The sequence below is a fragment of the Primulina huaijiensis genome, chromosome 9 (genome assembly GCF_012295235.1).
Source record: "Primulina huaijiensis isolate GDHJ02 chromosome 9, ASM1229523v2, whole genome shotgun sequence".
Taxonomy (NCBI): domain Eukaryota; kingdom Viridiplantae; phylum Streptophyta; class Magnoliopsida; order Lamiales; family Gesneriaceae; genus Primulina; species Primulina huaijiensis.
In genome coordinates, this window is record NC_133314.1 from 6,584,569 (window position 1) to 6,656,657 (window position 72,089).

The following is a 72,089-nucleotide window of genomic DNA, read 5'->3' on the forward strand; positions in this document are numbered from 1 at the left end:
CTGTTTCTTTCTTTGGGGTTTGTTTTTTCTTCTTTTCTTCGACAGTTCATTTCTTATTTACTTCGAACACTTCCCGCTTCATTTTCAGCAGATCATCCTTTGTAATGATGTCTTTGATATGTAAACTTCAATCGACTTCTTGTTCAGCACTTTGCGAGAGTACAAAGTAGAAGATGGTTCCATTTGATCTTGACATTTCTCCAACAGTCGACAGATAGGTACGATGAAGCCTTTGTGGTGCTTGTCTAGGTGAGAGATCATGGCACCAAAGTGTTGTAGAGAACAACATACCAATTGATCTTAATTCTTGCAGTAATGACAATCATCATTTCCAGATGCTATAATGTTGAAAGCATCAAAAGAACATGCTTTGGTTGTCAACGGTTTGGCCAAAATGAAATATGCTCAGATATTAAAGATCAAGTCAATAATTTCATGCTCAGTCTGGAGGCGTATGAGTGTATAATCTCTAATATGCCACATACATGTTTTAGCTCTCACACTCATAATCAAGACATGGACCTACAATGTCCAAAGTCATCAAAGTCCACTGGTCCTACTGGACATTGTAGCTCTCGATACCCAACCCTTAAATTAAGTATAAGAGTGTTAGAGAAACTGATTTGGTATTTTTAACTAGAAATCCAAAAATACCCCTAATTTATTTAATTAAAATCCCGTTGTGTCAATGGTAAATCTAATAATTACAATTTACCATCCCCATTTTTCCCCTCTTTCGGACCTTTCTTAACTGCAAGGACGGTAAAATAAATTTTAATTTCACTTTTTTATTTTGAACATGGATTAACTGAAGGAGGGAGAGAGAACTATCAGACAATTTTTTATTCAAATTCGAGAAAAATGGATCACAATTTTTCGATTTCAATGCTTTGTGGTCAATCTCTTCTCTACATTTAATTCGTCGGCAACTGGTTCTTCTCTAACTACCCATACTTATTTTACCACTTAAAATATGCGAAAAATAAAAATTTTCTATTTATTTAAACCCACAATTCTTAGCTTTTAAACTTAATAAATACTTAATTAATATCTTCGAAAATTTCAAAAAATAAACCTAAGATATTTGAAGCTTAAAATTAAAAATTAAAATGCTGATTATTTTAAGACATAAAAATAATTCATGTCAAACATCCATAAAATATTTCAAAACAAATCTAATAATAATTTGTTTACCAACCATAAATAAAATAAAATAAATCGAGGTATAAATAAGTTTTGATGTGCATAAAACTCATAAGCTATAAGGTCATCGGGCGTGAATTGCCTACGGTCCGAGCTTGCTCACTGGTCATCGCCTACAACCTCCTCAACAACATCATCTGTATCAATCAAGTCTAGTCAGTCTAAAGACTCAGCATGCATAAATCGCGAGTAGCAAATACTACATAATAAAATAAAATCGTGCAAATTAAACATAATTGATACGTAAAATAACTTAGACATAAACAAATATGACGTGACTTCTCCGCATAGATAATTCCATAAAATGTGCTCCGTGCTTGTCATAACATAAACTTAATCATTTTGCGTAAAGTTCTGCTCATTGAAATGTGGCACCAAACGTAATTTGTTTGATCAAACTAACACCACTGCGCTTGGCCGGCAAGGATCACTATATCCCTTGGACTGGATATCCACCACCAATCATAAGACAATCATAAAATAAGTTGGAAAGGTCCCGAACACGTTCTCCGGCTTCTAGACCCGTATATGCATAATTTGGCCACAAGAAAACTTACATACCTCAAAAATAATATTTTTGCACATTATATTTATTTATGAACGTCGTGGACCTCATTGGATCGACCTCTGGACTCGCTTCCACCACTTATAACTTACAACTCAAAACAGCCCAAAATTTTGTATCTTATCCGTACGACTCCCGAATTAAATAAAACGACTTACGATTTACCCCACGACTTGGGACTCGACTCAACTTTGACCAGCAACCTAACTCACTGTCCATACCCTTAGAATCACCTCTGGAACAACCCCAAGCCATCTTGAAACAAGACAAGCAACTCTAGGTCATTCTAGACTCTATTTGACCTCTGTTTTACACGTTCGAGTTACATACGGCTCCAAACATACCACGGCTAGAACCAGCTCTAGACCATAACCTTAGACCCTAACCAAGCCACTGATACAGCCCTTACAAACAAAGGTCGCACGTGGACATCGTAGAGTAAGCCGGTCGTGACAGTGCCTTGCGCGCCTTCATGTGCGCGTGTTGTCCCTTCTTGTCTCCAGCGACTTTCCTACCCGATCAACCCATAAACAACCAAGACAAAACCCACCTTAACACCCTAAGACATGGTCCAAACCCTATCCACGATCCCTAACCCAGCCTGAACCTTCCCCAACAGACCGAACCCATAAAACAGCCCCCACGTGCGACGATGCGGCAGCTTGCGCTCCGCCAATTCTATGCACAAACAGACCACTTCCGACCTTTCAAGGACTGATAAATAACATCTAAACACATCCTAATACATACCCATACACATCAGCAACAACCAGGATGATCCACACGAAGTCTACGCTTCAAAAACACACGAAAACTTGAAGGATAATGCACATAAAAATATCAGCATGCAAATACATGTTTTGATTCAAATATTTCATATATAAAAATGTTTTTCATTCATATTCATCATCAAATAACATTACATAACAAGATTGATACGTCAAGACTTGCGAAAAATCACCAAAATATTGTAGGTAGGAGTGGAGACGGGGTAGTGTCTTCTTGGGAGCCAAGAACCCTAGGTTTTTCTTATGTGTGTGAGTGCGTGCGTTTTCTTCTTCTTCTTTTTTTAAACTTTGAAAAATTAATTAAATACTAACTAAGCAATTTAATTAAGACATAAAATAATTAATAAAATATTAAACATCGTGTTCAAGAATTAAATCTCTTAATTTTGGAAATTTTCTAATAAGATGCTTAAAATCTTTAAATTCACCTAAAAATTTAAATTTGAATTTAAAATACTAAAATGCATAAATAATTTAAATTAACTAATTTTTTGGCTTAGAATAAAAATATAAAATTTAATTTTAGCACTTTATTCGTCTCTGGTCTCCTATCCCCAACCAATCATCGAATATTCACCTGAAAAACTCAACTCGAGAAATACCATTAAATCTCATAACATAAACACATAACTATTTAAAATAAATTAAACATGTTGAATGAATCATTTAATCCATTTAAATAATTTAAATTAATTAAATTATTAAATTATACATGCGGCTTACGTATAATGATTTTTGGGCATTACATCTTCGCCGATCATATGTCAGGAATTGTTGTTACAAATTCATGTAATATATTTCTTCAATCAATTCTTAATTTGTTGCTACCAAATCTTTTCCTTTTTTGGGCATATTCTGACATTTTCTGTTTTTAGTATATTGTATTATGGTTTTTGTTTTTGGGTATCATTTAAATTATTTTCAGATATACAGTTGTTATTTTTCAGAAAGCATGCAATTTTGTGTAGAATCGATTCAATTATATTTTGAGTTTTTGCGTTCTTGGTTAAATTGTATCAAGTTTATTATCAATATTAAATTATTTAGTTACTTGAAAATTTCTAAAATGTGGGTTTTTGGTTTTTAAGATGAAATTTGAACCTAAGTTTTGATGATCACAAACTAATTCGATCTAACTTAAGCTAAATTAATAAATTCAGATAATTGAACTGAACCGACAAGACTATCGTTGAAAAAATATCAAGTCTGCTGATCAACTATGTTGTTATAAGATGAAACAGATAGACAATTCGAGCTGCCTAACTATTTCGATATGAAGAATATCTACATCAGCTTGAAGTGAACCAAGTTGTCCACAATTACTCTGTTGTAGAACATACAAGCTTGCATATTATATAATGATATTCTGTGTAGAAAATAGACAGTTATCTCCAAGAATATTTCAAAGAGTAATCATCAAAGACAAAATAAAAGATCTGTTGGTTACTTCATTTAGCTAGTGTCCAAAAATTTGAATTGGTCATTAATATTTTTGGAAACATGACAAGGACACGTGCCACTCCTTGTTTAATTGTCGACTACCCAGTACATCTACGAGTATCGTTTTTTATTTATCATTGTCGGGGACCAACACCTGTAAAAGGTGTAATGACTTGAATCTTATTTGAATAGAGTATTAATTAAGACATGATTAAAGAGTTGTTAATTAAACATTTTTAAGAAATTTATTAATTCAGGATCAACATGTTGGGATCCACCGTATTTAATTGGACCAGACAACCCATTTCAGAGTACATTACCCCTAGAAATCTAGCTAGATGAATGAGATTATGACATGCGACAGATAATATTGAGTTCAGATCTTCTGAACTAGACCGGATGAACCCTATAAATAGAAGTCGATTTCATTTGTTTCCTACACTGTTTTCCCTCAGCTTCTCTATCTCGAGTTTTCGTCATATATATTAGGTTTTTAGCCAGTTTTTAAGGCAGTTTAGTGTCGAGAAACTTCAGAGCTAGTGTTGACTCGAGAAAAAGTCGGTGAACTGGAATACGCAGATCGATACGTCATCAGCAGACCGAGGACAGATGTATGTATAATAATAAAGACTTAAATAGTGATTTAAAGATCATTAGGAAGAACTTGGAAACATATTTAGTGATTCTGGATCTAACGTGATAGTGATTTTAGCATGTTGGTATTGTCTAGGTTTAGATAAGTAGACTTTCTATCATATTGTTTTAGTAAGGTACGTGATGTACTGACTAAGATATACAAACGTAGTATACACTTACATGTTGCATATTTATATGTTACATGATATTTGTTTTACTTCTTTGACATAATATGCATGACATAAACGTAGGGTCTGATATCTTTTGAGATATACCTCGTTTGTTTGGGTCGCTCAGCCATGTTCTATATTATGGAGGGTTGGGTATCGAAAGCTATAGTGTCCAGTGGGACCAACGGACTTTGATGACCTTGGACATTGTAGATCCATGTCTTGATGATGAGTGTCAAAGCTAAAATATGCATGTGGCAGATCAGAGACTACACAATCAGACACCTCTAAACTGAGCATGAGATTCTTGACTTGATATTTGATATTCGAGCATATTGCATTTCACATGCATCATATCGGTTTTTATATTCATACATTCTCGTATCGAGCGATTATCACTCACATCCTTATTATCATCTTGGACACCCTATTCCATGGGATAGGTCTTAGGTTGGACGGTTCTGATAGGTTTTCGGTGGTGATCCAGTGGATGATTTTATTTGGTTCCTCATATTCTCGTGCATGATTATTCTAGTGCACCGACACACGCGTTGTGTGCTTGTACAATATATTTATAATTAATTTGTTTTATATTTAAATGAAGATCAAAATATAATTATAAAAAATAGTGAGAGACTGAAATTTTGATAGATGAATTAAAAAATAAACAAAAAAAGATAAGGAAAAAAAGACACGAGTAAGAATTGAACTTGCAACTTGATTTTTGAGTAATAAAGACCTATCAACTAAGTTGTAGGTGACTTAGGTTAAATTTTTAGCACTTTATTAATATATATAATTATTATAACATACTATGACACTAAAAATTAGTTACTTTTGTGTCATAAACTTAATAATATAATAATATAGATAGTAATAGTAATAGATATAAAACTAATTCGAATATGATAAATTTGCAAGAAAATAATGTTGTACTGTTTTATTTTATTTTGTTTTAATTGATGTTTTATTTTATTTTAATTGATGTTAAGACTATAATTTAAATTGTTGAATCGATATACCCTGATTATTTTATAAAAAGAATCAGGGTAATTTTTTTCATTGAACTTTGTGAATAATCATCTACTTAATTCTCCCAGTCCCTTAGAAGTGAGCAAATTGCATCCATGACCCCAGAAAGTATATATTAAAAAAAAAGCCAAAAGAATCCATGCCTAAAATTAAGACTTCATTAGACAAATACTTATACAAAATTTTTTTTTATAAAAAATTATAAAATATTTTAAAAGTTGTTTTAACAATAAATATTTGTTTGAACAACTATTTTATAAAAACGTGTTTAGAGTTGAAAAAGTGTTTGAAAAACAATTAAAAAAACGATTTTATAGGTAAAAATAATTTAAAAGTAAAAAAAGATTATATATATAAAAAAATTTGGCTAAAATCATTTTTTCTCGAGTTGATTTTTTTTTTTTAAAAAACCACAAGTATGATTTTCGAGTAACTTTTGTCAATTTCATAAATTTAGTATATATTTCACTATTGGCATAATGATGAGATGGTAATAGACTCTTTTTTTTTCCTTTTTTTTTTCTTTTTTACAAAATTGCACATAATTCATATCTGACTGTAAATTGTTGAAATGAATCCAGCCCAATACTTGTTCTCTCTCTCTCTCTCTCTCTTTTTCTTTTTTAAAAAAACAAATGATAAACATGTCACTCATCCGATTAGATGCAAAATTTCAGGAGTATAGAATCATCGCGGGCTCTCTAACGAGAGACCTTGAAATTTATCACTTACGTTTCAATAGAGCAGCTCACCTCTTTGGCTAATATGATTGTGAAGCCTTAACTTGCTGGAAGTTCAAATTGAAAAGGTATGGGTGTTTATTGTGATCATTACTAATTACAAGAGTATTAATATGGGTGCTCTTACTTGGGTTTAAAACCTTTTTGGAATGTCTTATTATTATGAATTTTAGACACTTTTAGTTACATATTCGGATTCATTTGTTAAAACATAATAAAATAGCACACGAGAGTTTACAAATTTTTGTTTTGTCGTTCAAAATATTCATTGAACGTCATACGATTTAAATTATTCATAGGACGTTCGGATTTGGATTACCTTTGCGTTTAAGAACGCTGGATACAAAACCAGTCTGATATTAGCGGAATCAACAACCTACTTGAATCTCTTGAATCAGGTCCATGATCAAATGTTTTGTTCTCGTGTGGATTGCATTAGAAATCAATACGAAATTTACGTCGAAATCAGATTGCCAGAATTTGAAATTCCGGCAAGCGATGACGACGGCTCATGGTGGAAGAAGGGTGACCGAAAAATTTTCCTTCAAAATTAGGAGTGGCCGAGTTTGGTGATGGTGAGGAAAGAACAAGATTTTTTGTGGACAAATTTGGGTGTAAAATTATGTTTTTCATATAGACCTTGATGAAATATTTATAAATTTTAACTCCTGATCTAATCATGACTCTTTTCGAATCAGGATATTGTATTTCCATTATTAAAAATTCTCATTATGTATTTCCCAATCTTGAAAATATAATGCATTATTCAAATATTATCAACTATTNTAATTACTCAATAAATTATTAATTAATTAATCTATTCTAGACTCTTCTAGAACATTCCAGGAGAATTTTGCATTTAATGGTTACTACTATTAATTTGTTCTAAATTTACTAAATAAATAATTGTGAACTTTTCATAACCCCAATTGATAATCAGACAACGGAGATTTATCAAGAGTACATATCTCGTTTACATAATAAAAAATAAATTTCGTAGGACAAAATTTTCTACTATTCCATTTTTTATAGCTTCTAATTTTGTGAACTCCTTCACTAAAACATAAAGTTCAACTCCCCTCACTTAATTAGTAGTTAAGCTAACTTCCACAACTTCTATTATATGACATCAACTTATACAATCCTTTATAAACATTCTGTTTGATTTCCATCAAACTACAATCACTAAATTCAACTTTTTAAATTTGACTATCTCAATGAGGACACATAATCTTATACTTGTGTGACCTTCAATGGTAAAGAGATACAGCTAGTCGTGGGTTCACAACTTCATGTGATTCAAAATAATATTTATTCTTATACGAGCTTATCTTAATTAGTCTCATTCTTTTCATCAACCCCTTGATCAAGAACATCAGAACTTCAGTCTTATTGTACTCATTGGATCATGGTAAAAGCATGTAGTAACATCGCCCCATGATCCACTAGGTATAACTGATAGTATTTTCAAGAACCTTAAGTTATGGTTAGCGTACAATACGGTTCATTCAACTCATATACCATGATCGAATATGCGACCATTGGTATATCAAGAGTTGCAAACGAATTGATAACGACGTGATGTGTCTTTGAGTAATAACAGTGACATGATATGTGCAACTGATAAACTCCTTTCTAAAATGATGTCTTACTACGGTCAGAGATTCCTGACACTATTAACTCATCAGATCACATAGGAGATCTTCACTCGTGAGTGAGCGATGAATCCTTAACTACAATGCATTGACATACATATTTCGAAACTACACCCAATCTCACCACCTGATGACTCTCAATGGAGTCGGTTAACGGATCAAAGTGCATGCTAGTACGTAGAGCATCCACGTTGTTCAGGATCAAATGACTAATGGTGTATAACCATAATCACGGACTTTTCCACTCGATAAGTGATAACCATTTGGAAAGTCTGATAGATGGTTGTTTAGTGCATCATCAAATGATTACCCATCTATCTATATGAATAAACATCTATTTACCTTTGCCGATGAAACATAGAGTTCACATAACAGATTCTAGTATCAAACTCGAGCGATCTTTATCTTTATTTTAGGCGGCTGAATCAACTAGGAACCGGTTTAGAATACACAACACGCTTATTATGAACCAATTTATAATATACAACACGTTTCCTAATGAGTTTCACGATCTTACGTTGAGAGACATACCTCATGGTACATATTGTATATTCAAAGACTTTATTTATGCAGCTTGCATGTTTATACAGATAAAGTAAATATCATAATTTTATAAAACCGTAAAAAATTATTAAAATAATATTTTTTTTACATAACAATCAATAAAGTTCAAACCACAAGTTAGCTCGTCCTGTACTTACTCTAACAGTCTCCTACTTGCCCTAAAGCCAACTACCCATTGCTTCACGATGCTTCTCAAACAATGGTCCTGATAGGGTTTCGTCAGTGGATTAGCAATGTTATCTGCAGAGATGACTCTCTCTACTGATATGTCTCATCTCCTCACAATCTCTCGAATTATGTGGAACGATCGTTTATGAGACCTCGGTTTCTTTGATTGCACAACGACACTTGTGTTGTCGCAGTAGATCGAGACTGGATCAACTCCTTGACGAATGACGCCCAAATTTTGAACGAAATTTTTCATCCAAACAGCCTCCTTTGCTGCAGCTGATGCAACTATATATTTAGACTCAGTGGTTGAATCCATCGAAGTGACTTGCTTGGAACTCTTCCAAGGGACATCACCACTATTTTTCTTGAATACAAATCTAGAGGTTGATTTCAAATCATATACATCTGATTGGAAGCTAGGATTAGTATAACCTTTTAATTTTAGTTCTCCATTCTCGTAAACCATTAACAAATTCTTACTTCTTCTTAAGTAGTTAAGAATATCATTCACGACCTTCCAATGCAATGGACCAATATTTGACTGATATCTACTCCCAACACTCGGTGCAAATGCAATATTCGGTTGAGTAGATATCATACTATACATAATACTACCAATTACAGATGCATATGAAATGTGATTCATTGTTTCTATTTTCTCATCAGTCTTATGACACATAAACTTAGATAGAATCACACCATGACACATTGAGAGATATCATCTCTTGGACTGCTCCATACAGAATCTTCTCATCATGATATTGATATAATTGGATTGTGTTAGCCTTAGCATCCTCTTTAATCTTTATAGATCTATATTCCTAATACATATGATGAGTATATAGATAAAGTAAATACCATAATTGGATAAAACTGTAAAATATTATTAAAATAAAAATTATTTTTACATAATACTCAATAAAACTTATACCACAAATTAACTTGTCGGACACCTACGCTCTAACACGTCACATGTGCCTAAATTCTCATAAAATTGGGTAAATATCTGAATATGATAAATATATTTCTCGAGACGAAAATCATTTTGATAGCGGTCCTTCCAATAGTTTTTAACAATGAAATAATATCAGAAATTATAAAAAAAAATCCTAAAATTCATAAGACTGTTGAAAATAATATTTGATATATTTGAATGTTGAAAAATAAGAGTTGATATATTTGAATGTTGAAAATAAGAGTTGTAAATACTGAAAATTAGTGTGTGATGATGTAGGTAATGATGTATTTATTTTAAATAGATCTCTCAATTTATGAAAAAAACACAATTGAATAGCGAGAAAATTTTATAAAGTGTGTAGTTTGATAAATTTTGAGAGTTTGAGATTTTTACTTTTTACCGTCTATTTTTACTTTTAACACGTTATCAGCACGATACTCGAAGGTTCGGTTCTCCATATTTTTTCAAGCTCCAAAACACAAGAAAAATGTAACAATATTCAAAAGTAAGAGTATTTAATTTGTTTATTTATTTTTATTGTGTATATATTTAATATATAATATCATGTTATTATATAAAAGGAGTCTATGACAACTCATTATAATATCGTGATGTGATTATATTATTATACTGCTTATATAATTTAATTGCGTTACTCTTTATTTATTGTATATATATATTTGAATAATATCATGTTATTATATAAAAAGAGTCTATGACACCTCATTATAATAATGTGATGTGATTATTTCACTGTTTTTATATTTTTATTGTGTTATATAATAATTATATATATATTTGTATAATGTCACAATATTATATAAAAGGAGTCCCTGACACCTCATTATAATATTGTGATATGATATACATAATTATTTAAAAATGATTAACATTATATACATCATATTATTACCATAAAATTTACATATACATACATTTATTTTTTAAGAATTTGTAACGGTCATAAACGACTAGTTTTTACCCTATAAATATGACTTCACAAAAACATTCAATCACTCCAAACTTATTCTTCCTCCCTTAAAATTTTCTTCATCAAAATTTTCGAAGAAAAATAAAATGTCTCTTTCAAGATTATTTTGTATAATTATTTTGGTTATTATACTCACTAGTCTTGTATTTATCGGAGAATATCCGCCCCACGTTTTTTCTTTATTTTTAAGAATGCTTGTATTTATAATTTATCCGTTACTTGTTATTGCCATGTTACTAAATTTAGATCTTAACTAATAAAATACATTGTCATTTTTATAGTACCACCATGTCAAACTTGACAAAGCTCGAATTTGTTGCGCTCGACATTACAGGAAAAAATTATATGCCATGGACTCTTGATGTAGAAATGCATCTTGAGTCATTGGGTCTAAGCGAGACCATTAAAGAAAATGATCTCTTCATCACAAGAAAAAGTAAAAGCCATAATATTTTTGCGTCGGCATCTTGATGAAGGTTTAAAATGTGAATATCTCATCGAAAAAGATCCCATGGCTATGTGGAAATGATTAAAAGAAAGATTTGAACATATAAAGGAAGTTATACTTCCGACTGCCCGTGATGAATGGAATATGTTAAGTTTCCAAGATTTTAAGAAAGTCAGTGATTACAATTCGGCGATGTATCGAAAAATCTCGCAATTAAAATTTTGTGGACATGAGGTTACGGAATCGGAAATGCTTGAAAAAACATTTTCCACGTTTCATGCATCAAATATAACTCTACAACAACAATATAGAGTGCATGGATTTGCGAGATATTCTGAACTTATCGTATGTCTTCTTGTGGCGGAAAAGAAAAATGAGCTGCTAATGAGAAATCATCAGTCCCGATCCACTGGATCAACAGCATTTCCAGAAGTAAATGTTGTAAGTAAAAATAAATTTAAACCTGGAAACCAAAATCAAATTCAGAGACAAGGTTTTGAAAGTTCTTGTTAGATGCGACACTCCAGGACATTGGTCTCGTATTTGTTGAGCCCACGAGCACCTTTGTAAGCTCTATAAAGAATCTATAAAGGGGAAAGAAAAAGAGACCAACTTCACTGAACACAGTGGCCGTATGAGTTATTCAACTCATTTTGATGCTACAGATTTTTTGAATGATTTCTCTAGAAATGATCAATATGCTGGTGGAATAGAAATGAAAAATATTGATGCTGCAAATTTTCTCAACGATTTCTCTGAAAATGAACAATATATTGGTAGAATGTAAATGTAAAATAATTTATTTTTCATGTACTCATATAATAATGTTTTATTGTACAATTATGATATGTGTTATATTTTTCAACAAATTACATATGTATTGTCAGTAATTTTTTCATTGCATATTTTTTTGAAATTCAAATATGGAAACTGCTATGAACAAAGCTAAACAAGGAACTAATTTCATGGAAGTTTGCATACATGATAGTGGTACAACACACACTATTCTCCGAGATAAAAGATATTTCTTGGAACTAAAACCAACAAAAACAATGATGAATACAATATCAGGCCCTGTAGACTCGATAAAAGATTGTGGTAAAGCACATTTTTGTTACCTAATGGTACAAAATTTTTGATAAATGATACTTTGTATTCACCACGATCGAAAAAATATTTGTTGAGTTTTAATGACATATATTCTCATAGGTATGATACTCGGACAATAAATGAAGGAAATGAGAAATATACATGTCTTACCACATATAAATCAGGAAAGAAATATGTAGTTGAAAAACTACCAATGCTTCCTACTGGATTGCATTATACATATATAAGTCCAATTGAATCAAACATGATAGTTGATAATTCTTCAATACTGATCAATTGGCATGATCGATTAGGACATCTTGGTTCAACAATGATGCTAAAAATTATAGAAAATACACATGGTTATCCGTTGAAAGACCTGAACTTTCAAAATAATAAGTTTCAATGCAAAGCATGTTCTCTTGGAAAACTTATTATAAGATCATCACCAGCTAAAATCCAAAATGAATCACCTATGTTTCTCGAACGTATTCAGGGTGATATTTGAGGGCCAATTCATCCACTAGGCCAATTCATCCACCATGTGGACCATTTAGATATTTTATGGTATTGATCGATGCCTCCAGCAGATAGTCACATGTATGTTTATTATCAACTCGGAATGTGACGTTTGCAAGATTACTTGCTCAAATAATAAAATCGCGGAATCAATTTCTTGATCATACAATCAAGAAAATTAGACTTGGTAATGCTGGTGAATTTACTTCCCAGACTTTCAATGATTATTGTATGTCAATGAGAATCACTGTTGAGCATCATGTTGCTCATGTACATACACAAAATGGATTAGCTGAATCAATGATTAAACGTCTACAACTGATTGCTAGACCAATGATTATGAAAACAAAACTCCATGTTTCTATATGGGGACATGTAATTTTACATCCTGCTATATTAATTCGCATCAGACCAAGTGCATATCATAAATACTCTCCGTTACAGCTAACATTTGGTAAAGAACCAGACATTTCTCATTTGAGAATTTTTGGATGTATGGTATATGTGCCTATTGCACCGCCTCAATGAACAAAAATGAGACCTCAAAGAAAGATCGGAATTTATGTTGGTTATGATAGTCCATCAATAATTCGATATCTTAAACATCAGACAGGCGACGTGTTTACAACACATTTTGCTGATTGTCATTTTAATGAGGAAATCTTCCTAATGTTAGGGGGAGAAAAGAAAAATATCGAAAAGGAAATTACATGGTATACATCATCATTGTTACATCTGGATCCAAGAACTAAATAATGTGAAAAAAGATGTACAACAAATTGTGCACTTGCAAAGAATAACAAATCAAATACCAGATACATTTGCAGATACAAAATGAGTCACTAAATCATATATACATGTTGTAAATGCCGCTGCTCGAATTGAAATTCCAAAGAAAAAAATTGAAGACACTCATGATGTCATTAAACGCTTGAAGCGTGGAAGGCCAATCGGTACCAAAGATAAAAATCCTAGAAAAAGAAAAACTATAGAGAAACACGATTATCACAAAATAGAGAATGATATTCCGGCATAAATACATGATGATGAAAATGTTCCGTCAGAACAACAAACTGATGAGAATCGTTAAATCTCTATCAATTATATTAACACTGGAAAAATATGGAACCGAAAAGATATAAAAGAAATTGATGAGATATTTTCTCATAATGTGGCATTTGACATCATAAATGATAATGAAGATCATGAACCAAAATATTTTGGTGAATGTAAAAATCGATAGGACTCGATAAAATGGAAAGACGCCATCCAATTTGAATTGGATTCGCTAAATAAACGTAACGTTTTTGGAACTATAATCCTTACACCTGAAGGTGTAAAACCTGTTGGGTACAAACGGGTTTTTATTCGAAAGCGAAATGAGAATGTTGTTCTGTGAAATTGCTAAGATCATTATATGAGTTAAAGCAATCGGGTCGAATGTGGTATAATCGAACAAGTGAACACTTAATGAAAAAGAGATATGTAAACAATTCAATATGCCCTTGCGTTTTCATTAAGAAAACATCTGGATGCGTAATTATTGCTGTATATGTTGATGATTTAAACATCATTGGAACGAATAAGGAAGTTCAAGAAGTTGTATCGTACTCGAAGGAAGAATTTGAAACGAAGGACCTTGGAAAAACAAAGTATTGTCTAGGTTTTCAAATTGAACACAGAGAATATGGAATATTTTTTCACCAGTCAAATTATACAAAAAAGGTCTTTAAACTTTTTAATATGGATAAATAAAATCCTTTAAGTATTTCAATGGTTGTTAGATTAAATATAGAAAAAGATCCATTCCGTCTATGTGAAGATGATGAAGTTATTCTTGGTCCAGAAGTATCATATCTAAGTGCTATTGGTGCCCTTATGTATCTTGCAAATTGCACAAGATTTGATATATCTTTTACTGTAAATTTATTAGCAAGATTTAGCTCATATCCAACAAAAAGACACTGGAACGGAATTAAACATATATTCCGTTATCTACAAGAATCGACAGACTTGAGACTTTTGTATTCAAAAGATACCAATCAAAGCATAATTGGTTATGCTGATGCTCGGTATTTATCTGATCCATACAAAGCACGTTCCCAAACCGGATATGTATTTACTCGTGGAGGCACTGCAATTTCTTGGCGTTCACAGAAACAAACATTTGTAACAACTTCATCAAATCACACCGAGATTATTGCACTACATGAAGCAAGTCGTGAATGTGTGTGGCTAAAATCAATGACCGAACATATCCAAATCTCATGCGGTTTATCATTCGACAAGAAACATGTGATACTATATGAAAATAATGATGCATTTGTTTCTTTTAAGAAAGAAGGATACATAAAAAGAGACAGAACTAAACATATTCTCCTTAAGTTCTTCGCATTCATCCAAAAGCCTGAGAAGAATAAAGATATTGATATTTGTTACATTCAATCAAGTAAAAACTCATCAGATTTATTCACAAATGCATTTCCTAAGACAATATTCAGAAAGCATATATATAACATTGAGATGTACAATCTACGAAATTTATGAAGAATCGTTCGTATTAACATGAGGGGGAGTTTACGTGACTGCACTCTTTTTCCCTTACTATGATTTTTATCCCAATGAATTTTTCCTAGTAAGGTTTTTAACGAAGTAATATAAAAACACGTAATGAAGACAATCATTGTATCATGATCATCATTACAAAAGAGAGTGTCGAAAAATAATAGTTGGTATATTTGAATTTTGAAAAATAAAAATTTATATATTTGAATGTTGAAAATAAGAATTGTAAATATTGAAAATTAATGTGTAATGATATAAGTAATTATGTATTTATTTTTGGATTATTTCCAAAAAAGTTCTATAAATATGCCTCTCAATTTGTGAAGAAAAATATAATTGAGTAAAGAGAGAATTTTATAAAGTGTGTATTTTGATAATTTTTGAGAGTTTGAAATTTTTACTTTTCACCGTAAATTTTTAATTTTAACAAAAACAATAAATTTTGTAGGCACGTCTCTTTCTGTTTTATTAAACAAGAGACCGTCATAACAACTTTACTAGTAAGTTGGTATTATAAAAATTAAAAAGTGAAATTAAAATTCTAATTATATTTGTACTAATTTCTACCACACTCAAATAAAAATTTAGTAAAGAAATTACACCAATATTATTATATTTATACATAAATTAATATTAAACCATTGCCAATCTCATATATACACGAAAATATCATTTTTATTATACACATGAAAATATACAGAGTCAGCAGTTAATAGTCATTACAATAGGAATACCCAATAAGATTAACAAATTACCATCGGTTATGAAAAAGACCATAAACACATCCAATATCAACTAATGAAATTTCTGATGCTCAACTTACTTCACGAAATCTCTCCCCGGTTCGTACTTAAGATTAAAACAATGAACATAAAAATAATAAAATTTTCAGTTAAAACATGTAAAGAAACATAACACAGCCCATCTGAGATCAGTCCAAAATCGAATTAATATTTTGAAAGACAAAAACATGCTCACATTACACAAAATGTCACATTGAAAAACAGTTTTAACAAATTCAAGAAAAATAGGTAGTTTGCAAGAAAGCTGATGCTCAGATAATAGAGTAGGTTAAAGGGAAATCATCACTGAAAAACATTAATGTAACCTTTAGATTCAGAACTATGCTCAAATCTAGTCGTGGAACACCGCCTCCCTCGATAAGCAGTTTCCATTCCAGAAACCTGTTAGAATTTCATAGCATCATCACTCGAGTATTATAAGAACTAACAAATAGCTATGATATATTGTGAAAATTTTTGAGCCTGGACATAGTTTTAGTTCCTAAAACTATTTTAGTCACCATAGTGCTACTACATGTGCCAGTTTTCATTGATTCAGAAAGCACAGAATGTAGCAGTACTCAGCTAGGCCGGGTGGGATTCTCTATCGTATGCTAATATTTCATGGCAAGTAGTTGCATAAGCCCAACCCTCAAAAATTTCTCCCACTCATATTTTCCCATTTCTATGATCATATACAGGAGTGGTCCCATACAACGTGATTCTCCAGCCTCTCTCCATGGCCAAGAAAATGGAACAAAAAAGGAAAAGAAAATCTTTTCATCGCAAAATCGTTTGAATACAATAAAGAACAATTTCTTGAATTCATCTATTCTATGCAAGCTTTAAAATGAAAAAATAAAGGGAAGAAAAATTCTGTGGTGAAGCCGATGGTATGAAAAACCTAACTAGTTTTAGATATGCTCTACTAGTTAAAGCCTGCCTAGAAATCCATAAATAGAGAGCTGAGAGAAATGAAACAAACCAAGTTTATGAAGTGGAACACTCTGCTTGCAGTTCGGCACTCAACATATGGTGGAGAAGGTTATCAACTCTCTGATTCCTTGACTTTATGCTGCGCAGCATCAAATTGAGGAAAACATTGATTCAGATCAAGATGCATCACGCAAATTGGTTATAAATTTTAGAACCATGATGTCTATGGACATACCCAATGTTCCGCCTCCGGAGGTTTCCTTTGTCATCCTGGATTGTCAGGTAAACAGTTGTTTAATCACAAGTAGGCAGGGTAGAGAGATTACTTCAAATTTTTTAAGGGTACAGAGAAATAAATCTTTACGTGGAAGTCAAATGAAACAAAAAACTTTGAAAAAAGATATATTGGTTTAATTTATGATGTTTCTGACAAAAATAGCATCCATAGTTGACGGCTTCAGTCGATTGGATACCCCCGGTCATTCTCTACCAACTTCTTCCCGGAAAAACTCCTAAATCAGTAAATCCGGGAGTTCCTTGCTTCCCCAGAGTTCTTCCTTGTATGATATAAGTTTCGTTCCGTTTTCCAAGTGGGACAGTTTTCTAATACATTACAACATCCCTCTAGTTTAGGTCTAGTTTCTGGTTCAGTCCCTGAATTAAGTTGTGTGCTAATTTAGTCCCTCAAGTATGTTAACTTGTCTCGATCACGTCACCGACGTTAACTTCCCCATCAATGCTTAATGGATCAAACACGTGACGATCACATATTTTCAGTTGGCCCAAATTAAAACGACGAGATGATGAATAAAAACATCCCTATAATTTATCCCTCCTCACGGTTCAGTCCCTCAGTTTTCTCGAGTGCTAATTCAGTCCTTCAACTATGTTCAATCCGTTAAATATTAATGAGGGAAGTAACGTAAAGGTATAAAAGTTCTATATGTGTGATGATTTTTAGTCTAGTAAGAATGCTGAAATCCTCTTGGAGGATCTCCATGTACACCAGCAATACTTGTTTGTCATGAAGCTACACAAAATCCGGTATGTTGGCATATTTTTGCACAGCTTTCAAAAAACAAAGTATACCAGCTAAGTAAAATCACGGCGTATTTGTCTCAAACCCATAAACATAACAGAATTGTCAAATGTTCAACGTTTATATTAGCGCTTTTTGGAAGAGACTAATCGATATGTTTACAACATTTTGCAAGAATATCGTCATTCTACTAATTTTTAACTCATCAGCATGATATCATAATTTCAATTTTAACTATTTTTGAGGAGCATGCTTGAAGAAATGGGAAGATATTAGCAGAGACCGTTCTTTTAATTATTAAGGATTTTAATGGAGTGGAGTCGATTTGGGAAGTCTGGGAGTCAACTATAGTTTTGTCTCTGGAAAAAAACAATGGTAGCTCAACCAAAAAAAGAGCAAGATAAGCATTTGGAATACGGGTACTCTGAACCATGAAAAGAAATTTTTTTTTGAGTCAGTTACTAACCTGGGCTTCCCCATTTTCACATTTCTCAGAAGATTCAAGGTCCATTTCAGCAAAGAAAGCCTCCAACACAAAAGCCACCACCTGCAATCATCAAAGATAATTCAATGAGCATCAAGATAAGTGGAGTTATGGTCAAGTGAATGGACCAAGGATATTCATTTAACATCGAGAATTCTCGGGTAAAATAAGAAGGTGAACTACATAAGTTTGTGAAATATTGTTGACAACTCACCAAATTCAAAAGTAGTAAAACAGTAATTAGATAGAAGCTGACGAAGTAGAGTAAAGTCCAAACAGTCCCAGTCAAAGTCTTGTAGCTCTGTAATTTCAACAATTAGTGAACCACATAGCCAACTTTCTATCCATGAGGCCATGAGAAAACATTATGCTAACTGAAGCGGTGCCATAAAAAACAGGAAATAAGTTGTCACAATATGTACTGCACCTTTATGTATAAGCGCATCAACAATAATCGCCTCCTCACAGTATCATCTAATTTAATTCTCAAATATCAGATTTTTTTCTGTACCACCCAACAGGCAAGGTAATAATACAAATCTAAATATATGCACAAGATCCCAATATCTTAATAACATCTTCTTAACAAAAGCCATCTCATTCCATATACAGGTAAATTAGCGAAACAATTAACATTCTCAATACGAAGCACGGTGATAAGAACAGATAATACTGGGAAAGCAAAATCTATCAGTAAAACATCATGTGGAATCAAATGTATTGCGAGTTTGATATTCTCCAAGCACTCAACTTCGACTAAACATGGAATGATAATTCAATTGCAAAAATTAATGTTGCACACAGCATCCTATCATGAGAAAGGAAAATAATACGATGATTATTTTATTCAAAATAAACTGTCCAGAAAATAGTTAACCCACTAAATCAACAATCAAACCTGATTTTACTAAATTGCAAAATATAGGGAAGAAATAAAGTTTCACATTATTAAAATGCATCAATCAAGTATGTAACAGAAATCTTAAAAAAGCAGTTTTTATTAATATTACCTGCATCCACACCTGCCAGTTTCCCATCACGACTAAATTAAAAAGTGTTACCATCCCATTGGGGTAGTCATTGAAATTGAAGAGTAAGTAGCTTAATAAGTCAAGGAAATACAGTCGTCATCTGATTAATCGAAAAACAAACCCTCCAATAAAATGTCTTTAAAGGGGAAAACAACAAAAGAATTATTGACATGTTCCAGCCATGAGTCATAGCATATGTACAGCTAGAACTAGGCAAAGATATGCCATATTTAAATGATCTTCACGAACAACAAAGGATACTCATCATCTTGAAGATCGGTGCCATCTAGATCTGGATTTCCAACATTCACAAGCCCACCAAAAATCTGCTTAGTAAAAACAAAATAATTATGAATTTCAAGAAAAAGAAGAGAGTGAGAATGTGTTTGATTGTCCTACAATATTTTTCACCTTCAAATCTATGAGTGTTATGGGATATGTTTCATTTGAGATAATGTTTAAATAATATTAATATTTGGAAATCGATGCAATAGGTAAAGAATGATTAGTGTGCAACTGTGTTATGATTTGTGAAAACATAAAGAGAAAAATAGATTGACTGAGTAATTATTTTGTTTTGAAAAATGATTTGGTACATGATACGTGGTTTAAAAAATTCAGAATAAGATTTCAAGAGATTTGAAAAAAGTAAAAATAAATTAGTTCAAAAGGAATAGATATAATAATTACAAATGAAGTTGAGTAAAATTTGAATTTAGATGAAACTTATTGACTCAAAAATGGAACAATTAGACCCTAGGTTTCTAAGGGATTCAGATGAGTCTATGCTCTGTTAAGCGTGTAGAAAAACATAGACAATGTTTGGTTGAATTTTAAACTTAATTCAGTTATGAAAATAATTTTGCGATGGCATGTAAATATAAATTTAAAAGTTATTGTATTATATAAAAGAGACGTAGAGTGTGGGATTATAAGAACAAAGGTGAATAAACATAATGATAGGTAAAAAATGTAGAGAATACAAGAATGATTGTGAAATTATTCTGTTTTAATAGTTGATTTAAAATGCAAAACAATATAAAAATTTTAAAAAGAAAATAATTCAAGTTCATGGAATTTATTGGTCCAAACAAAGTACCAAACATCCCCATAGGTTTTGCGATCAACAATGTCCTATGTTGCATAGATACGGGTACGAGTATCGTATCGAATATGATACGAATACGGCGATATAGCAAATTTTGAAAATATAAGACACGATACGGCTATAATACAACAATTATAAAAAAATATATAAATATTATATATATATAAATTTAGTATTAAAAATAAAAAATTGTAGAAATATAAATATTTATGTAAATATATAAAATGTACATCTTCAGAGCAGCGATCTAAAAAAGAAAAAAAATTCAAATTTTTTTGCCGAAACGTGTCCGAATGCGGCGTGTCCTCGCCGTGTCAGACTGGCCAACCTTAAAAAAGTCAACGACCTGGATTTTGCCGTATAAATCTCGTATCCGACACGCATACACGTGTCGTATCCGTCTCCGATACTTCATAATTTTTTTATGGTGTCCGTGCTACATAGACAATGTCTCTATGGTTCCTATTTTCCAATAACGAAACAAATTTTATCATTTACTTTTATTCCTTTTCCGCAAAACAAATTTTTTTCTCTTTTCAAATCTTCCAATATAATCATTACTATTTTCAATATTTTCAAAAATATTCTACTATCATAGTATATATTTTAACCCAAATATCACTACAAAATTTAAAACAAATTTTATACAACGATTTTTTACATGATTTGATAACCACGGTAATATTTTCATTCCCCTAAATAAATAAAACATACATTTTATTTTCCCAAAACTTTACCCTAGAAAACCAAAAATTTTAAACTAAACGTTGCCTATAATTCTTTGGGAGGTAAAGAAATTTTTTGTTTCAGGTGCAGCAATTACAACTTATTTATACTAAGTCATGAAAATTATATCAAGATGCTTCAAGCTAAGAGGGTAGAAAAGAGATGACAAAAACAAAAATATATAAATGCAGAAAGAAATCAAACCTGCACACCAAGGGAGCAATAAATGCATAAGACACAAAATAAGGTTCCAAGATATGGCATGAGACTTGGTATCAATGTCAAAAATGTCGCAACAAAGGCCCGATATTGTGGAACATGCATCAATAGCCTTATCAATCTTAACATTCTTGCAAGAAGAAGATATCTAATCCTGTAGGGAAAAATAATTTCATTTAGAAATCATGGAGAACCCAACTCATGATTATTTAAAGATTAAGTTTTTTCAAGAAACCACCTTGATGAAAAGCCTCTATTTCTCTCCATTTGAAAAAAAAAGTACAGGCGCTTTTTATTAACTGTTTTTGATGTTTAAAAGCCTTACAAATGTTTCTTCTTGGGGCTAAATTACTAATGCAAATCAGAACCATCATTCAAAATTGGTTCCTACCAGCAGTCTCTTGGTTGTGAACAAAAATCAAAATATAATGAATGATCGTGAACTTTAGCATAAGAGTTAAATGGCTGGACGTGCTCAGATTAGTGATATCCATAACTTAGTAAGGCCTCGTAAATTTCGTTCCAAATTTTCAGCATTCTAGAATTCCACATGAGACCGTACCCATTTCCTTCTTACAGGAATAAACATGACTATCTGAAGGATCCTCTCTGATCTATATTTCACTGAGGGCTGACCATGGGACCTTAATTAAAAGTTATGAACTAAGGAAATGTGGATGATGTGATGTAATTTAATTTAGGCATTAGGATTGATTGTTGAAGTACAACAAAAGATCGCAGAAACCAAGAAGAAAACTAAGTCTAGCAAGATTAATGACGAGAGCACACAACTGTACTTATTCCACATATTGTTTAATATTTATAAGATAATGAGTTAATATTTAGAAGTTCATTTATTGTTGTCGTAATATAACCAAAGCAAAGAAAATGGAAACTATCATAAATTATTTCCGCATTTTAGGAAATTCTTCAAGGAATACATGATGTACAAATGCTGATACAATATAAATATTTTTTTATTTGCCTGGTCAATAATAAAATCCAGTCTTGTTCCTTTTTAATTATCTCAACCAAATAAATATATGAAAAAAATTGACAAAAATAAAACAAATCTTCAGGAATTATATATAAAATATTCTCACCATTCACCATTGGAGAGGAATGTAAGGCCACGGGGAGATATAAAAGTTGTCGTTTCTCCAATAACTGCAATGAACAAGACAAGATATTCATTCAATAAATAATGTTGCCAATACAAGAAACATTATAAAATTTTGTTATATTTCTTTCTTTAAAATTTATCCAGTAAGCATTGATAGCCATCCAGTAGCTTGAATTCAATTTGCATTTTAAATGTCTTAAACCTTTTGGTCTCAAAGGAACACAAAAAGTTTCTGTTTATTAACTTTTAATTATAAGTAAAAGTAAATTATATGTTCATAAACTTATTTTCAATCACGCACTAGATAAAACTATATACATGCAACATGTTTGACATTCCATGGTACACTGACCAAAGTGACATCTACATTAAGGTCAAAAATTTACTTGACCACATCCTCCTGTCAATTATAATTTATATTTTAGCATTAAAACTGATACATGAGTGACTCGCTACCTGTTAGACAGATGAATGCTACCTTAAGCTTGGCACTGTAACTGCTTATACAATAACAGGAAGCATAAACATGCACAAATTCACAATTTCATCTGTTTATTTGTTCTTTATTTCCTTCACCTATGAAGTTATTTACCACGCAAACTAGATGCTTTAAATGTTTCAATCACACCAACACCAATGAACTCTTCCTCAAAAAAAATGCCATAGAGAAAAATTTAAAAGTCAAGCTAAATTATATGAATTGGTAGAAGTTTCTATGTTTCATGAGCTGATCCCTTGGTGCTCTACCATAAATAAGCAGCTCTAAGATAATTATTATTCACATTCTAAATGTTACTGAAGCAACAATTAGGTGAATCTGTTACTATTATGTCCAGGTACTTACCAATTACCCAGGTGATCACAAAGTCAAAGCGATTTTGCCCATCCCTCCAATAATTCATAAACCCATACGAATAGACTTTCAGAGCCATCTCAAGAACATAGAGCCATCCTGTGGAGGAAAATACAACTTGTCGATTAAAAAGTACAACAAATATTACATAACTTCATGATTTTGAAGATTCATTAGACATGTACGGAAATAATTCAGATAGCTATCTCATCATTCTTATGTCCAAGTGTCAAACTTGCGCTTCTCCACCATTTCAAAACCAACAATGGTTTGAGACTTTGATATTTTTGCAATAGTTACAAAGATCAGTTTGACACGCTTCAAAACCAAAAATTTCACAACAATTTCATCTCCTTTGTATAAATATCTCATTCGTTATTTTCTCTTAATGTGCAGAATGAGACAATATCTACATCAGCACGGGTCTAGATTAGCAGCATTGTATTTTACTTGGTAATGAACTCTAAAAATTTTAAGACCATATCAGCATCTTTAAGCAAGTAAACTTCATTTCTGTGCACAATACAATGCCATTAAATTGTAATTCTCATTATTTTGGCCCCTCAACTCGAGTTATTGGTTGATGGAAAAGCAATTCTTCAAGATCTCGAATATCGTATTTTAAACAAATATGATGTATGGTCTCACAACTAAATAAACATATATGGATAAAGCGCTTAGAGACTAATTAATCAGTGCAGTAGAGAAAGAAAATGAACCAAAATGTAACTACTACAAGTTCACAAAATCACTTGGCACCACTATATTTACATAGTAAATCCAATGATTACATTATGCAGTATGAGATTCATGGATTTCTTACCAAATACAAACTCCAACTTTTGCCAAAACCCTTGAGCAGAATTATTCTCTATGTCAAGCTGCAGACCAGTCCACAACAAAATTTCCTTGTGTTAAAAAATTGCTTTTGATGATGGAAATAGAGAGTTATTTGACAAGTTTTCTGAAAGAAATTTCTTAGTTTCTATGGCTTATGATCGTTACAGAGAAAAGAGTTTAATAAGCGGCATAGTACAGGCTTCAATTTTTAGATGAGATAATATTTCAATATTCCAATAGACAAAGGTCAATGAGAAGGCCCTGGACTAATATGCTTCTCATGCGCGTTGATAACAAATAGCTCCACATCTAAATCTCAACATCCCAAGAATATTATTCAATCATGCATGTTTCTCATCCACATGTAGGAAGATAATATTTATCCCTTGTTTAAATTATGTTGAAAGTCTGCAACTTCAAATATTTGATCAACACCATTTTTCCAATTCCATGCTACTACACCAGTAACTTAGTGGAATCTAATTCATCCAATAATGCATCACTCGTATAATTCATTGAACTGGAACAGAGTATATAGAATGGTGCTGGAAAAGTTGGACTGCTCAAAGGCAGAGGGCGACGGAGAAGAGAGAATAGATTGAGCCAAACTATCGATGTAATTCTCTTAGTTTTCCAAATGACAGCAATGTGTTCGCACTTATAGGCTGTGCAGGTGGTATCTAATGGTAGCTACCTTTCAGTTAGCTACTCCTCTAAAGACAATGACATGATCGTATCATTCCTCACTCCCTGGAAATCTACCTTATCCTTAAAGGTAGAAAAATGTTGTATCCCTGCTCTCCCAAATATATCAATGTACAAAGTTATTCCCTCTTTCCAGAAGATTTGATAACTTTAGAAAACAAACTTTAAAACAACTCCCTTAGCCGTCTTTGATTAATTTGGGGCTGTACATGGTTCACCAACTTCAAAAAGAACTTATATTATATTGAGTGATCTGAATGATTACAGAGATTTGAAAAAGCAGAAATATCACACAAATATTACATAATGCTATTCAATGTGTATCAGAACATATAAAATGGCATAAGGAGTCTGATATAAAAAAGACAGACTATATCAAGCAAAACAATTAAATCACTACACTAAGGTACAATTTTAAAATTGTTTAAATAAACAATCATACCGTTGTCTCAATAACGACAGCAACAAAATTCATGATGAGAACGAATGCTATTATGTAACCAAACATGGCGCTTCGCACAAAGTTTTTCAGCATTTCAGATGCAGGTGAATGGTAGTACGTCGTGCAACTTTCAAAAATAGGTTCCTGAAAAGACAAATTAGAGGCAAGGCATATTCAGTAAATTCAGATTGACATACTTCATGGTTACACATAAGGCAAGTTGGCTCACTATATCTTCTTTTTGAAAACTGAGTCCTATCGCATGAGACAGATCATGAAATTCTTCTAAAGTAATCTGCATGTGCACAAAAAGAAGTCACACGATAAATGTCATTCCATAAAATTATGCACCTTTTGAAGCAATAGGTTCACATGATAAAAGAAACCTGCATACAGTTGAGCTTGTGACAAAGTATACAAGTCAAATTTGAATATAACAAGGTATTCAGAAAGTGCCAAGACCCATATGATCCCAAACCGGGACAAAAATGAAAAAAAGGAAGGCAGTTGGGACACAGACATCAAATGGATATAATGCCACCCATTTAACCTGATATGTTGAACACAATACTCCAGGAGACTGAATTTCAAGGATATAATTTTTTCAATAACTGGCGAAGGAGAGAGAAATTTTGAAAATGCTCTCCCCCCAAATTCTCCTTCAGTCAACTGCAAGCCCTTGCCGTACCATCATCTTATTAAAGTTCTGATCCCTGCTGGCCATTCCGTTCACAATCTTCCGGCGACGGTCGCCTGACCGTCAGCGACTATCCCTCCACTTTTTCGAACCATTATGAGTCCAGATCTGAACACCGTACACTTTTTTTGTCCACACCCTCTCAACCTTGACTTACGTTAGCCTTCTCCGACTAAGTTCCGGCCATCATTCACGGCTTCCCATAAACCTAAATTTCCTTTCCTTCATTTTATCACCTTTCCGATTTTCAGCAGCCATTTTCCTCCCTTTTACCGAGAGTAGAGATGAATCGAATGTTAACCAGGGATCAACTCAAAACAAGTTGTCAGATTAAAATAGAACAAAAGTTGTTTTTGTTGACCAACGGCAAAAGGGGAAATACAGTGTTAGTAATTGAAAGAACCAGAAATGCAAGCTATGTGCTGGAATTGGACTTTGACAGCTTACATTGGATTTTGGGAACACTATGGAACACATCAATAAACCTCTTTCATGTTCGCAGTTTAAGAGATTCAGAGGTAGAGAAGCTGTCACATCAGTGCACAAAGTTGTGAATGGACGAGGAAGCTATCTAGAATTATCTAAGTTTGTTTCGAGGGGGAAGACGCAACGTATCATCATACCAAGCGGAAGATTTTACTCGGGGTGGAAATGGATGGCACATAATATGTCAAAATTCATGACAGCTCGTAAGAACAGTTCACCAACCATCAAAGTACGAAGACAAAATATAGAAAAAGCTCAAAAGCATCAAAAGTTTAGGTCGACTCAGCATAACAAAGGGATTCCAGAGGTTGTCACTCTTGAACAATTACCGGTATGTTTGGCTAAGGACTGGAGTAAAGCTCTTATCATTACAAGGGACTGTGTTAACATATCATGGGATTTGGTTCGTAATACCCTTGGGAGGGCAGTTCAGAGGAAGATCGAATTGTTTCCCTTCCAAGCCAACAAAGCAGCTTGGTGGCCACATAATGATGAAGATGCAGCCTTCTATTTGAGACTCAAAAAATTTTTTTTGGAAAAAAAAGTTACTTTGTCATTTGAAAAATGGAATCAACATATAAACATTGAAGAAGAAACTTTTGAGTGCTGCAACAGCTGGGTGCGATTAATGGGCTTACCTTGGGATCTATGGTCCACAAATCTCTTCAAGGAAATTGGTGATCAGTGTGGTGGTTTACTGAACATTAGTCAAGACACAATTATGCTCCGAGATTTATCAGCAGCAAAAATTAAAGTAGTAGGTATTGAAGGAGGGTTCATCAACAGAAATTTAAGGATTCAGACTCAAAGAGGACCTATGACCATTCGAATTAAAGTGGATTCGGTTGATTCAGCAGCGTATGAGATTTTTGAAAAAAGAACTTATGCTCAAGTGGTGGCTAATGGAGCGAGAGTATTACCTGGGTGGGGAAGCTTGAAACGTTCCAAAGGAACATAAGCGACTGTTGTTCAAGATCAGATGGTTGGAACACCGAGGAAGGACAGCAACAAAAATGTAAAAGAAATTCAAGATACGGGATTGTTACAAAATTCTGAAGGTCGAAATTGTATCTCTGAACCATGGTATCGGGGGAAGCAAATCAAGATTTTGAAAAAGATTCAGCGAAAAGCTGTGAATGAATTTCAGACAGGGACGATTGAATCGCTGAAGATTACTCCAGAACAAAGGGATTTTGATCATGTCTACAGTAGGAAAAAAATTAAGGCAAAAAAGGAAACATCTTATGGAACAGTGGGTGTAGAATCGAAGGTACCAGTCATCGTAGAAGACCTTGAAATTTCAGATGGGGATGAAGGAAACTGGGAGAAAAATTTAAATACAAATTTTTCAGATGCAGGTGGCGAATCCAGTGCTGAAGAAAGCCTTATTTCTGATCATTCGACATTGCCATCCACGGATTTTGAAGATTTTGGGGTCTTTTTTGAAGAGTCTCCGAGTAAGGTTGGCAAACTGCCCAATAATTCTGATCCAACTCAATCCTCTATCCATTCTTTCATCTTCAGGTACGGTAGAGGGGTTGGTGGGTGGGGTCGAGAGATTAGGCGGGGCGGGAATTACACCTTCTGTAGATAAGTTGGGTAACTCACGAATTAATTCCGAAGGGCAACAAATTGATAAGGCAGAAGATTTCTCAACGGTGAGATTCGAGTTACAGAATCTATTGAGTTCAGCGGAAAATGAATGCTTGAAAGCTATGGGTGTAGAGAAGATAGAACTCCTGAAAATCACCGAAGGAAGGAAGATGGAGAGTGATGTTCCATGTGCAGAGTGAGTTCAAGGGCAGACGCAGTGAACTGATGAGAGTTGTTTCATGGAATATTAGGGGGAGTTGTTCTGCCACTCGACGGGGATTGATACGTGCTGTCCTTGTAAAGGAAAAACCAGATTTAATAGTATTGCAGGAGTTAAAAAGAGAGGTGGTGGATCGCAGATTTATTGCAAGCTTATGGAAATCAAGGTTTGTGGAGTGGCTCATCTTACCTTCTATTGGCCGGTCAGGGGGAATACTTATTATGTGGGATCCAAGGATCATTTCGGTTAAGGATAGTTTGATTGGGGAATTTTCGGTTTCAATCCATATTCAAAAGGATAGTATCATTGATTGGTGGTTTACAGCAGTATACGGTCCATGTCAACCTAGATTGAGATCAAATTTTTGGGATGAGCTGGCGAGATTGCGGGTTTTATGTGGAGATCGATGGTGCCTGGGTGGAGATTTCAATGTGGTTAGATCAATTGCAGAGAAAATTAATAGTGCATCACAGACAACAAGCATGATCTGTTTTGATTCATTGATTCAAGAATTGAAGTTGATCGATCCGCCCTTACTCAATGGAAAGTTCACGTGGTCAAATTTTAGGGAATCGCCCATTTGCTGCAGATTGGACAGATTCTTGTTCACGGTGGGGTGGTCTGAAATTTATCCTTGCTATAGACAATCACTCTTGCCAAGGATTATATCGGATCATCATCCAGTGATCTTTGACTTGGTTAAAACTAAGTGGGTTCCGACTCCTTTCAGATTCGAGAATGTGTGGTTGCGGCATCCAAGTTTCAAACATTTGACGTAAACGGCGTGGAACAAGGTGGGTTTTCAAGTATGGGAGGGATATAGATTTATGATGAAACTAAAAGCTTTCAAGGGTGAAATCAAAAGATGGAATGAGGATGTTTTCGGCAATGTAGATATGAAAATAGCAGAATTTATTAATAAAATCAATAGATTGGATAAGTTAGAGAGTGAGTTACGGGGATCGCAAGAAATTCAGAATGAAAGGAAAGAAACAAAATTATTGCTGGAAAATTTGATGTGCCTAAAGAATCAGATCAATAATCAGAAAAGCAAAATCAAATGGATTACAGAAGGGGATCAAAACTCAAAATTTTTTCATTCACTGTTAACACATCGTAACAACAAAGCTATCATTGACAGATTGGAAAGATTTGATGGTTCAATAACGAGGGATGCGAATGAAATTGTCTCTATTATTCTCCAGTATTACAAGGAATTGTACGGGATGTCAAACGTGAGGAGTTGGGGTATTGAAGGAGTGGATTGGTGTCCAATCGACGATGAGTTGAGCAAAGAATTAGAAAAGCCATTTTCTGAAGATGAGATTAAACAAGCTGTTTTTAAGTGCGATGGATGTAAGAGCCCGGGGGCCGATGGATTTACATTGGCTTTTTTCCAAGATTGCTGGGAGATAGTGAAACAAGATTTGATGAAGGCTTTCGACGAATTCTTTCAACGAGGAATAATAAATGCAGCGACTAATGAGACATATATTTGCTTGATTCGTAAGAAAGTGGAATCGAATAATGTGAAGGATTTCAGACCTATAAGCCTCACAACGAGTGTGTATAAGATTATAGCGAAGGTTTTAACGACGAGGCTGAAGATGGTGATAGCAGACACAATTTCTGAATCTCAAAATGCTTTCATTGAAGGGAGGCAAATAGTAGACTGCGGACTTATTGCAAATGAATTGGTCGGAGAGGGGAGAATAAAGAGGAAAAGGGGATGGGTGTTGAAGGTGGATTTCGAAAAAGCATATGACAATGTGGAGTGGGATTTTATGGATTTTGTTCTCATGAAAAAGGGTTTTGGTAAAAAATGGAGGTCTTAGATGAAAGGATGCGTCTCGAAAGTTTCATTTTCTATAATGATCAATGGGAGACCGAGAGGCAAGTTCAGAGCTTTCAAAGGGCTAAGACAAGGTGATCCATTATCACCGTTTTTGTTCAACTTGGTGGTGGATGTGTTGGGAAGATTAATTGATAAGGCGAAGGAGACAAATCTTATAAGGGGGATTGAAGTTGGTAGAGACAAGATAGAGATATCACACATTCAATTTGCCGATGACACACTCTTCTTTGTGCAAACTGAAGATCATATCAGATTCCTGGTCAAAGTGGTGCAATCGTTCTGTGACATGTCAGGCTTAAAAATCAATTGGGAAAAAAGTGCTTTGTTGGGAATACACCGTGATCAGGAGGAGGTTGCATTATTGGCACAACGAGTGGGATGTTGTACGGAGAATTGGCCTATCAAGTATTTGGGAATGCCCCTGGGTGGTAATCCGTTGCAAACTTCTGTTTGGGCACCTGTTGTGGCGAAGGTAGCGAAGAAATTATCAAATTGGAAGAAATCATTTTTGTCCAGAGGCGGTAGGCTGACTTTGCTTCTATCGGTTTTGAATTCTATTCCGATATATTATCTGTCATTATTTAAGATGCCGAGAGGTATAGCGGAGTCATTGGAGAAGATTTCTAGAAACTTTCTTTGGGACGGACCGGATGGTGATACTCATTGCCACTTGGTTGCGTGGGATAAGGTGTGTACACCGAAAGAGAAAGGAGGAATGGGTGTGGCGAATATAATGTTGCGAAACAAGGCATTGTTGGGTAAGTGGAGGTGGAAATTCTTTGTGGAAAATGATAAATTATGGAAGAGAATAATTGTGAGCAAATATGGGTTACAAGAAAACATGTGGGATGCAGGGTTGGCATTGAATGTCACGTTCAGATGCCCATGGAAGTTCATTTCACGAGTTTACCAAACTTTTAAACAGAAGGTTGTTATTAAGGTGAGAGGTAACAAGGTTAGGTTGTGGGAGGATAGTTGGTGGGGGGAAACCTCATTTAAAGACCTATTTCCATCTTTGTTTCAGCCTTCAACTATCCCTAATCTGCCTATTTCATATTTTGCTCGTTTTGATAGTGTCACGTCTGATCTTTCTTGGGATTTTCATTTTAGAAGGGAAGTCAGGGATGAGGAAATTGATAAGCTGTCCGAGTTATCAGGTGTTCTAGATTCAGTGAGATTGGTAGAAGGGGTAGATGATTATATTCAATGGCAAGGGGATCCTTCGGGTATTTTCTCAGTTAGATATTTCTATGACTCTTTCTTCCAACTTACTTGTTTTTCAGCTTCTAATGTTTCAATGTTATTTGGAAAACTCCAGTCCCAAAGAAGATACAAATATTCTCTTGGATAGCGTCATTGGGTAAGCTACCTACCACGGAGATGATTCAAAAAAGATGGCCAACAATTGCATTGCGCCCAAATTGGTGTGTGCTTTGTCGAAATGATACAGAGACTCAGGATCATATACTCATTCACTGTCCATTCACATTATCACTGTGGTATAGAGCTTTGCAAGCACTTCGATTGGTGTGGGTGCTGCCGAATTCAACAAATGATTTACTATGTATGAATTTGGGACAGCAGACTGGATCAAGGGGCCGAATTTTTTGGTATGTGGTTGTACAATACATATGTTGGACAACATGGCTAGAAAGAAACAGAAGAGTCTTTGAAGATATTGAAGAAACTGCAGCGAACTGCTGGGACAAAACAAAACTCAATATTGCGTTGTGGATTGGCAATCATCATGACTTTAAGAATGTCTCAGTTTTAGATTTGATGAGAAGTTGGGATTATGTGTATCATTGAGATAAATCATTTTGTGCTTTTCATTATGACAGTGGACTACTAGTCCACTTTGTAAACATTCTTATTCTAGTATTAATAATATACGTTTCTTATAAAAAAAAAAAAATTTCAAGGATATATAATGCATGCAAGCTATAGCAGAAATATTATCTGTAATTTCATGCTTTGTTCTTTTAGTATTGTTTAGTAAATAAATTGCTAATCATTCAGTTTAATTAGCAAGTTGGCCCTTGTTGACAACATGAATCGAGATATAATTTTTTTTGGCAGAATTTTTGTATCCAAAGAGTATCTGATTGCATGAGGTGTTATTAGGACACCATAAAAACTTAAATTATTGGTCTATAGTGACAGAAACAAAGAATAATCAAGCAAATCAAATCAACCAGAAAACAAATTAAATCCCGTAAAAAATTCCTTCCAAAGCCTATGTTCCGTCGAACAAGAAATAAAATGATAATTTAGTGCTTAATGGAAAAGTAAGAACGAGAAAAGATGTGGTAATAGCTAAAGTCTGAATTCTGCTCGGTTCCTTTAAAAGTCTACTTGTTCATTCTTATAGCTTCTAGATCCAAACAACCAGAATATTAAAACTTGCAATCAATTTTTTCACCAAAAGCTGAAGTTCCAAAAATCTGGTACGAGTAAAAATGAAAGAAGATGGAATCAAAGGGAAGCAGGTACAGGAAGGGTTCTTTAAAGCAAATAATCTAAGTAGGTAGCATTTGCTAATCTGCATAACAGTGCAGAATAGCTCAAAGTAATTAAACTACAAAGAACAATGCGCACATGCTTCTACAATATGATTCCAATAAATCAGTCCAGGACAAAAGTAAAGAGGAAAATGTTTTTATCGAAATGCTTTTGTAAATCACATGGTTTATTCAACTCAAATTAGCAAATTTTGAGAGTAAACAAGAAACCAAGTGGAAAAAATCACTGTATTTCAAAAGTAGATGATTTTTTTTACATCAGGGACGAAATAACTAGACTTACAGATCAAATTAATTGAGCAGAAAAGTGTAAATAAAGTAAACCAATCACATCTGTCCACAAAAATGAAAGCAAGGGTATAGAATTCACCTTGACGTCACGACTGTCATCCAACTCATAAAATATCAATTCAAAATCATCCCGTGATATTTTCGGCAATGTCCTAAACACAATGGAGACATTAAATGTTTAAACATTGACATGAAAAAATGCTGCAAAAGAAAACTGTATGTAAAGAAGAAATACTCCAATCATGACATTATCATATCTTCACATCAAACAATGGTTTGAAGGTGAAAAATATAAATCAGTACCTTATGAAATATCATAGAAGCTATCTCATTAAAGTGCAAGTCACCTGTTTTTTGTACAGATCCATTACGTTGAATCATATGAAACGAATATATTTTTTTATCATAATATCCATGTTGCAAAACATCACTTTGCAGAATGGTAATTGTCTCTTGTACCTAATGTTTCATTACACTACCAAAAGCTTTATCTTTATAGTTGGTTTCAACAGAATAGCAATCTTCAACTATCCTAACACTAAAATAATTTTGGGCGAGTAGAATTGCGTTCAAAGCTTATCAATATTTGGCAATCTACAATAGTCTCATTTGTTATCACATCGTTAATGTTACGTCCTTGTGGGCTAAGTTCCTATCTCAAGAATCTATTCTAACAGTTTGACAAGTTCAAAGGCAAACCGGAAGTTCTAAATCCCCATTATTGATGCATATTTATCCAATTGTGAGGGTGAAAAACCATGCCCTTCAGAAATTTTGACGTCAGAATTATATAATTCATTTTTTAAAATATTAGTATTGATGATTCCACAATTTATTGGTAAGTTTTTCGAATAGACAGCTCCTGCATTATAATGACCAAAATTCAGATTGAAGAATAGTTTCTTCATCTAGAAACTTCCATTACCTAGGAAAAGAAATTTCAGATTTCACAAAATTTAAAAAGCCAAGGCCTTATTTATTTGTAGTTTGTAAAGAGAGAATGGGGATAACGTACGTATTATGCCACTTGAAGAAAAAAGAAGAGTGCTTTACAAAGTATATATAGAAAATACTGCTCTAAATCTATACTACAAATCAGGAACAAACTTAGAAGATAACCCAACCTAACCCTAAGAATTCAAATACAAATAAAGATCGATGAATACCAAACTTATGAGATAAAATTAGGATCTGATTTTCAATAAACCCCCTCAAACTGGGTCATATAGGTTCATTATGCCTAGCTTGGAATACAAATCTTCAAAATTAGGATGAAAGAGTGCCTTTTCAGAATATATGCCACTTGCAATTGTGTAAGGATGTAATTGATATTGATAATTCCATTTTCAATCTTCTCGCTAAGGAAGCGACGGTCCACCTCAACATGTTTAGTCCGATCACGGTGGACTGGTTGGATATGCTAATGGCTGCTTGATTATCATACAAGATTTCAATTGGATAACTTTCTTCTACCTTTAATTCGCTTAGTAGTCTTCTTATCCACATCTCCTCACAAATTCCATGGAAAATGCAGAAACTGCTGTGAGCAACAACAAGTTGCTTCTTGCTTCGCCATGTTACTAGGTTTTCCCATACAAATGTGCAATACCCTGACGTGGAACGTCAACAGAGGAGATTCAGCCGAATTAGCATCACTGTAAATCTTGATTCCTCGAGTTGATGGTTTTCTGAAGAGTAGTCCTTTAACTTTTTTAGATATATCAACACTCAATATGAAGTATCCATGTATTCTTCATTTGGGCTGTTCATGAACTGACTTATGACACACACCACAAATCCAATATTTGGTCGTGTACGAGCCAGATATAAAAGTTTACCCACTAGTCTTTGATATCATGCCTTGTGAACTAGAGGGCAATCTTTTTTCCAGCCTATCTTGATGTTTGGATCCATTGGTGTATCCACATATTTGCAACCTAGCATACTTGCTTCCTTAAGTACCATGTCATCGACATAAACAATGAGAACAACAATTTTACGTTCTTCGGGGTGCTTCACAAATAAGGTGTCGTCGGATTGACATTGAGTGTAGCCATCTTTGTCTAAAACGTTTGATCCAAAACCAAGTCGAATTTTCATGTATACTTCTTTCTCAAGGTCATCGAGTTGATATAGAAGCCAGTCTGTGTTCGCCACAATTGATAGATGTTTAGTCTGGCAAAGGCAAAAGTTTCTTGGTAGTCAATGCCATACGATTGTGTACTTCTTGGCTACAAGTTTAGCCTTTAGTCATTTTATGCTTCCATCAGACTTATGTTTGACTGTGAAAATCCATTTGCATTCAACAGGTTTCTTTCTAAAAGGGAGATCAGTGATGCTCCATGTGTTATTCTTTTCTAGTGCTCTTATCAAAGACAACAACTTTCTAGTTTGGATCATTGAGGGCGTCGTCAATAGTGGGAAGAATTTGGACCTGATCCAGAATTGGAAAGAAAGGCACAATATGTATGTGAAAAACGGTCAAGTGAGACAAAATTACCTATAGAACGCCATGTACATGTTCAGAACTCTTTTCCTAAATGCAATGGGTCTGTCATCGAGATCAATATTTTCTAATTCTTGTGAGTTTGTACCTGAATTTCTTAGCGGATAGAGGTCATGGCCAGGTTGTGTTTGTGCAAGTACTTGTATATTCTCTTGATGAGGATGGTTCCTTCGAGAATAGGTATGAAGTGGCTCATTGATGTTTAGTCTTCTAGGGATATGCGGTGGATTCGGTGGCGTAGGATCAAGTAAAGGTGGTTCTATATGCGGGACAGACTGTAGTGTTGATTCCCAAATTCGCGGTTCAATGGTAGAAGACTCCTCTTGAACCGAGGAATTGGGGTAGAATGACTCAGATTCAAAGAATGTGCCATCCATTGAGGTGTAGCATTTTTTGGTGGCGGGGAATAACACTTGTATCCTTTCTGGTTAGGAGAATAACCAAGGAAGATACACTTGAGCACGTGGTTCAAGCTTCCCACGATTATGTGAGTGAATGTGTACAAATGACGAACAGCCAAACACCTTAAGAGGGATGTCATGAATGAGATGAGATGAGATGAGATGAGATGAAGGGTAGGAATTTAGGAAGGCTTGGATGGGGGTCTGAAAATCCAGCACCCGGAAGGGAATCCTATTAATAAGATATGTCGTTGCTAGGATGACATCAACCCAGTGGTACTATGCTACATGTGTCAAATAATCCCCCAAAACTGAATTGAAGTAATCACGAGCTCTATCAATTCTTAAAATCCGGATATTGATACAAAATCATGTTTGAACCATGCTATGGAAATGCTTGAAAATATGAACTCTCTGATTTAACTTTAATGAGTAAGACACAAGAAAAACATGTATAATCATCGATAAATAAGATAAATCAGCGTGTGCCCCCAAGATTAGGGACGTTTGAGACAATGTTTTCATAACCGGACCGGTGATTGAATCGGTTTACTTTAGAAAACGGTTCAACCGGTCCTATGATAATCAAAAAATAAGAAAAACCGGCGTCTGCCCACAAAATTGACCAATGTACCGGTTGGACCGTAATATTTGATAAAATAATAATATAATATAATATAATAAATAATATACTTTAAATTTTAAAGATCTTAAATGTGTATATAATAATAAAAAAGATATACTTATCTAAGTTTTAAAATCTAAACAATATACATATAATCAAATATAATTATATCTATATATTTTAAAAAAAATCAAATTAATGTCTAATGTAACTAAAATAATACTTCTAATAAAATTCAAAATCCAAACTGGACCCATGACCGGTTCAGGTCGAACCGATCGAATCGGCCGGTCTGGTTTAAAAACACTGCTTTGAGGTCCCCAAATATCATTGTGAATGAGAGAGAAAGACGTTGAAGGTTCATAACGGTTTGGTGTGAAAGATGCATATGTATGTTTAGAGACCTGACAAACATCATATTTAAGATAAAAAGAATTTTTATTATTAATTAAATAAGAAATGAAACAACTTCCTGAGAATAACGGATTCCGTGACCTAAAAGGTAATGCTACAATGAAAAATCACTAACATTAATTGAATTCAAAGCTGAAACAGAGTGGGACACGGAGGGTTAAGAATGAGACCGAATAAAGGTAAATATCCGGAGTCAAAAGAACAGAACTAGAACCAAAACCAGTCACTGTAGAAAGGGACCAATTTGCGACTCATGATGTATTTGAAGCACGACAAGGCCGAAAAGTAAATTAAATTCACATTCCCAGTCATGTGGTCTGATGCTCCAAAATCGACTATCCGAGAGGATGAAAATCATGTTGGGGAGTCGAAAACGATAATATACCTCGATGGGCTATATTAACAATGGCAATAAGTGATGGAGTAGGTGCAAGATTCTGTTGGCCAAACAAATTCTGTAGTGGCTCGAGCAGTGCTTTCGTGAATGGTTGCTGCTCGGAAGATGGAAATCCGGGAACTGCTGTATTGGAATGCTTGTCACGTGCAGGATTCCAATCAGCAGGCTTCCCATAAATTTTCGAACACACGTCCAACGTGTGTGTTGGTTTGCGGCATTTAGGACACCACAGGCGACCCTGTTTGAACTGCCCAGGGATGAGTGATGCCTGTGAATGATGCACACCACCAGAATCATTGCTGTGAGGGGACGAATGGTGTTGGCTAACACATCAACAGAGGAAGGAGGGGGCGACTGACCCATTATTATTTTCCAGTGACTCTTCTCATGACGCACATCGAAGAAGACACCTCAAAGATCTAGTTGCTGCCATAGACGGGTAAGCGAATTGAAATACTCTGTAACAGAGGATTACCCTTGATGCAGTTCCTGCAGGCTGCATTCGATGGCAAATAACTCAGAGAGTTGTCTTTGGATGAATAGGTGTCACGTGTCGCATCCCATATGTCGTTAGTAGTACGATATAGAAGGAAGTTTTTACCGATCTCCGTCGTCATGGAGTTGATCCATTGGGACATTACCATGTATTTTTCTGAATTCCAGGCCCGAAACTTTGGGTTGTCTGCTGGCGGACAAGACGATTTCCCGGAGATAAATTCATCCTTCTTTTTGCCAAAGATAAAAATCATAATAGATTATGACCATTGGAGGAAGTTTGGCCATTCAATCTGTGACAAGTGATCGGGAGAGATGGAATATCGGCAGCCACAGGGGTGGTTGTTTCTGGAGTCTGGAGTTTGGGTATTTAGTCGTGGAAACCTATTAAGATTCTGGGAGGATAGGTGGGTAGGCGACCGGCCTTTCAGAGAGTGTTTTCCACGTCTTTACCGTCTCTCTTCGTGTACCAATAAGCCAATTACCCAGTTTTACTCTTTACAAGATACTCAGGGTCAGTCTAGCTTTCAGTGGGATGTTAGGTTTAGAAGAGGGTTAAATTCCATCGAGTTGGAAGAGTGCAGTAAACTTTTAGGCGTCTTAGAATCGGTTACGTTGTGTGTGGGTACCATGGATATTCGAGTTTGGTTGGGGGATCATTCTGGAGTCTTTTCCGTCTCATCTCTTTACTCATCATTCTTTCCAGTTCACAATTTTCCTCTTTTTCCTTACTATTCTAACATTTGGCAAGTACCAGTACCACTCAAGGTAAAAGTGTTTTCTTGGATTGTGGCTTTGGGGAAATTGCAGACTTGCGATGATATGCAGAGAAGAAGGCCGGGTATAGTCTTAAATCCTCAGTGGTGTTACTTATGCAAGAAAAGTGGGGAAAATCAGGACCACATCTGCTACACTGTTCTTTCACGACTACCATATGGATCAGAGTTATGCAGCATTTGGGCTTCCAATGGACTTTTCCATACAGATCGAAAGACATGTTGCTCTTGGAACTGGGATTCCTAAAGGGAAAGGGCCTCACGGATTTTTGGTACTTAGTGGTTCAATGCATTTTTTGGTCAATCTGGATGGAACGCAACAGTAGAATTTTCCGAGACAAAGAGGATTCGTGGGAGGAACTATGGGAAAATATCAAATTCAGAGTGGTGAGTTGGACGCTCAACATACTGCAGTTTCAGCATATGCACATATCGGACCTAGTTAGGAATTGGAGATTTATTTGTTGCTAGTGATATGGCTGTTTTTTATCACGGTTATGTTTTGTGGATCGCTCATCCACTAATTTTGTAAACTATAACTCTATTATAATAAATCATAGTTTTTTATCAAAAAAAAAAAAATTCCAGTTGAACAAAAAAGGAGAGTTCTTTACAAAGTATATATGAGAATGGGGAAAACATACGTATTATTCCACTTGAAGAAAAAATGAGAGTGCTTTACAAAGTATATATAGAAAATACTGCTCTAAATCTATGTTACAAATCAGGAACAAACTTAGAAGATAACCCAAACTAATCCTAAGAAGTCCAAGTACAAATAAAGATGGATGAGTTTCTATCCAACAAAACTTGCGATATGATTAGGATCTTATTTTCAACATTATTATCTCAAAATTTTAAAAATATTCTGTGCGATATTTCTTTTAAAATTTTTATGATGTGCTTCGATTAAAACTGAAGTGATGCGTAACGATGATGCAGTAGAGACTGTGTTCTGATCCGTAAAAGAAGGAAGAAAAAAGCGTGATTGAGTTATTAAAAAAAGGATATTTAGCATGCGACATGTTCACTGTTTGAGAAAATAGATAATATTTTTGAAAAAGGAATGAGAAATCGTTTTGAAATGACAAATCTTGTGATGAAAAATTCACCTCAAGAAGTGAAGGTTGTCTCCAACAAATTATTCATGATGTGTTCACATGGATTATTTCCAGATACATATAGTGCTGACAGGGTAATCTTTAAGCAGTCAAATATGATTAAGCGCCTCATCATCTTGCAGAGTCTCAAAATGTTTCTTATATCGCAACAGTATTAATGTATATCTAATCACTAGAATGGAAACTGAAGATGAATGCTTCAAGGAAGCAGGAAACAACATTTCGCAAGTGCAATTTATCACGAAAAAAAAAAAAGTAATTCCACCTGTAATTGTTCAATTCTTCAAATAGATGAATGCATTGATCTTTGTCAAGGTAACCATGATTCTGCCAATTACCAAAATCATGAAAAAAATATCAAGACATAATAATTGAAAGCAAAAAGAGAAAAGAAAAGATTTAGTTGCGATTTTTCCAACATTGATAAGCTATGATTTTCTGATTTCTAAGGAAAGAGAGAGGAACTTGCACTTGTTTGTTTACAAAAGAAAGAAACAGAAGTATAAGATTTGGTTCACGTAAGTAATCACAATGTCATTTCAATGCTTCACAGTATCAACATCAGACAATGCATGGAAAAACATCTTTATTGATGATAAAGAATGAACCCCGTTCTTTTGTGGATTACGAACCAACCCCCAAAGAAACCTCCTTCAAAATCACAAGTTTTTTGGACATCTACTTACCATATTGAAACCAATAATTTTCTTGTTTTACAGCTATCTTTAGCCTAGATCGTGACACATATTTTACACACACAATATTGTATCCATGGCTTCTATGAGGCACTCATCAACATTACACCTCTAACACCCCAAATGCTAATCCAGTAAGCTTTTAAATAAATAATTAAGTAAATAAACATATTTGTGTTAAGTTTATTTATTCTTTAAAATATGCAGCAATATTTTGGTAGGAATGTGTTACCAATAAATAATAAAATTATGGAATAAATTTACTACCTCTAAATGAGCTTGCATTTAATTAGGCTTAATAGGAGCCCATAAATCGTGTATCATACATATTCCCTCCCTAAAAAACTCAATGTGAAAACAAATAAAACTCTTACTCATAACCTCTGCACTGTAAAAAAGAAAAATAAGGGTAGAATGAAAAGGAAAAAAAAACAGAACAGGCAAACAAATTCTCTTCACTGCTCGATCGAATAACTCATTAAGGTTTGTTTAATTCCTGGGTTTGTACTGTCAAATTTGAGTTTTAATCATAGAACATCATGATTTAGGAATATAGTAGAAATAAGACATTTTTGGATGCATGTGGTCGGGATCATATGATGGCTTATTATTGCATAATCAATTGTTAGTTTTTTAATGATTCCCAAAAACTGACTTTGTTATTTCTCAGCTTTAGAAAATATTTATTTATTTCAGATTTCGCTTTGTATTACGACTAAACAGGGAAATTAAATATGATTTTATTTTAAAATGAAAATATCTAAGTTAATTATAAGCTTTGGCAAAATGTTAAGGCTGTTGATATCTTTTAAAATAAAAGGAATGCTTTTAAGCTTTTCACTTCTTCAAAAGATATAGGGATGGGATATTAATATTTAGTAGTTAACTAAGTTTCAAATCTGACCTTGTTTAGCATTCGAAAAATTACTAGGTTTGATTTCGTTCAAAACTTAGATGGTTTGAATGTTTGAGACAGTTTTAAATTCACTTCAAATTTTGTTACAAGTCGAAAGATCACCTTGTGTACGTGAAATTCTCCTGTAACTATTTGGATAGATGTAGTTTCCTTAGATTAATTTTAAAATAACACGCACCTAAGATTTTATGAGGTTGGGATGTAATCTAGATGGATATTTTTATTAACAATTGATTATTATTGAGATTTTATCTTCCAAAGCTTTTTGGTTTTTCTACGTCTTGTGTGTTTCTCAAATCAAACTAATCAAAGTTAAATAGTTTGTGACGTTTGTCAACCGTTTCTTCATGCGCGTTGTCAAAGACGAATTCTTTGAAGCATCACTTGAGATCAATTGTTATTCTCGTGTTACTTATTAGGGTGAAACCACAATATAATTGTTTCAAAAATCGGGACAAAACTAAAGATTCGTTGTGTACTTGGATTGAGGGCTCATTTTCTTCCAAATATTCGAGTTTGCTTTTAATGCTCAACAGGAATCATATCACCTTGGCACATAATTTGTGGGAGTTGATTTTGTAGCTTGAGTGCGATTATCCTTTCTCAGGAGTAAAGTTATGACACATGTAAAATTAACGGTAATATGTTTTTTAATGGGTTTATTGATATGATCCATTTGTCTGCTAAGGAGCGTGTTCATTTTATTATTTATGTGACTATATGCATACTTTCATCCCCGTTTTTACACATAACAATAACACTTTTCAAGTGTTGGTTGGGGATGAGAGTTTTGCTTGGAAGCCAAAGGCGAGCGTTCGAGTTTTGTATTTTCTTGTGATGATTTGTATTTTTTAATGATTGTATATTGAGATTGTATGGTCATTTTTATAAGTGATTCATATTCAATAGCCCCAAGGAGATGTCCCAGGTTTGTTATCTAAATTTCACTTAAAAATAAACTTGATTCTAATATTTAGCTATTAAACTCTTTATATGCATGTTGTTACAATAGACTTCATTTAATAATGGATTGAAATAGTTATAAACTAATTTAGGATTTTTATTTTAGAATGCAGACTTTTTATGTGCTCTAATAAATATTGTACAACAGAGTGAAAACCTGAGGTCCCACACATACAACACTATGACGTAACGAAATGATTACCTATAATAGAGGCAGACACAAAAGGGAGGGGAGATAGTTTTTGTTAAGAAAGGAACTATGCTGCACGGATAGGGTTCAACCAATATATTTAAAATAAAATGATTTTGTGCAACAAAATCAACATGGATGAGAATCAACATTCAAGTAGAAAATGGAACCAAAAATATACTCACGTCAGAATCAAGTATGTTAAAGGCTCTCTGCAGTATCCTCGTTCTTTTCCGATCCTTCTCAGCCACTTGTTTTACAAGCTAAAAAATGGAAAATCAGGACATGTCTAGCTTTAAATCTAAGAATGCACCAGATATCCGCATTCACAAGGTGGCAGGCACGAGGTAGAATTTAGGGAGTGTACCAAACGTTATATAAAAACAGACATCACATTTACCTAAAACATGCATTTTTCTATATCTGGTCAAAGTATTACACTCATAGTTTCAGTTTAAATTTATAGTTAAATAAGTAATACCTCCACTCACATTTCTGTCCTGTTTAACTAAGCACGTAAAAGCCAATAAGGTAATGACAAAGGGCAAAGAGTATGACAATGTAACATATTGGGCTCTCAAATTGATCCAACTAAATCTGCATTTAGCCTGCTAAAACTTTTCCAATTTAAGGACATTCCGCACGCATGTAGGCTTGTATGATTAGAATCTCTCTCGCTTCCTTTTCCTGTTAATTCTAACTTGCACTCTCTAGATAACTCAATCAGGTTTAGTACCCAAATCCACAGTCACCCTAAAACAACCTAACCAGTTCAAGAACCTGATCGATAGTTACTAACACTCAAACGCTCTAAAGCTGACAAATTTTTGCATTTGATAAATTTAAGCAGAGTAGTTGAAAACACCGATGTGATATGCGTTTGAGGACGGAGGAAGCAATACCATACCCATATGTATAAAGATGCCATGTTTATCAACTGAAACTTATAAAGGGTGCCATAGGCAATGACTCAGAAGGATAGATACCTCACTCTTAAAGCTATCATACACAACGGCAAGGATCAAATTGGTGACAAAGTAAACACCCAACAGCACATAGAGGACAAAAAATAGGCAAGACCAACGTGATTCCCTGCAAGATTAAATGTGTGAGTGGAATAGAAAAAGTTAAAAACTAATGCAGGAAAATACAAGGAGTACGAAAATTAAATTATAACTATATAAGAAGCACCAATATTTCCAAGCAGTTTTAGCAACTCTTCTCCCTTTCTATGGGGTTTGACCAATGCTAAAGGAAGCTTTAACAATGTTGCCACTCGAAAAATTTTCACAGTTGAAAATATTCATTATATAGTCTTAAAAAATGAACTTTCTCTACATGGGTTAAAATATTCATAACCACTAGATTATCTCTTTTTTTTAACTAAAATATCCCAAATTCAGATATCAAGCACTAATTTCAATATCCGGATCTCGAATATGTTCCCAAGTGGCCTAGTTTGAATAGGAACATATCTATTTTTTCTATGCAAATTTTCAGTAGTGCATAAATCGAAGCCAAGAAATCTTCTAGATAGTAAAACATAGTATCCAAATTTAGCCTCTTACTTGTATGCAGGAATCCAAACATCTGGGTTGTTGGAAGTCGTGAATAAAACAAACATCTGGTACAATGTTGTGCCATATGATGTGAATATGGTCTTCCCTTGTTTAGTATCTTCAAAGATAACGAACGCCAACCAGCTCGAGAACAGAAGAAATAAAAGAAATAATGCCTGCATTTGATCCCCCGCCACGCATCCCGCAATGGCCAGAAAAGAAACGAACATTAAATATCATCATTCAAAATAATAGACAAATTCATCATAGAGGTATGTATTTTGGTAATCCACGAGTCTTTATTATATCTTTAATTTAGGAGGAGAAAAGTGTGTTTTATGGCAGCAGACACACCAGAACATTAAGGTATGTGCCGAGCATTCCAGCCAGAAGGATGATGCTATCTTTTATGTCCCTATTGTCAATTAAAAGGAAAAATATATCAATCAATCAATAAGTTAGTAAATGTAGCTCAACTGGTGACATGAGATTGCATGATGCCACATCTGCTTATGAGGAGAAAATATAATACTGCATTCTTTTTGGGTAATCCAAAAGGTTATATGATACATTTAAAAATTAATAGGATAAAATCTATTGCAGTACAAATAAGATTAGAAATGAATAACGACTTACTTCAATAAAATAAATTTAAATCACCTAGCTAACTAAAATAATTAAAAAATGTAATATTTATAAATTATAATGAAGAATATGGATATGGAAAGATAAAGTCAATTTAAATGAGTTGATTATTTTAGTAAAATAGAAAAGGTAATTAGAAAAAATACTAAATAGAGATAGGAGGTGCCACATTTTCATTTTGGGTTGCTTTTATTTAATTTTTTTGTTTCAACTCCCAAACCGAATCCTTTACCCAAAGAAATCAGATTGTCTTTTGGTTTTTTCCCAAGCAGGACCATGATAAAAACAAGTGTCAACACATAATCTTCACAAGTAACAAAGGGCGAGATTTTGAACTAAGCTATTGACCTTCACCTGCATTCTAATGGCACGATTCACTAATGCAGTATATATAGGGTGAAGCCGTTTTAACAACCTCACACCTTATCAATAGAATGCCCTCTTCAAGGTCTTAAAATTTCAAAAATCTTTTCAACATTAAAAAAAAAATTTGCTCGCTGTTCCAAGCCCTTTCTTACCTTGAATGTTATCAGGCTGTATGACCGTTGAAACTTTATCCTAGAGCCACTGAATGTGTTTTCAGTATCTACCTGGCTCAACAGAGGAGTCCATTCTTCAAGTTTTTTTTTTCACTCGAGGATTGTTTATAGCATTTGTTCAATTTTTAAGTGTTCACACGCTTCTGATCCCAAGCTCTTTGTAATACTATCAACATCAAATTCTTCGTCAGTGGCTACTTGACTTCTAGTGTTGCTGTAACTTCAGTTCCAACCTCAACTCTGACCAGTCCTGAGAGCCTATCTATATTGATCACCCATCCTAGACCGAATGGATCCAATTCTGGGCACAACTATTTTTCGGGTACTTAAGGAAAAGGTGGACTTTGCTTTGTCAATGGCATACATCCTCCTTCACAAGAGAAAATTTCTCTGTTTTTTATGCTTAAAATTCAATAGTTTTTGGCTCGACCAGTTAATTCAATGAAAAATAGTGTTGGCAAAACAGTATTTACTTTGCAAAATTGTAAAGGAGATATTTTTTTTTGATAAGAAACATAATATATTTATTGAATGAAAAATAGTGAGTACAATTAGCGGATAAGAAATCCGCTACGGACAAAGGCATTCAAAACAACTACAAGACCACTATCATGAGAGAACTAATTTCCAATCCCTGGATAATTCTGAGACACTGAGATGTCGATACTCCGGCTGTAACATCGACCAACACGCAGCCCTGAATTTTATTTTATCCCACACTTCGTCGACCGACTCCGACTTTTCTTCAAATATTCTTGTATTCCTTTCCAACCAAATCGACCAGAATATGCAATGAACGATGATAAACCAGAAACGCATGTGTTTCCTCCCTTTCTGCAAGCTCGGTTCCACAATATACATTTCCTTTGCCTTACCCGGTAAAGACCATACCAAATCCAACTCTTTGAGTGTCTGTATCCAGATTTGTGATGAGAAAGGGCAATGGAGTAGTAAATGATCCTGACTTTCCTCATCCCTGCGACACAAACAACACCACTGTGGACTTAATACACAAGCCGGCCATTTTCTTTGCACCGCATCACAAGTCTGTAATTTCTCCAACGCCACAATCCACGAAAACACTTGAACCCTCGGCGGGACAGGTATATTCCAGATATTGTAACAGTAGTTGAATGGATTAGGATTAGGGGAAGGAAAAAAAGATTTATAAAAAGATTTAACAGAAAATAACCCTGAAGAATCCCCCAACCAAATTCTATAATCCTCTACACCCCACTCCAATCGAACATTCTGTAGGACCCCTAAAAGACTAGTGAACTCACTCTCTTCTCTCTCTGAAAAATTCCTTCTAAACCGGACATCCCAATGAATAGGAAAGTTTCCACTGCTATTGACGACATCAACAAAGCTCAAGATTGGTTTGTTTTTTAAAGTGCATATCTCATATAAGGAAGGAAAACGAAGTTTGAACGGAGCCCCCCCACCCACTCATCCTCCCAAAACCGAATAAAATTACCCTCTTTAAGCACCCCCCTAACCAATTGATGAAAAGCCGGGAACGAACGAGAAATACATTTCCACGGACTTCTGAAGGTCGTATTCCCCGCCAACCCCAAATCCCACCCATTATCTTGAGTACCATATATGCTGGCAATAACTTTCTTCCACATATTTTTCCTATCCACTGAACCTCTCCACCACCATTTACCAAGCAGCGCCATATTTCTTAAACGAATGCTTCCCAATCCCAGGCCCCCTCTGTCCTTAGGTTTGCACACAAAATTGTAAAGGAGATATAGTTCAATTGTTTTCAAATCCAGTTTGCAATCGGAAATTGAAGGAACCTCATAACAAGAATAATTGTCCGTTGATTTTGAAGTACCAATTCCTCCTAGAAAATGTTCAGGGTGGTTATTAAACATTCAATCTACTATTTTCTATCTTACTCAAATCATCTTAGTCAAGAATCTACAATATCAAGGCAAATTGAGTGGCTCACTGTCTCCTCGCCCTTCATAAAAGAAAATTCCAATGAGTAGCTACTTCAATAATGGCCATGATAGGGCAGAGTCATTCTATCATACTCGATTGCAGGATGTCCATTACAGCTGAGATTACTCTAACTATGATGGCCCAACCCACTGAAATCCTGACCAGAGAAGTCGAGTCACCATGACGAACCTATTGATGATCCTCATAACTTACTTGGCACAAAGAAACATAAATGGGATTTCTCATTTCCTAATTTGTTTTAAAATTGATCAAGTGTTTGTCTTTCTCAAGTTCTGAATATTGAGTTCGGACTTTACCCGGTTCCTACCAAACTGAGTTCTTCCCTAGAGTCCTCCCCTACTAATAACTAATTTACAAAATATAGACTTTATCAATCTATTCCGACTATTCAATATTATGTTCATACTGAAAGAATCATATTCTTAATTTGGAATTAATGGATTAACATTGGCTAAATCTGCACAAATCTTGCAAAATCTGATATCTTAACACTAATGTGGTCTTGACTTATCACTGTTGTTGACTGTCCAACTCGTCTCTATGTCAGACTGATGAGAGTTTTTTGGAATCCATGGTGGATAGGGCTAAGGCAGTCAGGGGATTGGAAGTTGGTTGAGATAAAATAGAGATCTCTGACATCCAATCTGCGGATGATACTTTGTTTTTTGTTAAATTTGAGAGGCATTTGTGTTGTTTAGTGGAGATAACTATTTTAGCCAGAAGTCGGGGCTGAAGATTAACTTAGAAAAAAGTGTTTTGTTGGGTTTAAATTGTTCGGAGATGGAAGTGGAAGGGTTGGCTTTAGAGATTGGGTGTAAAAATGAGGAATGATGACCGATTAAATATCTAGGGGTACTGTTGGGAGGCCATCCAAGGAATTATGACTTTTGGGAACCCGTGGCATCTAGGATGTCAAAGAAACTGGCAAGTTAGAAAAAAGCTATTCTATCAAGGGGGGCAATTAACCTTGATTGTGGCAGAAGCGTTGAGTGCGATACCAACGTATTTCATGTCTCTATTTAAAGTACCATTACATGTGGCAAATGGTATGGAAAAGATTATGAGAGAGATTCTATGGGAAGGAGCCGATGGGGACGTAAATTGCCATTTGGTTGCTTGGGATCAAGTTTACACGATTTTTCATCTTTTAGTTAGGACGGTCTTCAAATGGGGGAACATTGTTTGTTTTTTGGGAAGATACTTGGTGGGGGGTTTCTTTGTTCAAAGATTTTTTTTCCATCTCTTTTCCAAATCTCCTTGAGTCATAACAAACCTATTAACAATTTTACCAGTGAGGTGAACCTTTTCCGGTTGATTCCGTCTATGCGTGGGATCTGCGCTTCAAAAGGGCTTTGGATGAGGTTGAAATTGATGAATTGAGTACTTTGTTAGGGGTTTTAGATACTGTTCATTTGGAGTTAGGTAGGGTGGATTTTAGGGTTTGGTTGGAGGACTTTTAATGGTCTTTTTCTGTCAGATATTTTTATAATTCTTTTTTTCCGATCAGTAATTTCTAATTTCCCTTATTTTTCTAATATCTGGAGGCAACCTATCCTACACAAGGTTCAAGTTTTCTCGTGGACTGTGGCTTTGGTAAAATTTCCAACTTCCGATTCTTTGCAAAGAAGATGGCCTAATTGTGCATTATGTCCGAACTGGTGTACACTTTGCCGGAAAAAAGAGGAGAATCAAGATCACCTACTTTTGCATTGTTCGTTCACGAGTAAATTTGGAACAGAGTATCGCAGGAATTGGGTAGGATATTTCCAAGAGCGGTGCATGATATGTCTCTTTTTGACCCCGGATTACCTAACGGATGGAAATGTCGGACTTTTTGGAATACCGTTCATTACCTTTTTTGGTCACTTTGGTTGGAGCATAACAGAATAATCTTCAACGACATAGCAGAGACTATAGACGAGGTTCGGGATAAGCTAAGATTTAGGGTTGCTAGTTGGATGAGAAAGCTTGCAGAATTTTTATGCTATTGACGACAGGAAAGACTATTGTGCTTTTGCAGATATTTTATCTTCCTCCCTGTAATATGTTTTCCTATTTTAATATAATTTCGTTTCATATTTAAAAAAAAAAAAAGATTGTCTAGGCCCTCAACACTAATTGACCCTAATTGCCAAATTAAAGAAACTTGAAGACCAACAAACACAAAAAATATACAACTCTCCCTGGATCATTTACTTCCGTTCGGTCAATCAAACAATGATGTATCAAAACAAAATTATTAATAATTTTAATTTATGAATAGCCAGAGGGATATCAAGGGATAAAGGAAATAATGAATAACTATAGTCAATGATATATCCAAAAGTTTAGTTCAAATGCAATTATAGCAACAAAAAAAGGTGAATTTTCCCAAAGAAAAGGTATGAAATCAATAGATAAACAACTAAATCTTAATGCATAATCTTCCAATAACGAATATAAGAAATCCATAAAGCACAAATATACCAAGAAACAGCAGTGCGACTGACCTGATGTTTAGAGCAAAAAATGCAACACGAATGTAGGGTGCAATTCGAAATGGAAGAGTGTAAAATGCCACCGGAGATAGATATATGACAAAGACCACTATATCAGCGATCAATAAAATCAACAAAAGCACCTGCAAATGGAAATTAATGATATATTTTAATCATTGGTTCGGACAACCACACAACCCTACTGACTCTTTGGCCAAACAAAACTGAAAGTTTCGACACTTAAATCCTCATGAACAACATTCGCATTTGAGGATGAAATAATTAGATCTTCTCAAGTATGGAAGAATTTATGGAAGAAATTAAATCACGACATAAAATAAAGCAGATAATGTACAAAACATAATAAAGGTCCGATACTTCACGAATGTAATTGAAAACTTATCCTCTTGAAAAAAAAATTTGTAACGAACTGAATTTAATGAATTGTGTACCTTAAGCTTATTGGCATTATTCTTCCAAAAGATGGCAAACCCTTCGTATGTGATTGGGTAAAATATATGAACAGTGAGAATCAAAAGAGTTATTCCCTACAAACAAGGAAAGAGATGCAATCTGTAAAACATATAAAAGGCCGAAAAAACACCCAAAGAGAGTCCAAATCAGTAAGTTAAGGCAATGGTGATCCGGCACATGGAATGTTTTGCAGAAAATAATTTTTTCTTCTTTAGTCATACAGCCACACAACACGGAATAGTAAAACCGTAAGACCGAGTATGTGCCACTCCACCAAAAGCCATAGCCATTGCTATCCATATATGTGGTTCTTGAAAAGGCTAGGCATTAAAAATCAGCACGTAAATATTTCATCCTTTCAAGCAAAGGTTCAAATCAAAAGGCTGCAAAAGTTCACGAGGTAACTATACTGTGAGAAGAAAAACAAAAATGTCTTTTCAGTATTAGAAAACTAGCAGTTTGATGCTACGATATCAATACATAATAAATCATATAAAATTGAAAAACAACAATTCACTCTCTTTTCTATAGACACATTTCCAGCATAACAAACTAGCCTCAACTTAAGAGCATAAATACAAAGAGGGGCATTAATGGGGATGGTAACAGGGCGGTTCTGGGCCGCCTCGCCTCACTTTAGACCCGCCCCGGAAACCCAGCAGGTCCAATCCGGGTTGGACCCGCTAAAAATTCTATACTTCATCTATTTGATGTGATGAAATAAGTCCTGTCCCGAACCCGCTTGGGACCCACTTGACCGGTTCTAAACCCACCCCGCGGGGGTCGGGTCCATCCCTGGGCATTAACGCATAACTGAAGATACATGTTCATGACCACATGACACCCATCAACAAGGTGAGTCAATGCTTTCGAAGAGGGATTTAAAAAATTGCCATGAGATTTTATAGAGATAGATGAAAAGATAAGTTAACAGACATTTCACCCCCTGCTTGAAAATAGCTCACAAATCTATGAGAGAGAAAATAGTTGTAAAAACTGCTATGATTTTAAGCATGTAGCTAAAACCCCGGGCCTCCAATGCGGGGCTGCATGTGTGGTGTGCCTTTTGTGTATCTTTATGATCCTTTTTACACTTTATCCAATTTGTATCCAAGGTTTCTTTTTTATATTCATTAATCAGCATGTAAATTCTCAAGGAAGGAACCGGTTTAGAATGTAACCATTTTTCTTTAATTAAGTGTTTAATCTATGAAAAAAAATTCAAATCCAATAAACTAAAGATGAGATTTTGAGTTATTAGGATCGAGTAACAGCGCCAATAAAAAAAATAAAATAAAAATAATTGAAAAGAAAAAAACAGCGCAATAATTGGAGAGCATGGAGTTTTTAGCGATATACTTAAATTTGGGGATTTTACACCTATTTTTTTCTAGGGTGGTTTTATGCTACTTTCAAACATCGCTTGGGGTGGAACGTGATAAAAATTCATCAAAATTACCACAACAGAACATATGTGATGAAATATTGACTTGTGGTTTACCTCGTAGACAAGACTCTCAACACCATTCAAGTAAGGTAGCTGCCCCAGGAAGTAGTAGTCCCTGTCATTGCATTGCCCAGAACACCATAAAGGTTTCTGACAGTCCAAACAATCCTTTATAACTAAGGGAAATTTTCTTGAAGCCAAACCAGAGGTTAATAGATAAAGAAGCCACACAAACCTCGAAGAAACACAGAACAATTAAGGCAAAGTAGTTGAGAGACCAGAGGAAATCAAACTGTATAAATATTAAGTAGGACTTTAAGGAATCTCCAAATCTTGGCTGGTCAAAAATTTCCTCGGGTATGCCAACACCGTCTTCAGCCTGAAAACGTAATACATTTTTTAAATGGTCGTATAATATCGATAGAGAAGAGGAAACAAGTATGTCACAACCAGTTGAAACCAATGAATACTACTGAAGTTGAATTGTTTTACTACTCAATCGCAAGTTTAAACAGTAGGGTATGAGGTATTGAAAACTAACCACAGTATGCAACTACTTCACCCCTGTTTAATCCATCCCCTAATCCACAAAACTAAGAGGGTTACAATTAGATTACATCAAAAGGAAGTCATTGATTCCCAAGCAAACAAGGAGGGCACAGAACGATAAAATTAGATAATACTGCAACATCGCTACTTAAACACCAGTGTTGAAACTTTCCTTATGAACCTTTTTGTCCACCATAAAACAGACAAAGTCTCACTTTACCAGGTGAATTGCAATTCTAGCATCGAGTAGTCTTAGCAGGCTTATAGATCTTATGAACTCGTGTCATTGAAATAGGAGAGACCGACCAGATTCACACTCTGAGTCCATTATTTAGGTTGGGATATTAGGAAAATAAATGAGATAACATCGCAGCGAAATATATAAGTAATAATATCAACAATAAATACAATGGACACCAACATTTATCGTCGTTCACCACTAAATTAGACTACGTCCACTCTAAACTCTCAAGAAGATCACTTCTTTATTAATAACAAAGAAGACAAGAGAATTGAGAATACAAAGTATTTCACTCAGAGCTCTCTGATTTTAACATTCACTTTCTCTCCACTAATCATATTCCTTCCAAGGATAAACACTCCTACAGAAATCTCACACTAAATCTTTTATCTCCCTTCTCACTTATGATTGTAGATGAGAGGATTTTGTGTTTTGGAAATGAAGAATGAAAGGGCATTTATATTATAGAAACAAAAAATTTACTTCATTGCATACATAATCAAAACTAATAATCTTTGACAAATCTAACACGTGTTCATAATTCAAAAATGGTGTTATTTGAATTCAAATTTAGCTTGCTTTGAATTCAAAGTTTGCTTGATTACTTGGCAATTCTCCCCCTCAAACACATTTTATGAATTCGATTAAACCTGCAACAGCTCTATGTTATTCCAACTTCCATTTCGGAAATGTTTTGGCCATCATATCAGATCTATTTTCATCCTTGTGCATCTTTTCAAACTTTAGCAACTTCTTCTCCAATACATCACGTATCCAATGATAGCGAACATCAATATACTTAGATCTTGAATGCATTGAAGGATTCTTTCCATTATGAATTTCACTCTGACTGTCACAGAACAACTTATAATCATCTTGCACAAAACTTAATTCCTCCAAAAACCCTTTCATCTATAACAAGTTCTTGCCTGCCTCAGTTATTGCAATGAACTCCACTTCAATGGTTGACAATGCTACACGTTTTTGCAACTTTGATTGCCATGACACATCTCTCCTTCCAAATGTTATCAGATATCCCGATGTGGATTTTCGGGAGTCAACATCTCCTGCCATGTCTGCATCTGCGTAGCCTACAAGTTCAAGTCTGGATCCTCCAAAACTCAACCTATGTTTAGAGGTGCACCGTAAATATCTGAATATCTATTTTCCTACAGCCCAATGTTCATTTCCCTGTTTTTAAAAGAATCTACTCACTACACCTACAGAATGAGCTAAATTCGGCCGAGTACATACAATGACATACATCAGACTTCCTACAGTTGAAACATATAGAACATTTTTCATTTTTTCTTCTTCATCCTCTGTAATAGGACTCTGTTTTGAGTTCAACTTGAAGTGGTTGTCAAGAGGACATCCAACCGCTTTGGTCTGGTCCATGCTGAACCTTTGAATTATCTTTCCAATATACTTCTCCTGCGACAACCAGGTTTTTTTGGCATACCTGTTTCAATGGATTTCCACGCCAATAATTCTTTTTGCTAGCCCCAAGTCTTTCATAGAAAAAGTCTTGCTCAGTTGCTTCTTTAGGCCTTTGATTTCAGTAGCATCTTTGCCAACAATCGATATGTCATCTACCCAAAGCAGAAGCACCATCAAATCATCATCAGAGGTATTTTTGACAAACACACAATGGTCTGGAGTGGTGTTCTTGAATCTGTGTTGAGTTATCACTGATTCAAACTTCTTGTACCACTATATTGGTGCTTGCTTGAGGCCGTACAAACTATTCTTTAATCTACACACGAAGTCCTCTTTCCCCTTCTCTACAAACCCCTCTAGTTGCTCCATATATATTTCTTCCTCCAAATCCCCTTGAAAGAATGCGGTCTTGACACCCATTTGTTCCACCTCCAGATCAAGGTCAGCTGCTAACCCTAGCACAATCCGGATGGATGTCATCTTCACCACATGTGAAAATATTTCGTCAAAGTCGACCCTATGTTTCTGCCCGAAACTTTTGACATCAATCCTAGCTTTGAATCTTGGTTGACTACATTGTTTTTCGTGCTTCAACTTGATTACCGACTTATTCTTCAAAGTTTTCTCGCCTTTCGTCAACTTTACCAGCTCAAATGTCTCTTCTCATGCAATGATTGCATTTCATCTTGCATGGCCTTCATCCACTTATCCTTGTGTTCACTGGTATAGCTTCCTCGAAGATCTCTAGTTATCCCCCGTCAGCTAGAAGGATATATTCATTTGACGAATATCTGGTTGAGTATCGCACTTCTCTTTCAGAACGTGTGGTCATTGTACCACGAGAAATTTCTGCTGGTAGTTCACTGTGAACACGGATCTCATCATCATCCTCATGATCTTTCTGCAATTCTTCATCTTCAAAAAGTTGTGTATTTACCATTGAAGGTCACCATTCCAGATCTTGTTCAGATCCAGAATTCTCCTTTCCCACAGTCTCCAAAAATTCATTCTCCCGAAATACGGCATCACGACATCTTATAGGCTTTTTGAGATCCGTAATGTAAAACTTGTAACCAAGTTGATCTTCTCCATATCCTATAAATATACGCTTCATTGTTTTGGCATCCAACTTATGTCTTTCATAATTTGGTATATGAACATAAGCAACATAGCCAAATACCCGCAAATGATTATAGGAAACTTCTTTGCCTTGCCACACCTGCTCCGGGACATCGTAACTGAGAGAAACACAAGGTAAGCAATTCAATATATATGCAGTAGCAACTACGGCCTCACCCAAAATTCTTTAGTCAAATTTGCATGTGAGAGCATGCTTCTGACTCTTTCTACCAAAGTTATATTCATCTTTTCAGCTAATCCGTTGAGTTGTGGTGTCTTTGGTGCTGTCATTTGATGTCTGATTTCGTTCTTTTTGCATATCTCATCAAAGGATCCGATGTATTCTCTTGCATTACATATTCGAATACATTTGAGTTCTATATTTGTTTGTCGTTCAACCAAGTTTAGAATATTGTTGAATGTTTCCGCTACATGGTCCTTGGTTTTGAGTGTCCACACCCAAATTTTCGGAGAATAATCATTGATAAAAGTTACCCAGTACCTCGTTCCTATAAGCGACAATGGCATCAGACCACATAGATCTGAGTGCACCAGATCTAGAATTTTATTGGCTCGCTAGGAGGTGAACTTTTGAATGATATCCTATTTTGTTTCCGGCTAAGCTTCGTGCATTGTTTCATATGAACCTGCTTTATAGCGGGCAGAACCTGCTTACTTAAAAGGCATGTAAGATTCTTCACTTATGTGGCCAAAACGTCGGTGCCACAACTCTGTTGAGTTTTTTTCATCTGCGTAGTTCACACCTTCAGAATGATTTTCCTGAACTACATATAAATTCGACATCTTTAATCTTTTTGTTACCACAAGTGATCCTCTTGAAATTTTACATATCCCGTTTCGGAAGGTTGTGCAGAAACCTTTTTTCATCGAGTCTTTCGACTGATATCAGACTCAGATGCATATCTAGCACATGCCTGACGGCTTTCAGGATCGGTGTAGAGCCATCCATGGTAGTCAAGCTCACATCTCTCTTTCCCACGATTCTGGATAAGTCGCTATTCTCCATCCCGACCACACCAAAGTCTCCTTGTGTGTAGGATGTAAAACATTCCCTTCGAGATATGATGTGGACTGTTGCTCCACTATCGATCACCCAACTAGTTACTTGAGTAGCCAAATTTAAAGACTCTTGCTCTAGCTCGTGAACAACATTGAATTCGTCAATGATGTTTGTTTGCTCATCATCGGTGTCATGTTTGCCTATCGGTTTTCAGCAGTATTTTTTAATATACCCATTTTCTCCATAACGATAACACTTTATTTTGGCATATCTCCACGAGGACTTGCTTCTTCTTGGCTTCTTCTTGGCTTCTGATTTATGTTTTTCTTGATCTTGCTTACCCCTTTGACTCAGTAGCCAAAACATCTGACTATGAGGTAGAGGCTCCTAGAGAACTTCGCTTCATCTCTTCATTCAAAATGCCACTCTTGGTGAAGTCCACACTCACGACTCCTCCCAATGTTGTGCTCGTGAGTGATATCTTCAGAGTCTCCCAAGAGTCTGGTAATGAAGCTAGCACAATCAGATCTATCATCTTGTCATCAAGTTTTATGCTCATACTTGAAAACTGCTCCACGAATCCTTGAATCTCGATCAAATGATCTGCAACCAGAGTTCTTTCTTTGTATCGAACCTGGACAAGCTTGCTCAAATATAACAATTTCTTGTTACCACTTTTAGAGGCATATAATGTCTCCAACTTTGTCCAAAGCGTACGAGCATGTGTTTCGTTACGGATGTGATTATACACGTTGTCATCGACAAATTGTCGAATGTACCACAGACTTGGTCGTGCTCAAAGTTCCATTCGGCATATGATTTATCATCTGGTTTAGACTTGATGAACACCGGTAGGTGCATCTTGGTGACGAATAGAAGATCTTTCGTTTTACTTTTCCAAAGTTGATAATTAGAGTCATTAAAGCTAATCATCTTGCTTGTGTGCACCTCCATCTTTAATGACTGCTACCAACGAATTAATTGTCAAAGTCTGAATACAATAGAACCACCTCTCTAACACAATCTAGAAAGTTTTTTCTAATATGGAAGTTCAGACTAAGCTGCAACCCAGAGACTTCCTATAGTATTTGAGAACCTCGCTCTGATAACAGTTGTTGGGATATCAGGGAAATAAACGGTGTAACATCGCAGCGAAACATCATAAATAATATGAACACCGATATTTATAGTGGTTTACCCCTAAATTGGCTTACGTCCACTCTAAATCTCTCAAGGAGATCACTACTTTATTAATAACAAAGAAGACAAGAGAATTGAGAATACAAGTATTTCACACAAAATACTCTGATTTTAACATTCACTTTCTCTCCATTAATCTTATTCCTTCCAAGGATAAACATTCATCAAGAAATCTCACACTAAATCATTTATCTCACTTCTACACCAATGATTGTAGTTGAGAATATTTTGTGTTTTGGTGCGTTTTTGAAATGGAGAATGGATAGGTGATGTTTAGGGAAGAAAACAAAAAAATTATATATCATTTCATACATAATCAAACCTAATAATTTTTTACTAATCAACAAATGCGTTCAAAATTCAAAAATGGTGTTCTTTGAATTCAAATTTAGCTTTCTTTGAATTCAAAGTTTGCTTGATAACTTAGCAATTTATAAAAAATTTCAGTTTTACTCGCAATTTGATGCTTGGCCATTTTTGTTGCTTGATAGAACTTATCTATTATATTTTGATCTCACACCATCTTAAAACAAAAAGTGAATTAGTTCAATTAGCACTTCCGCTTAGGCTTCCTTTGTTATACATCTAAACCAGGACTTTGGATTCCCTCAGTCCAAATCAATGGGTGGTAAAAAAAAAGGTACATCAATCAGTATCCAACAAAAATCCTAAAAGTTGCATATTGGATGATAACGTCATCAGCTCACATCAGTCAGAAAATATCTTTTCACAAAAAATTCAACTACCCTGACCCGTAACCCTTCCAAATATGGCTTCTATTCAAACAAAAAAAACAGAGGCAATTGGAGAATTTATCGCCTAAACTCCGGATCAAAACATAATGCCAACCAATACAATCAACATGAACCAACACTGACAGCAACAGAGATATACATCACAAGTTCCCAACAAACAAAATATAAAGAGACAAGAAAAAAAACATACTAGATCAACCAAAGCTGCAGCTTTTTGATAAGCTGATCCATAAGCAATAGCATCTGATCTGCGTTTATAATTATTTTTCCTGCCACCTCTTCCGCCGCCGCCGCTTCCGCTTCCGCTGCCGCCGACGCCGAAGCCAGCTTCCGTGTCACCACCACCCAGCAAGGCCTCTTTCATTTTCTTCCACTCTGATCCTCAGATTATGGGATTATGACCAATTCAACCAGATTTAATACTACAGCGAGTGAATGTGGTGCCAACTGATAAGTCGTTGATGTTCCACCAATATTTAATATCAGTAATAATGATAAGTTATTATAATAATCGGCAGGGTGGTTGTCTTTAGATGTGTACGAATTAAATTACTATCCGTGTCAGTAATGGAAGAAATAGTGCGTGAGGTACGTGTCAGAAAGAGGAGAGATATCGAATGGTGTCGGCATGGTCGAAAGCTCCTGATTTGACATTCGTCGGGCGTCGATTTTTTTTTTTTAAGATATATTTTGACTTGTATCTTAGTTCTTGACATCAACGTTTTCATTTTGAACTGAAATCAATGGTTGAAATTGTTATCAAAACGTAAAAATTTATGGTAAAAAGTAAAAATCTCAAACTCTCAAAACTATCACACTACCTACTTTATAATATTTTTCTCTCAACTTAATTGTGATTTTCTTCACAAATGAGAGATATATTTATAAAAAAAAATTTGGAAATAATCAAAAAATAATTACATCATTACATTTGAAACGACCTCGATTTTTTTCTAATCTTAAATCATAAATTCTAAATTTCTAAATAAAATAATTCAACATAATCATGGATCATAATAATTTAACAATTAATATCTCAAGTGCATGAAATAAAATCCTAAAGTATCGGCTAACCAAAAATTCCTAAATTGACCTTCAAAAAGATCGGTTAACAATAAAAATTAAGCATAAAAATATCTCCAAATAAAATCTTTAACATAAATCTTTAAATCCTAAATCTATCTAGCTAGTGCGGAAACATAAAGGCCCTCGGGTGTGTACTGCTGCACTCGATCGACTCAATCGTCACCGCCTCCAAAATCATCAAATCCTGCATCATACAAACCTAGTGAGTCTAAAGACTCATCACGCTCTAAACATAAATAGCAAATAATATATATACACTCACATGCCTTTAAAAATCATAATTTTATTTAATATAGCTTTTGAAAATGAATAAACCATTTAAAATCATTTTAAAAATCATTTAAGCATAATTAAATCATAAATCGTAAAAGAATTTTAAAATAACTTTAAGCATAAATAAATCCTTTAAAAAAAATCATTTAAAATAAGCTTTAAGAATAAATAAATCATTTTAAAAATAGCTTTAATCATCATCGTAAATCATATATCATAAAATCATTTTTATCATAAGCTTTCAATCATATATCATTTTAGGTGAAGTTTGATTCTTGAAAGTGACTAGCTTTTATCCTTTGGTCGACTGCAGTCTTAGCTCCACATGGTCCATGGGGGTAGGAACTAGGCTTCACCATAGAAATACGATCGTCGGGATCCTTCGGGGGCCTTTTCCCATAAACGTGGTCCCTCTGGGGCCTTGGCCCGTAACGGGGTCCCTCTGGGGCCTTGGCCCTCACGTCATCTCCACAAAATCATATATCATATATCATATCATTTGTCACAGTTAATTCACATCAACTCAAAATATTTTTCCTTTTCTTTTAAAATCATAAAATAACATAGCTTTCCAAAAATAGTATTTGAAACAGAAAAATTGCACAGCTTTACCATAAATAGTAAAAATACATATTATCATCAAAATCATCATTTAAATCATAAAATATCATTTAACATGCGTTATGATCATTCGGGACGCTGCCAAGCGTTTTCGTTTTTCCTAAGTGTAAAAAGATCGTTTTGCCCCTGGACGTAAAAATTCTCAAATTTATATTTTTCTCACTTTTGATGACATGGACTTATTATAAATTATTATTTAAGTTTACATGAATTTTCTCATATTTTTATTTTGCCTAAATTGATGACTTTTAAATTAATCTTTAAATAAGACATATTAACGCGTTTTAATCCCGAATTAAACAAAACCTTAATATAAAATTCCCAAATTAAAAATTTAGACTTTTAATAATTTTTTAAACTTAAACCTAATTTTTCATAATTTTATAAAGCTTAAAACTAGGATTTTCAATTAATTATCTAATTAGTGTTTCGTGCGGCGATAAAATCCCGGAAAATTATAAAACTCGTTATTTTGATCCCAAATTTTAAACATAACATTTTTAGTATTTATTCTACCCTTCCAAATCATGAGCCACACCCATGGGCCCATGGATTCAATTTTAATTCTTTAATTTTCGAAATTGACACATAATCGAACACACCGAGCCATCTCTCAAAATACTCGAGCCACGCCCAAGCCACCTCGAGCCAAACCCAAGCCAACCCACCTAAGCACCCTCAAGACCAAGCCCATCCCAAGGAACCAGCCCCTAGCTCACCCAAACTCACCTAGGACCGAGCAACAATTTCTGCCTGAGTGTGTGTGTGGTGTTTTGGTTGCACTAGGACTCCTAGCTAGCCTAGGGCTTTTCCAGCCGAGCCACCACCGACCCCACACGACCCTCACCATCCCTGGACCACGCCCAGACTCTACCCAGACCATCCCAGCCACTTTAACTCACGCCCAACCCACCTGAAGTAAACTGAAGCTACCCGCCTGGTTGCCACCCACGCTACAAGATTCCCCGCCACCCTAGGACTCCTCTAGCCACTTAACCAGCGATCACCTCAGACCCTAACCAACCATGGACCATGCCCAGACCCAGCCTAAGCCTAGCCCAACCCCTGAACTCAAGCAACGAACTCCTTGAATCAGGAACAAGCTGCGCGCCCCCTCCTTTCCTTACGGGGCTGCTGTCAACTTCATGTGGAAGCTTCTACCCAGCCACCACCGAGCACCGAGCCCAGCCCTTCCTAACCCTTACTGGACCATCCTTGGCCACCGTCCAGACCACCTAGCCCAGCCCCTAACCGAGAAACCTCGCTGAAATTCTCGGCCACACCAGAAACACGCGTGAAGAGTCCCTTCACGCAAGAACTCTTCCTTAGCCGCCTCCCTGGACCCTAGCCACCCTAGGACCCTAACTAGCTTTCGAACCTGACCCTGGCAAAGCCCCCAACCAGCCCTGGGCAGCCCCCAAGCCCCATGCAAAAGGAACGAACCACTAGAACCCCAACAAGCACACACTTTTTTTCCTTAAAAAGAAACTCTCGGCCCTTCTTTTCTTCAAAATAAATCCTACGGTTTCCAGCCTAGTATTTCCTTTTAATTAATCATGCTTTGATCATGTTCCAATCATATATCATCCTACCTTGGCAGCGTATCATTGGATTAAAAATCGTTTTTCATAAAAACTTAAAAAAGTCGTATAAACGTTCTACCGTAAAAATTATCAAATACATATTTTATTCTTGCATCAACAATTAAATCATGCATAATATGATTTATATGATGTTAAAAGAGTTTAGAAAACGTGCCTTTGCGTTTATAACGCTCGATTATTCGATCTTCGGCGAGAGTGCGACGTTGGACGACCGGACGACGAAGAACACAAGCTTTTCTTTTCTTCCTAAATTTCAAAAATCTGAATTGTGTGTGCAAGGGTGATTCATGGCTGTTTTGTGATGATTTGTGAGATTAAAAGACTTAGGTATACTTATTTATAAAGTTAATTACATATTAATGGGCTTTGGATTTTTACAATCTTAAGGGTAATTGGGCCTACTTAAATTAATTAAATTGGGTCCAATAACACTTAATTAAATAAAACATAAAAGTTCATAAAATTATTTTTCATAAAATAATATTTTTGATCTTTTAAAACTCTTTGTTTGCCCAAAACCGGCTTCCCGGGAAAAATCGAGTTTGTCTCGTAAAATAATTCGAACTCCAATATTTTTAGAAAAATTAAATCATTTTTAAATTATATTAGGAAGCCTTGCCATTATTTAAATAAAAATCCATATTCTTGTCTTGGTCGTCCCTGGTCTCCTTTTCCCTGCCTATTATCGAATATTCGAGTAAAATCCTTAATTTCATGAAAACATGTCACATAATCATTTAATCATATAATAAATATCATGCAAGCATTTAAAAACAATTAAATAAAATGATTAAGCAATTAAAACAATTTTGCATGCATGTGGTTTACGTAGGTTGGTTTTTCATACGTTACAACATTCATCATCACACACTAATTTTAAATATTTACAACTCTTATTTTCAACATTCGACTTTTTTATTTTCAACATTCAAATATTGCAACTCATATTTTTCAACACTCCTATTATTTTTCAACACTCCCCCTTGTGATGATGATCATGATACAATGATTGTCTTCATTACGTGTTTTATACTGCCTCGTTAAAAACATTACTAGGAAAAACTCATTGGGATAAAAACAACAGTAAGGGAAAAAGAGTGCAGTCACGTAAACTCCGCCTCATGTTGATACGAATAATTCTTCACAAATTTCGTAGATTGCGCATCCCAATATTATATATGTGCTTTCTGAATATTGTCGTAGGAAGTGCCTTTGTGAAGAGATCTGATGAGTTTTCGCTTGATTGAATGTGACGAACATCAATATATTTATTCTTCTCAAGCTCCTTGGTGAATGCGAAGAACTTAGGAGGAATATGTTTAGTTCTGTCGCTTTTGATGTATCCTTCTTTCATTTGAGCAACATATGCAGCATTATCTTCATATAGTATCACAGGCTTCTCGTCGAATGATAATCCGCATGAGATTTGGATATGTTGGGTCATTCATTTTAACCACACACATTCACGGCTTGCTTCATGTAGTGCAATAATCTCGGCATGATTTGATGAAGTTGTTAATAGCGTTTGTTTCTGTGAACGCCAAGAAATTGCAGTGCCTCCACGAGTAAATACATATCCAGTTTGGGAACGTGCCTTGTGTGGATCAGATAAGCATCCAGCATCGGCATAACCAATTATACTTGGATTAGCATCTTTTGAATACAAAAGTCCCAAGTCTGTCGTTCCTCGTAGATAACGGAATATATGTTTAATTCAATTCCAGTGTCTCTTTGTTGGATATGTGCTAAATCTTGCCAATAAATTTACGGCAAAAGATATATCAAGCCTTGTACAATTTGTAAGATACATAAGGGCACCGATAGCACTTAGATATGGTACTTATGGACCAAGAATGTCTTCATCATTTTCACATGGACGGAATGGATCCTTTTCTATGTTTAATGATTTAACGAACATTGGAGTACTTAAAGGATTCGATTATCCATATTAAAACGTTAAAGGATATTTTCTGTATAATTTGTCTGGTAAATAAATATTCCACATTCTTTATGTTCAATTTGTAAACCCAGACAATACTTGTTTTTTCCAAGATCTTTCAATTCAAATTCTTCCTTCAAGTATGACACCACTTCTTGAATTTCCTTATTCGTTCCAATGATGTTTAAATCATCAACATATACAGCAATAATTACGCATCTGGATGTTGTTTTCTTAATGAAAACACAAGGGCATATTCAATTATTCACATATCACTTTTTCATCAAGTGATCACTTAGCCGATTATACCACATTCGGCCGGATTGTTTTAACCCATATAATGATCTTTGTAATTTCACGGAATAACATTCTCTGGGTTTTGAACTTTGTGCTTCAGTCATCTTAAATCCTTCAGGGATTTTCATATATATATTATTATCGAGTGATCCGTATAAGTAAGCTGTGACAACATCCATAAGACGCATTTCTAAATTTTCAGATATCGCCAAACTAATCAAATACCGAAACGTAATTGCATCCATCAAGGGAGAATATGTTTCTTCATAATCAATTCCAGGCCTTTGAGAAAAACCTTGTGCAACAAGTTGAACTTTATATCTTACTATTTCATTTTTCTCATTTCCCTTTCGAATAAAAACTCATTTGTATCCAACAGGTTTTACACCTTCAGGTGTAGGGACTATAGGTCCAAAAACATTACGTTTATTTAGCGAATCCAATTCAACCTGGATGGCATCTTGCCATTTTATCCAATCCTGCCGATTTTTACACTCACCAAAAGATTTTGGTCTTGATCTTCATTATCATTTATGATGTCGATTGCCACATTATAAGAAAATATATCATCGATTTCTTCTATATCTTTTTGGTTCCATATTTTTCCAGTATTAATATAATTGATAGATATTTCACGATTCTCGTCAGTTTGTGGTTCTGACAGAACATTTTCATCATCATGTGTTTCTTCAGGAACCTCATTCTTTATTAATATAATTGATAGATATTTCACGATTCTCGTCAGTTTGATTTTGTGATCATCGTGTGTTTCTTCAGGAACATCATTCTTTATTTTGTGATCATCGTGTTTCTCTATGAATTTTCTTTTTAGAGGATTTTTATCCTTGGAACCGACTAGTCTTCCACGCTTTAGGCGTTTAATGACATCATGAGTATCTTCAATTTGTTTCTTCGGAATTTCAATTCGAGCAGGGACATTTGCAGCATGTATATATCATTTAGTTACCCCTTTTGTGTCTGCAAATGCATCTGACATTTGATTTGCTATTCTTTGCAAGTGCACAATTTGTTGTACATCTTTTTCACATTGTTTTGTTCTTGGATCCAGATGTAACAATGATGATACATACCATGTAATTTCTTTTTCGGTATGTTTCTGTTCTCCCCCTAACATTGGGAAGATTTTCTCATTAAAATGACAATCAGCAAAACGTGCTGTGAACACGTCGCCTGTCTGAGGTTCAAGATATCGAATGATTGATGGACTATCATAACCGATATAAATTCTAATCTTTCTTTGAGGTCTCATTTTCTTTCGTTGAGGTGGTGCAATAGGCACATATACCATACATCCAAAAATTCTCAGATGAGAAATGTCTGGTTCTTTACCAAATGCAAGCTACAATGGGGAGTATTTATGATATGCCCTTGGTCTGATGCGAATTAATGCAGCAGCATGTAAAATTGCATGTCCTCATATAGAAATACGGAGTTTTGTTTACATAATCATTGGTCTAGCAATTATTTGCAGACGTTAATCAATGATTCAGCCAATCCATTTTGTGTATGTACATGAGCAACAGGATGCTCAACAATGATTCTCATAAACATACAATAATCATTGAAAGTCTGGAAAGTAAATTCACCAGTATTATCAAGTCTAATTTTCTTGATTTTATAATCCGGAAATTGATTCCTCAATTTTATTATTTGAGCAAGTAATCTTGCAAATGCAACATTTCGAGTTGACAATAAACATACATGTGACCATCTGATGGAGGCATCAATCAATACCATAAAGTATCTAAATGGTCAAAATAGTGGATGAATTGGTCTACAAATATCACCCTGAATACGTTCAAGAAACATTGGTGATTCAGTTTGGATTTTTGCTGGTGATGGTCTTATAATAAGTTTTCCAAGAGAACATGCTTTACATTGAAACTTATTATTCTGAAAGAACTTCTGGTCTTTAAACGGATTACCATGTGTATTTTCTATAATTCTTCGCATCATTGTTGAACCAGGATGTCCTAATCGATCATGCCAATTAGTTAATATTAAAGAATTATCAACTACCATGTTTGATTCAATGGGACTTAAATGTGTATAATGCAATCCAGTAGGGAGCATTGGTAGTTTTTCAATCACATATTTTTTTCCTGATTTATATATGATAAGACACATATATTTCTCATTCCCTTCATTTATTGTTTGAGTATCATACCCATGGGAATATATATCATTAAAACTCAACAAATTTATTTATGATTGTGGTGAATACAAAGCATCATTGATAAAAAATTTTGTACCATTAGGTAACAAAAATTGTGTTTTACCACAATATTTAATCAAGTCTACAGGACCTGATATTGTATTCACCATTGTTTTTGTTGGTTTTAGTTCCAAGAAATATCTTTTATCTCGGAGAATAGTGTGCGTTGTACCACTATCAGGTATGCAAACTTCCATGGAATTAGTTCCTTGTTTAGCTTTGTTCATGGCATTTTTCATATTTGAACTTCAAAAATTTGCAATGACAAAAAATTACTGACAATACATATGTAAATATAACGCATATAATAATTGTACAATAAAACATTATCTTATGAATACATGAAAAATAAATTATTGTACATTTATATTCCACCAGTATATTGTTCATTTTCAGAGAAATAATTGAGAAAATCTGCAGCATCAATATTTTTCATTTCTATCTCACCAACATATTGATCATTTCCAGAGAAATCATTCAGAAAACCAGCAGCAACAAAATGAGTTGAATCACTCAAACGGTCACTGCGTTCAGTGAAGTTGGTCTCTTTTTCTTTCCACTTTATCGATTCTTTATAGAGCTGGCAAAGGTGCTCGGGGGCTCGACAAATACGAGACCAATGTCCTGGAGTGCCGCATTTGAAACAAGAACTTTCAAATCTTTTCGAGTGATTTTCATTAACACTCATGTTCTCATGATGCCTTTTCAGTGGGTGGTTCGTGATGCCCTTTTGAGATGAGTTATAAAAATAACTATCTCGATTGTTTTCAAAACCACGGCCTCGATCACGACCAAGACCAATTCCACGACCACGTCCACGTCCACGACCTCGACCTCGACCTCGACCTCGACCAAATCCTTGTCTTTGAATCTTATTTTAGTTTCCAGGTTTAAATTCATTTTTACTTACAGCATTTACTTCTGGAAATGCTGTTGATCCAGTGGGTCGGGACTGATGATTTCTCATTAATAGCTCGTTGTTCTTTTCCGCCACAAGAAGACAGGCGATAAGTTCAGAATATCTCGCAAATCCACGCACTCTATACTGTAGCTGTAGAGTTATATTTGATGCGTGAAATGTGGAAAATGTTTTTTCAAGCATTTCCGATTCCGTAACCTCATGTCCACAAAATTTTAATTGCGAGATTATTCGATACATTGCCGAATTGTAATCACTTACTTTCTTAAAATCTTGGAATCTCAACATATTCCATTCATCACGGGCGGTCGGAAGTATAACTTCCCTTATATGTTCAAATCTTTCTTTTAATCTTTTCTACAGAGCCATGAGATCTTTTTCGATGAGATATTCACATTTCAAACCTTCATCAAGATGTCGACGCAAAAATATTATAGCTTTTACATTTTCTTGTGATGAAGATATACCATTTTCTTTAATAGTCTCGCTTAGACCCAATGACTCAAGATGCATTTCTACATCTAGAGTCCATGGCATATAATTTTTCCCCGTAATGTCGAGTGCAACAAATTCGAACTTTGCCAAGTTTGACATGGTGGTACTAAAAAAATTATGATGCATTTTATTAGTTAATGAATATTGCAATACAAAGTAATGGATAAGCAACAAATACAAGCATTCTAAAAATAAAAAAAACACACGAGGAGGATATTCTCCGATAAATACAAGATTCGTGAGTATTATAAACCAAAATAATAAAAAATAATCTTGAGAAAGCCATCTTCTTTTTTCTTCGAAAATTTGATTAAGAATAATTTTTAGAGAAACTCAACAAATTTATTTTTGATTGTGGTGAATACAAAGCATCATTGATAAAAAATTTTGTACCATTAGATAACAAAAAATTGTGTTTTACCACAATCTTTAATCAAGTCTACAGGACCTGATATTGTAATCACCATTGTTTTTGTTGGTTTTAGTTCCAAGAAATATCTTTTATCTCGGAGAATAGTGTGCGTTGTACCACTATCAAGTATGCAAACTTCCATGGAATTAGTTCCTTGTTTAGCTTTGTTCATGGCATTTTTCATATTTGAACTTCAAAAATTTGCAATAACAAAAAATTACTGACAATACATATGTAAATATAACACATATAATAATTGTACAATAAAACATTATCTTATGAATACATGAAAAATAAATTATTGTACATTTATATTCCACCAGTATATTGTTCATTTTCAGAGAAATCATTATGAAAATCTGCAGCATCAATATTTTTCATTTCTATCCCACCAACATATTGATTATTTCCAGAGAAATCATTCAGAAAATCACCAGTAACAAAATGAGTTGAATCACTCAAACGGTCACTGCGTTCAGTGAAGTTGGTCTCTTTTTCTTTCCACTTTATCGATTCTTTATAGAGCTTGCAAAGGTGCTCGGGGGCTCGACAAATACGAGACCAATGTCCTGGAGTGCCGCATCTGAAACAAGAACTTTCAAATCTTTTCGAGTGATTTTCATTAACACTCATGTTCTCATGATGCCTTTTCAGTGGGTGGTTCGTGACGCCCTTTTGAGATGAGTTATAAAAATACCTATCTCGATTGTTTTCAAAACCACGGCCTCGATCACGACCACGACCAATTCCACGTCCATGTCCACGTCCACGACCACGACCACGACCTCGACCTCGACCAAATCCTTGTCTTTGAATTTTATTTTGGTTTCCAGGTTTAAATTCATTTTTACTTACAGTATTTACTTCTGGAAATGCTGTTGATCCAGTGGGTCGGGACTGATGATTTCTCATTAATAGCTCGTTGTTCTTTTCCGCCACAAGAAGACAGGCGATAAGTTCAGAATATCTCGCAAATCCACGCACTCTATATTGTTGCTGTAGAGTTATATTTGATGCGTGAAATGTGGAAAATGTTTTTTCAAGCATTTCCGATTCCGTAACCTCATGTCCACAAAATTTTAATTGCGAGATTATTCGATACATCGCCGAATTGTAATCATTTACTTTCTTACAATCTTGGAATCTCAACATATTCCATTCATCACGGGCGGTCGGAAGTATAACTTCCCTTATATGTTCAAATCTTTCTTTTAATCTTTTCCACAGAGCCATGGGATCTTTTTTGATGAGATATTCACATTTCAAACCTTCATCAAGATGTCGACGCAAAAATATTATAGCTTTTACATTTTCTTGTGATGAAAGATATACCATTTTCTTTAATAGTATCGCTTAGATCCAATGACTCAAGATGCATTTCAACATCTAGAGTCCATGGCATATAATTTTTCCCAGTAATGTCGAGTGCAACAAATTCAAGCTTTGCCAAGTTTGACATGGTTGTACTAAAAAAATTATGATGCATTTTATTAGTTAATGAATATTGCAATACAAAGTAATGGATAAACAACAAATACAAGCATTCTAAAAATAAAGAAAACACACGAGGAGGATATTCTCCGATAAATACACGATTCATGAGTATTATAAACCAAAATAATTAAAAATAATATTGAGAAAGTCATCTTTTTTTTTCTTCGAAAATTTGATGAAGAATAATTTTTAGAGAAGAAGAGAAAGTTGAAGTGATTGAATGTGTTTGTGAGATCATATTTATAGGACAAAAACTAGCCGTTTTTTTACCGTTTATGACCGTTGGTGTACAAAAAAATAAATGTATGTATTTGTATAATATTATGGTAATAATATGGTGTATATAATATTAGTCATGTTTAAATAATTATGTATATCATATCACACTATTATAATGAAGTGTCATAAGGTATTTTGTTTAAAAATCTTATAGGTTTTTATACTTGTCGTATCCCTTACCGGGAGTGTGAGATGTCGTCTTAACATCCTCCCAGGATTTATAACAAGTTTTTTCAAAAATTTATTTTTATTATTTCCGATCTTTATTATATAATAACATTTTATTATTTAAATATATACACAATAAATAAATAAACAAACAATAAAATAAATATTATTATTTTTGTTACCTTTTTCTTCTGTTTTGGAGCTTAGAAAAATATGGAGGACTTTTAGAGATTCGTGCTGATAACGTGTTGTGAAAAAGTAAAAATTTACGGTAAAAAGTAAAAATCTCAAACTTTTAAAATTATCGCACTACACACTTTATAATATTTTTTTCTCAACTCAATTATGATTTTCTTCACAAATGAGAGATCTATTTATAGAAATTTTTTGGAAATAATCCAAAAATAATTACATCATTACATTCATCATCACATACTAATTTTAAAATTTACAACTCTTATTTTCAACATCCAACTTTCTTATTTTCAACATTCAAATATTACAACTCATATTTTTTAACACTTCTATTATTTTTCAACAGAAAGGTTTATTTTATGCAATTTAAACAAAATGTTCATATCAGTATTTAAATTTAAAATAAAAATATATCAATATTTAATTTCAAAATACAAATATATGGTAAAATATCGTCGATTATTATAATAACATATGAGTAAACATTCTAATGTTGACTCAAACATTGAAACGCTCTAATTTTGTCTAGGCAAAAATTTGTGTGAGACGATCTCACGAGTCGTATTTTGTGAGACAGATCTCTTATTTGGGTCATCCATGTAAAAGTATTAATTTTTATGCTAAGAGTGTTATTTTTTATTGTGAATATCGATAGGGTTGACACGTCTCACAGATAAAGATTCGTGACACCGTCTCACAAGAGACCTACTCTTATTTATAAATGTTATTTTAGGAAAATTACATAAAAACGCGCTAAAGAGACCGATATGATTATTTTATAATATAAAATTTTAATGATTATTATATATACTCAATAAAACTGTTATTTTTCACATAAATTATTAATATAAAAATAAAAAAAATTAACTAGGATGATTGAACGATTGTTTAGCCAAGTCGTGACACGAAACACAAATACATATGTGAAAGTGTGTCGGGATTTTTCAAGACGAAAATCTTACGACACTTAGTAGTGTTTATAACGTTAGAGTAGGTGTTCGGCGAGCTAACTCGTGGCCTAAGTTTTATTGACTTTTATATAAAAAAGAATCTTTATTTTAATAATATTTTATGATTTTATCAAATTGTGAAATTTACTTTATCTGTATATTAATACAAGCTGCATAGATAAAGCCTTTGAACATAAAATAAGTATAATGAGGTATGTCTCTAAACGTGAAACTCATTAGGAAGTGTATTGTATATTCTAAATTGGATCCTAATTGATTCAACCACCTAAAATACGTATAAAGATCGCTTGAGCTTGAAACTAACATCTGTGATAAAAATCAAACAAATTTGTAGAGCTCAAATTCAGTACACGTAAAACCCTTGCATTTATTTAATTGTTAAATTAACTAATTAAGTTTAAAATGAATTTAGTGATGCATAATTTCTGAAATTTGCATTATTTTAAATTATTTATATTTATGTGATGCACGTTAAAATATTTTCTTGAGTTTCGTGTTTCAGGCGATTATTCGATGCGGGATCGAGGAAAAGAGACCAACGACGATTTTGGCAATTTTAAAATGTGATATTTTATTATAAGTTAAAATTGGGACATTTTTAATGATTTATTAAATTTTTAGTATTTCAAAAGCCTAATTTAATTATTAAGTAATTTTATGAGTTTCAAACTTTTA

General features: G+C 34.4%; 1 protein-coding gene across 2 annotated transcripts; it reads right to left on the reverse strand.

Annotated features, from left to right (window-relative positions):
- Nucleotides 1-16,460: 16,460 nt before the first annotated feature.
- LOC140984260 (two pore calcium channel protein 1A) lies at nucleotides 16,461-59,032 on the reverse strand. 2 transcript variants are annotated; one of them, XM_073451538.1, is made up of 24 exons: nucleotides 58,616-59,031; nucleotides 52,336-52,479; nucleotides 52,155-52,250; nucleotides 50,632-50,727; nucleotides 50,192-50,322; nucleotides 44,899-44,959; nucleotides 44,554-44,720; nucleotides 43,972-44,077; nucleotides 43,171-43,248; nucleotides 40,487-40,548; nucleotides 33,566-33,638; nucleotides 26,052-26,117; nucleotides 25,823-25,966; nucleotides 24,659-24,716; nucleotides 23,827-23,934; nucleotides 22,963-23,026; nucleotides 21,845-22,013; nucleotides 20,068-20,132; nucleotides 19,786-19,876; nucleotides 18,990-19,076; nucleotides 18,758-18,838; nucleotides 17,488-17,522; nucleotides 17,302-17,391; nucleotides 16,461-16,718 (listed from the first exon to the last, which is right to left on the reverse strand). In XM_073451538.1, exons 1-23 carry the CDS (start codon nucleotides 58,787-58,789, stop codon nucleotides 17,307-17,309), a joined length of 2,241 nt encoding a protein of 746 aa, XP_073307639.1. In that variant the 5' UTR covers nucleotides 58,790-59,031; the 3' UTR covers nucleotides 16,461-16,718; nucleotides 17,302-17,306. The 2 variants fall into 2 exon arrangements, with proteins under 2 accessions (XP_073307639.1, XP_073307640.1); XM_073451539.1 differs by lacking the exons at nucleotides 40,487-40,548; nucleotides 43,171-43,248; nucleotides 43,972-44,077 and having other exon boundaries at nucleotides 58,616-59,032.
- Nucleotides 59,033-72,089: the final 13,057 nt, after the last annotated feature.

What these genes read in the sequence shown, in the direction of transcription:
- LOC140984260 (XM_073451538.1), bottom strand. Translation starts at nt 58,789, where the DNA reads ATGAAAGAGGCCTTGCTGGGTGGTGGTGACACGGAAGCTGGCTTCGGC. An exon ending in TTGTTCTGTGTTTCTTCGAG is followed by an intron (nt 52,251 to 52,335) that starts GTTTGTGTGGCT and finishes TTGGACTGTCAG; the next exon opens with AAACCTTTATGGTGTTCTGG. An exon ending in CTCCGGAGGCGGAACATTGG is followed by an intron (nt 17,392 to 17,487) that starts GTATGTCCATAG and finishes GATGCTGCGCAG; the next exon opens with CATAAAGTCAAGGAATCAGA.